General features: G+C 38.3%; 4 protein-coding genes and 1 long non-coding RNA gene across 7 annotated transcripts; 1 reads left to right on the top strand and 4 right to left on the bottom strand.

The window, feature by feature from the left end:
• Positions 1–1273: 1273 nt before the first annotated feature.
• LOC132845237 (uncharacterized) lies at positions 1274–11478 on the bottom strand. The gene is made up of 4 exons (XR_009648404.1): positions 11174–11478; positions 6507–6568; positions 5498–5562; positions 1274–5141 (listed from the first exon to the last, which is right to left on the bottom strand). It is a non-coding gene; the product is annotated as an uncharacterized LOC132845237 (long non-coding RNA).
• Positions 11479–13911: 2433 nt separating this feature from the next.
• On the bottom strand, positions 13912–16248 carry LOC132845235 (uncharacterized). The gene is made up of 2 exons (XM_060869153.1): positions 16067–16248; positions 13912–15813 (listed from the first exon to the last, which is right to left on the bottom strand). Exon 2 carries the CDS (start codon positions 15574–15576, stop codon positions 14332–14334), a length of 1245 nt encoding a protein of 414 aa, XP_060725136.1. The 5' UTR covers positions 15577–15813; positions 16067–16248; the 3' UTR covers positions 13912–14331.
• An 18381-nt stretch (positions 16249–34629) lies between these two features.
• LOC132845482 (natural killer cell receptor 2B4-like) lies at positions 34630–39520 on the top strand. Of its 3 annotated transcripts, XM_060869473.1 has the most exons (7): positions 34630–34785; positions 36011–36682; positions 36764–37099; positions 38553–38843; positions 38964–39076; positions 39166–39240; positions 39367–39520. In XM_060869473.1, exons 2-7 carry the CDS (start codon positions 36598–36600, stop codon positions 39442–39444), a joined length of 978 nt encoding a protein of 325 aa, XP_060725456.1. In that variant the 5' UTR covers positions 34630–34785; positions 36011–36597; the 3' UTR covers positions 39445–39520. The 3 variants fall into 3 exon arrangements, 2 of the variants coding, with proteins under 2 accessions (XP_060725456.1, XP_060725455.1); XM_060869472.1 differs by lacking the exon at positions 34630–34785 and having other exon boundaries at positions 35149–36682; XR_009648433.1 differs by lacking the exons at positions 34630–34785; positions 36011–36682; positions 36764–37099; ... (1 more) ...; positions 39166–39240; positions 39367–39520 and adding exons at positions 37197–38078; positions 38160–38434 and having other exon boundaries at positions 38553–38678.
• Positions 39521–45970: 6450 nt separating this feature from the next.
• Positions 45971–53961, bottom strand: LOC132845483 (C-reactive protein-like). The gene is made up of 3 exons (XM_060869474.1): positions 53830–53961; positions 51709–51770; positions 45971–46771 (listed from the first exon to the last, which is right to left on the bottom strand). The coding sequence occupies exons 2-3, from the start codon at positions 51764–51766 to the stop codon at positions 46143–46145; spliced, it is 687 nt and encodes a 228-aa protein (XP_060725457.1). The 5' UTR covers positions 51767–51770; positions 53830–53961; the 3' UTR covers positions 45971–46142.
• Positions 53962–56825: 2864 nt separating this feature from the next.
• On the bottom strand, positions 56826–58005 carry LOC132845484 (C-reactive protein-like). The gene is made up of 2 exons (XM_060869475.1): positions 57929–58005; positions 56826–57564 (listed from the first exon to the last, which is right to left on the bottom strand). Exons 1-2 carry the CDS (start codon positions 58002–58004, stop codon positions 56957–56959), a joined length of 684 nt encoding a protein of 227 aa, XP_060725458.1. The 5' UTR covers position 58005; the 3' UTR covers positions 56826–56956.
• Between the last annotated feature and the right edge of the window lie 3710 nt (positions 58006–61715).

Below are 61715 nucleotides of genomic sequence, written 5' to 3'. Positions count from 1 at the left end.
TGATGATTTTTTTTATTATTTTGTGATCCTTGTTGATTATTGGTGGTTTCTTCGTTTTAGGGGGGGTGTGTGACAGATCTCCTGCTTCCCCGCTACGGCCAGCCAGTGGGTGGAGCTGTACCGCTAAATCGTGTGCACCTGTTGCTTGTTATCTCTCCTTATTTAAGTTTGGTGTTGATTGTGTTCGGGGGATTTTTCCGCTTGGGTTCTGTTTGGGGTTGTTTTCTGTTCTGTTTCTTCCTTATTTTGTAAGTATTGTTTTCCATTTGTGTTCTCCAATACACTGTCATGTTTAAACTGCTAAAAACATTGTCAAAGCTCAGACTAATTATTCACATTTTAAATAAAAGATTAAATGGTATTTTGGTTTTCAATGCGTCCTCCTCTTTTGTCATGACTTGAGCCGGTTGTGACAAATGTGGGGGCTCGTCCGGTCGATGCTGGTCTAGGCCATAATATCTGCATGTCAGCCAATTAAGCTAGAAGAAACTGGGGACACCATGTGAGCAACAAGAGTCCAGAATTTCAGCTCATAGTTTATCTTTGATTGACATTAACGTCTGCTTCTGCAGAGAGATTTACCAACAGTCTCCCAGAATTATCATCCATGATTGGATCACCATCTGACCCCACAGAACTTGATCAGGTGAATATTTAGAGTCAGTGTTTCACTTCACACTAGTTATTGTAGCTTCACTTAAAAGGAAAGTAATTAAAGACAACACACAAACTTTAAAACAATCAGCTAGGCAATTAGAACATAAATGGCTTCAAACTAAATTATCAGTATTTCAATTAGCATGGAAGGAAAGCCGTCATAGCTACAAAGAAATCTCTTAGTGCTGCTAGATCAGTGTATTTCTCCAGCCTTAGTTAGGATAAAAATAATCCTAAATTTTTATTTAATACTGTAGCAAAATTAATTAGGAACAAAAACGCGCACACCATCTATTTGTAGCAATAACGACTTCATGTATTATTTCAGTAGAAAAATTGATATCAGGCAGAAAATTCAGACCATTTAATTTAATTATTAAATTAATAATACCAAACAAAAACAATGACCACTGCCTTGCTAAAGAAGCTGAGGGTAAAGGTGATCGACTGGCCAAGCATGTTATCAGACCTAAACCCTATTGAGCATCTGTGTGGCATCCTCAAATGGAAGGTGGAGAAGTGCACAGTCTCTAACATCCTCCAAGTCAAGTCAAGAAGCTTTTATTGTCATTTCAACCATAATACACAGTGACATGAGACAACGTTTCTCCAGGACCATGGAGCTTCAAAAAAACAGAGACAGAAATAAGGACTTAGTAAGTTAGTCCTAGACACATAAAGTGCATCTGTGTGACCTGGTGTACACAGTGCAGCACAAGACAAATAAGACAGACAAGACAGTGCAGGACAAAAGACAAAAAGACAGTGCAGGACAAAAGACAGTGCAAACAGACAATGCAAGATATTTCACTGTAATGTCTTGAGCTGTGTATATTGCAATCAAAAGGACAAAACGAGGACAAACATTCTCAACAATCAGGTTTTTAATCTACTTCTCCGCAACTCTAACATTCACTCCCGCCCTCTACCGGACTGGCCCAATATTACCATCTATGAACATTAACACAAGCCATAATACAATCAGTATTACGTGTGCAGAAATACTGGAATGAACACAGTGTTATAGCAGCAATATAGCAGCAGTTACATGAGGTATTGTAAAGTGTTGTGCAAAACAGCAAACAACTGAAATGTTTTACATTTACAGCATTTGGCAGACACCCTTATCCAGAGCGACGTACATAAGTGCTTAAATCTCTAGCATTGAATACATTAATGCTGGATCACTAGGTTACATACTTAAGATACCATGAGTTTAAAACATTTGTTCAGAGTTATAATGAAAAAACTGTCACTTTTTTTTTTGTTTTCTGATTTTTTTTACATGCAAAAGATAAGGAAAGAAGTGCTAGTTGAAGTGTTTCCTGAATCAGTAGGTCTTCAACCGCCGCTTGAAAATAGCCAGGGACTCAGCTGTCTGGACCTCTAGGGGAAGTTCATTCCACCACCTTCATGACAGAACAGAGAAGAGTCTTGTAGTATACAGTACTTGGCTCTTACCCTGAGAGATGGTGGAACCAGTCGAGCAGTGCTGGTAGATCGGAGGGTGCAGTGGTGCGGGGTGCAGTGCGAGGAGTGATGAGGGCTTTTAGGTAAGAGGGAGCTGGTCCATTTTTGGCTTTGTAGGCATCAGTGTTTTGAATCTGATGTGTGCAGCTATTGGAAGCCAGTGGAGGGATCGCAGCAGCGGGGTGGTATGCGAGAACTTTGGCAGGTTGAAAACAAGCCAGGCAGCTGCATTTTAGATCATTTGCAGAAGATGGATTGCGTTCATAGGTAGACCTGCCAGCAGTGCATTGCAATAATCCAGCCTAGAAATGACAAGAGATTGAACAAATACCTGAGCAGCCTGTGTGGACAAAAATGGCCGAATCCTTCTAATGTTGTAAAGAAGAAACATGAGAGGAAAAGGACAGTTGATTGTCCATGGTTACCCCAAGGTTGCGAGCTGTGGCTGAAGGGGAGATCAGATCATTGTGCAAGGATATAGCAAGATCATGACCTGGGGATGAATCACCTGGGATGAAAAGAAGAGGACGAAGTACTGAGCCCTGTGGGACACCAGTGGAGAGTCTGCATGGAGCAGATGTCTCTCCCCTCCATGTTACCTGATAAGAGCGTCCTTCCAGGTAGGAAGTGAACCATTCCCAAGCTGATCCTCAAATCCCAAGACTCCTGAGGGTGGACAAGAGAGTCTTGTGGTTGACCGTATCAAACGCTGCAAGGAGGATAAGGACGGATTACAGTTTGGCTGAACTATCAGCATGTAGTTTCTCAGAGACATCCAAAAGGGCTGTCTCTGTGGAATGAGCTGCTTTAAAGCCAGACTGGTTGGGATCTTGGAGGTTGTTCTGTTGTTCTGAGATAGACAGTTGATTATAGACATGCATTCAAGAATTTTTGAAAGAAACGAGTTTGATGTCTGATGGATCCAGAGCAGGTTTCTTTAGGATGGGAATAACCCTTGCTCTCTAGACAGAATGTGCAGAGAGCAAAAACAGTCATCATGGAGCAGTGGAAGAGGACTCCAGTGGCAACCTGTGATGCTCTGGTGAACTCCATGCCCAAAAGGGTTAAGGCAGTGTTGGAAAATAATGGTGGCCACACAGAATTTTGACACTTTGGGCCCAATTTGGATATTTTCACTTAGGGGTGTACTCACGTTTGTGTCCATCGGTTTAGACATTAATGGCTGTGTGTGGAGTTATTTTGAGGGGACATCAAATTTACACTGTTATACAAGCTGTACACTCACTTTACATTGGAGCACAGGGTCATTTCTTCAGTGTTGTGACATTTAAAGATATAATAAAATATTTACTAAAATGTGAGGGGTGTGCTCTGGAGTGGGGGGACGCTTTACATCTCAGGAAGCCCTCATGTCTGTGTCACCTTCTGGCTCTAGACTTTTAGTTATGCTGTCATAGCTAGTCTTGATGGAGTCCCTGTCTGCACTTTACACATAATTTACATTGTCCATCACCTGATAACAATCATACCTAACAATTTTTCTCTCTCTCTGTCGAGCTATATATGTAACTCCCAAGCTCCCAGTGTTCTGAGTTCCTAGCCTGATCGTCTCTTCTTACTGAGCTACTTCATCAATCCTGATGTTCTACTCCTGTTTGGAGTCTCGTCGCCCGGTGGTCACCCTGCCAGAGATTGATCTTCATGGTCAGGCAGTGTCTCATGGGATTGTTGTGTATGAAGCCACCCGAGACAAATGTGCATGTGTCTGCTCAAAAGGTCAGAAACAGACTCCATGAGGGTGGTATGAGGGCTTGAAGTCCACAGGTGGGGGTTTTGCTTACAGCCCATCACCGGGCAGGACGTTTGGCATTTGCCAGAGAACACCAAGATTGGCAAATTTACCACTGGCGCCCTGTGCTCTTCACAGATGAAAGCAGGTTCGCACTGAGCACATGTGACTGACGTGGAGAACGTTCTGCTACCTGAAACATCCTCCATGACCGGATGACCGGTTTGGCAGTGGGTCAGTAATGGTGTGGGGTGGCATTTCTTTTGAGAGCCGCACAGCCCTCCATGTGCTCACCAGAGGTAGCCTGACTGCCATTAGGTACCGAGATGAGATCCTCAGACCCCTTGTGAGACCATATGCCAGTGCAGTTGGCCCTGGGTTCCTAGTCACTGCTAGACCTCATGTGGCTTGAGTGTGTCAGTAGTTCCTGCAAGACGAAGGCATTGATGCTATGGACTGGCCCACCCGTTCCCCAGACCTGAATCCAGTTTAGCACATCTGGGACATCATGTCTCACTCCATCCACCAATGCCACGTTGCACCACAGACTGTCCAAGAGTTGGCGGATGCTTTAGTCTAGGTCTGGGAGGAGATCCCTCAGGAGACCATCCGCCACCTCATCAGGAGCATGCCCAGGCATTGTAGGGAGGTCATACAGGCAAGTGGAGGCCACACACACTACTGAGCATCATTTTGACTTGTTTTAAGGACATTACATCAAAGTTGGGTCAGCCTGTAGTGTGTTTTTCCACTTCAATTTTGAGTGTGACTCCTAATTCAGACGTCCATGGGTTAATAAATTTGATTTTCATTGATAATTTTTGTGTGATTTTTTGTCAGCACATTCAACTATGTAAAGAACAAAGTATTTAATAAGACTATTTCATTCATTCAGCTCTAGGATGTGTTGCTTAAGTGTTCCCTTTATTTTTTTGAGCAGTATATATACACTTTTCCTGAGTAGCTGATGGACTAACTGACTGATTCAAACGATCCATGGAAAGAGACATGAACCGTTTCAGAGAAACACATCCATTCATTTTGCTTACAAATCAATTTATTTCTTACTTAAACACATTTGTTCATTTAATCATTTCATTGATTCTTTTTTCTTCGTTCCTTCATTCTTTTTCTTCTCTTCTCTTCTCTTCTCTTCTTTCTTTCTTTCTTTCTTTCTTTCTTTCTTTCTTTCTTTCTTTCACATGCAGTGTCACATCTCTTTGTCTTTTCTTCACTCAGATCTCTTTCCGGTACCAAGTTCATCCTGTTTTTATCAAAACATTATTTCATGTATAAAGCTTCTAAATGGACATATTTGTTTTATTTGTACTGTACCTAATTTTCTGGCCCATAACCAACATGTTTCTTGACTGAGAAATTGATGAAAATGTGCAATTATGTCTTCATTACTTTCACAATAATAACTGCTTCAAATGGATCTTATGACAAATTGTAGCTTGAAGTTTCTTAAACATTTCTAAACACTTAATGTCCAGTGAGGGATTAGTGTAAAGACACATTAGAATGTGAATGGTGTAAATGTGAAGCTGCAGTTCTGCTGTTAGTTAGAGACTGTAAATGTTCACTATAGAGTTAAAGACATGAACAGAACAAACTTACCATCATCTGGTCCTGAACGATCTCTGAGTGTCGAACCAGAGACGGTTCTGCGGTCTGATCATAAACTGGGTATAAACACAATAAACATAATATTGTGATATTGTAATAAATAAACACAACATCATCATCTATAACTGAAGTGTTTAATTATTAATGATGTAAGTATATAAATTATTCATTCCATTGTGGTCCTGGTGAAACAGAATAAAGACTTTAGTGAAGTTCAGTATGTACATGTGTACTGTGGCCTAATGATTAATGACACACATTTTATTCACATTTATAAACCATGTACATGAACACAGACTGACGTCACAATCCCGCTAACGGCTACTAGCTCATGGGGAACTGAACAAATCTACTGAATTCATGTTTTTATAAAGGAGACTGAGCTCTGCATGTTTACACCAGAACTGAGAGATAGTTGTAAATTCGGTAGTGTGCTTCATTTTCGCTGTGTTTTTTTTTCTATCATCCGCTTTAGCGTAACAATAAAAGCCGACTGTTGTGGCTGCAGCTCTGGCGGCTACCAGCAGGTGGCGCTGTGGAACCGCCGCTACAGCGTCCTTATTGCAATTGAAAAAATTCAGCATTTTACAGATTTACTACAACAAACACTTTACTCTCTCGATGTACAGCAGGTTTGTGAAAGCTCCGCTGATATAGCTGATACTTTTGAAATTCATTTATCCCTCTCTCCTGATCAATGCCTTTCAATAAGTAAGATCCTATAACTCTTTTAGATCCAAGATGTGAAGAACCTTTTACAAAACCAGCTGCTCTGTATTTGATGTTAATCAGATTTATTTAATTGATGACTTCTGTATAAGAAGAACTTTTGAATATGATTCATTCTGAGCACATTCACATGACACATTATTAAAAGTTCTGCCTTGTAACACAACCAGGTAATTGTAAGTTACTACCTTTAATGTCCTACACCAACCAACAACATTCATATGAAAACAAATCAGAAATATTTTAAGAAAGAACGTTAATAAAAACTTACGTTTATGAGGTGAGGCCAGAGCCGGAAGAAGCAACAGCACCACAAACACAGTCTTCATCTTACTGTGTGGCAGAAATTAAATCAATAATAAATTATTTATTAATAATAGAAAAATTATTACAAATAACTATATCTTCATTCACACACACACACACACACACACACGTTGCTGCAGATATTTACATTTTCTTAATGAATACACATACACTCCCCACATTAAACCTCTGCTCAGTTTCAGACTCAGGTTTTTCGCAGTCATTTTAACCTCTCAAAGTTTCTCTGTCTATCAGATTCATCTGAACATCTCTACAGGGTTTACTGTGATGATGGGAGAAGATGTATTGCAATCAAACTTTAATTAAAACTCAGAAATATTTATTGACATTGATATTTACTTATTATGGCATTTTTTTAATACAGGATACAAACAATGTGGTGTGAGAAGACTGAGAAATAATTTTTCATCTTAATCATCTAACATTTGTGTCTGTGATGAAGATGAACAGACTTTGGAGCTTAAGAAGGCAGATAACCAGTTGTATGTCTGAGTATTAATCTGGTACTTTTGGTAGATGTTGTTGTTCCACAAAAGTTAACTCAGAACAGTAAACATTTCACAATTTGTCACTAGTGTAAACAGTTCATTCAACTCTTCACTCAATAACATTGACATTTCTCATCATGTGGTAAAAGTTGCCACATAACCTTCATATATCCTTCTCTGGAAAAGATTTTGGGAATTATTTGGAAATTGTTGTAGTTTTTTAAGCTATATTTTATTCTAAATAATCTGCTGATGATCCAGTGATAACATTAGACCACTGTGCTGACTTGGATCACTAAAATAAACTAAAATGAATTCTCAGTTCAGCTGTTGGTCTGTCTGTCTGTCCACATTTGTTAAGATTACTGCATTGTTAATTGTTACTGTTAATTACACTTTAAAAGTTTTTTATTTCAAAAGTAATAAATCGACAAAGTAAAGTTCCTGTTCTTTACTTAAAAAGGTTTAAAACTAATGCGAGAGTATGTTGTTATAAATTATTAATACTTATTATTACTTTTCTTATAAATAACTAAATATGAAATATTTAGTATTTAATATTATTTATTGACCAGTAATCTATAAGTACAGTATGTAAATCAGTAATTAGAGCATTTATTATAAAAATACAGTGTATTGCTATAAAACACAGTTTAAAAGAGACGAAGTTTAATACAATAAAACAGCAGTGTTAATGTTATATAATCTAGCCATGGGGGTCACAGTCCAGTGACTTCTGTGCTGGTCCCAAGCCCGGATAAATAGAGAGGGTTGCATCAGGAAGGGTATCCGGCATAAAACATTGCCATATCTAACCATGCGCCATTGACCTACAGAGCACCGGTGGAAATTGGGCTACTGTTGGTCAAAGAAGTAGAGGAGGGAGGATAGTGCACAGACAGAGAGAGAAGAGGAAAGGTAAGAGTGTAGGACTGAGAATAGGAACTCTGAATGTTGGTACTATGACAGGGAAAGGTACTGTAGAGAGCTGGCTGATATGATGGAGAGAAGGAACGTGGATATACTGTGTGTACAGGAGACCATGTGGAAGGGTAGCAAGGCTCGTAGTATAGGAGCAGGATTCAAGCTGTTTTATTATGGTGTGGATAGTAAGAGAAATGGGGTAGGTGTGGTCCTGAAGGAGGAGTGCGTGAGGAACGTTCTGGAGGAGTCTGAAGTTAGAGATTGAAGGGGTGATGCTGAATGTTGTTAGTGGTTATGCCCCACAGGTAGGTTGTGTGTCAGAGGAGAAAGAAAGATTCTGTGGTACTGTATGAGGAAGTCAGGAGTAGCAGAAACGTATGTCATAGTGGTGCAGGACATGTATGAGAGGAGCACATTTGACTGCATCAGGGATCGGCTCTGAGCCACTTCCTGTTTGCTATAGTGATGGACCATTTGTCAGAGGAGGTCTGGAGTGAATTAGATGAGGTGATGGAGAGTATTCCCATGGGTGAGAGAGTGGTGATAGGAGCGGATTTTAATGGACATGTTGGTGAGGGGAACACAGGCGATGAGGAGGTGATGGGCAAGTTTGGAGTTAAGGAAAGGAACCTTGAAGGACAGATGGTAGTGGACTTTGCTAAGAGGATGGACTTAGCTAAGAGGATGGCTAAGAGGTTAACACTTATTTTCAGAAGAGGGAGGAACATGGAGTGACTTACAAGGGTGGAGGTAGGAGAACACAGGTAGACTACATCCTATGTAGAAGAGGCAATCTGAAAGAGATTAGTGACTGTAAAGTGGTAGTGGGAGAGAGTGTAGCCAGACAGCATAGGATGGTGGTGTGTAGGATGACTCTGATGGTCTGTAAGAGGAAGAGGTCAAAGATGCAGAAGAAAACCAAGTGGTGGAAGCTGAAAAAGGAGGAATGTTGTGAGGAATTTAGACAGAAGTTGAGGCAGGCTCTGGGTGGTCAGGTAGTGCTGCCAGATGCCTGGGAAACTACAGCAGAAGTGATCAGGGAGACAGGGAGAAAGGTGCTTAGTGTGTCAGTTGAAAGGAGGAAAGAAGATAAGGAGACTTGGTGGTGGAACGAGGAAGTTCAGGATAGTATCCAGAGGAAAAGATTAGCCAAGAAGAAGTGGGATATGGACAGGACTGAAGAGAATAGACAGGAATACAAGGAGTTACAGCACAGAGTGAAGAGAGAGGTGTCTAAGGCCAAGCAGAAGGCATATGATGAGTTGTACACTAGGTTAGACACTAGAGAAGGAGAGAAGGACTTGTACAGGTTTGCAAGTTAGAATTATTAAGGATAGAGATGGAAGGGTGCTCACAAGAGAGGAGAGTGTACAGAGGAGATGGAAGGAATACTTTGAGGAGCTGATGAATGAAGAAAATGAGAGGGAAAAAAGAGTAGAAGATGTGAACTCTGTGGAACAGAAAGTAGATAAGATTAATAAGGATGAAGTCAGGAAGGCTTTGAAGAGGATGAAAAGTGGAAAGGCAGTTGGTCCTGACGACATCCCGGTAGAGGTCTGGAAGTGTCTAGGAGAGGCAGCAGTGGAATTTTTAACTTGTTTGTTCAACAGGGATTTAGAGAGTGAGAGGATGCATGAGGAATGAAGAAATGTGTTAGTGCCGATCTTTAAGAATAAGGGTGACGTGCAGAGTTGCAGCAACTATGGGGGATAAAGTTGATCAGCCATACAATGAAGTTGTGGGAAAGAGTAGTGGAAGCTAGGTTAAGGAAGGTGGTGGAAATTTGTGAGCAGCAGTATGGCTTCATGCCCAGAAAGAGCACAATCGATGCAATTTTTGCTCTGAGAATTTCGAGGGAGAAGTATAGGGATGGTCAGAGGGAATTGCACTGTGTGTTTGTAGACTTGGAGAAAGCATATGACAGGGTGCCAAGAGAAGAGCTGTGGTACTGTATGAGGAAGTCAGGAGTAGCAGAAACGTATGTCATAGTGGTGCAGGACATGTATGAGAGGAGCACATTTGACTGCATCAGGGATCGGCTCTGAGCCACTTCCTGTTTGCTATAGTGATGGACCATTTGTCAGAGGAGGTCAGACAGGAGTCTCCTTGGATGATGATGTTTGCAGATGACATTGTGATCTGTAGTGAGAGCAGGGAGCAGGTGGAGGAAAACTTGGAGAGGTGGAGGTTTGCGCTGAAGAGAAGAGGAATAAAAGTCAGTCGTAGTAAGACTGAGTACATGTGTGTGAATGAAAGGGAGGGAAGTGGAACAGTAAGGTTACAGGGTGAAGAGGTGAATAAGGTACAGGAGTTTAAGTACTTGGGGTCAACAGTCCAGAGTAATGGAGAGAGTGGGAAAGAGGTAAAGAAGCGAGTGCAGGCAGGTTGGAGTGGGTGGAGAAAGGTGTCAGGAGATTTGTGTGATAGGAAAATATCAGTGAGAATCCAGGGGAAGCTGTACAGGACAGTGGTGAGACCGGCCATGCTGTATGGTTTAGAGACAGTGTCACTGAAGAAGAGACAGGAGTCACAGCTAGAGGTAGCCGAGCTGAAGATGTTGAGGTTCTCTTTGGGAGTGACAAGATTGGACAGGATTAGGAACGAGTACATCAGAGGGACAGATCATGTTGGACGTTTGGGGGACAAAGTTAGTGAGGCCAGATTAAGATGGTTTGGACATGTTCAGAGGAGGGCGAGTGAGTATATTGGTAGGAGAATGTTGGACATGGAGCTGCCAGGCAGGAGGCAAAGAGAAAGGCCAAAGAGGAGGTATATGGATGTAATTAATGAGGATATGAAGCTAGTGGGTGCAAGTGTTGAGGATGCAGAAGATAGGGATAGATGGAGAGAGATGATTCACTGTGGTGACCCCTGAAGGGAAAAGCCGAAAGTAGAAGAAGAAGTGTCAATGTTATATAATGTTAATGTAGGATATTTGCTAATTACACCATGGACTGTAGACACTGATTACAGCAGTATTCCTGTGACAATGTAAGTGACTGGAAACACAGCTGTCAGTATTTTACTGTAAAGTTTACCAACGTAGCCACTGATCTGATTTGGTTTAATTGTCATTACTGAAGCAATAATCTTAACACTGCAGTCTCCTGTGACAGAATTGAATCTTATGAAACACCACATTAACCAGGTTGTTATGCTACAGTACAATAACAGAATCCCAAATTGAACAAATACTTACTTTCTTTTGCAACACCTGCTGCATAAGAGAAACACAGCATGTGATGTGAAGGTCCAGAGATAACTACATCTATCTGGGGTGGGTAGATATCAGATCATCAGCTGCTGTGAGCTTGTGTCATATTTCACCAGTGTTAAAGTCTAAAAGGCTGATTATGAAACACAGATTTGTGAAGTGTTTCTAAAAGTCAAGTCAAAAATGATAATAAATTTGGTTCCACTTGCAGAAAGAACCAGAAATAATCATCTTCAGTTAAAAGACGTTAAACTGACATTAAGTGTCTGGTTCAGAACTAAAGATTGTCTTAAATCAGCAGAAATCAGGGTGTGAATTTATAATAAATTAATTAATAATAATAAATAATAATTAAACATTTTTCAAAATTTACATTATTAATTGTAAAATAATTGTACATCATTATAACAATTATAAAATATATATATATATATATATATATATATATATATATATATATATATATATATATATATATATATATATATATTCATTCATTCATTTTCTACCGCTTATCCGAACTACCTCGGGTCACGGGGAGCCTGTGCCTATCTCAGGCGTCATCGGGCATCAAGGCAGGATACACTGGATGGAGTGCCAACCCACTACAGGGCACACACACTTCCATTCACTCACTGCAATCACACACTACGGACAATTTTCCAGTGATGCCAATCAACCTACCATGCATGTCTTTGGACCGGGGGAGGAAACCGGAGTACCCGGAGGAAACCCCCGAGGCAAGGGGAGAACATGGAAACTCCACACACACAAGGTGGAGGCGGGAATCGAACCCCCAACCCTGGAGGTGTGAGGTGAACGTGCTAACCACTAAGCCACCGTGCCCCCATATATATATATATATATATATATATATACATATATACATATATACATATATACATATATATATGGAGGAACCCACTTTCTAATAATTAAGGGCTTAAACCTTTTGTGCAACTTTAGTTAAAAAAACATCAGGCTGTTTGTAGATATTCTTTTAGCCTTTACCTTTAACATGCTTGACTATAATTTTCCTTCTAATCTCCTGAGACAGATTTTTCCTTATCTTTCCATGGTCCAAATTATATTAGATTTTTCTTGTCCAGATAAGTTTCATTACTTTACATAACACTTCTGTTGAACCACAATTCAAAAGCAATGTCTGATTTCCATTAGTAAATTTTCAGTAAAATTTTATTTATTTTTCCTTTTGTGGGTTTCAAGTGACCATTGTGTGTTTTTCTTTCTTTAAGTTAAGGGTAACCAGTTTGTTGAGATTTGTATAGCATTTTAAACTGCAATGTTGTGAAGTCATAATGTAATATCAACACCTCAATGAACGTCCTGTGTTACAGGGTTAAATACAACAGAACTGCTACTAATTACTTCCTCCCCTTGCAGCATGTTCAAAATTTTTCACATTCCATAATTAGGTTTAGTTTCAACTTTAAAAAAATTCAACTTCACATTTCATCTCAGTTGACATTTGAAGTTAAAGACAGTGTTAAATCCTGTGGAAAAAGTGCTCTTGTGTTTTTCCTTCAGTATGAAGACACTTAGGAGGACTTTTAGTCAAGTGAAACTCCATGAGCTCAGTTTACTTTACAAACTTGTTACTGCTGATCTTTGTGGTGTTTACTTTAACAATTACAGAATATGGCCGTTATCCAGAGAGACAAATAAAAGTGCTTTTGATTTGTTAATAAATACGTCAATATACAGAGATACCTTATCTCATGTGAATCGGAATTAGAATTACTACAGACAACTGTTTGGTCATCAACAGTTTCATGCAGCCTAATGTACATTAATGTTATTTATATTCTTACACATCTGGAGATAGAAATTCAGATATAGCTTTAGGTTTGTCTGTAATAAGCAAGCCAGAGACGAGGACGGTGAGGAAAATCTCCTGGAGACGACATGAGGAAGAAACACTGAGAGGAACCAGACTCACCTGGGTGACATAATGATTAACCTGGAAAGTGTGATTATAAATCATTACTTATCCAAAACTGTATACTACAGAGTTGAGCAGTGCTAAGTAAAAAAATCATTTTAATTTCATTTCAGTTTAAGATTAAGTCTAAAACTTAAAGGAACTTTAAAACCCATGATCTCTCTGAATATCTAAGTTATATTGATAATGGTGAAGCATCTCCTCAGACAGTACGCTGCATTCAAGTACATTTACATTTACATTTACAGCATTTGGCAGACGCCCTTATCCAGAGTGACGTACATAAGTGCTTAAATCTCTAGAATTGAATACATTAATGCTGGCTCACTGTTACATACTCAAGATACCATGAGTTTAAAACATTTGTTCAAAGTTACAATGAAAAAGTATCAAAGGTGTTTTTTTTTTTTTTTTAAATGCAAAAGATAAGGAAAGAAGTGCTAGTTGAAGTGTTTCCTGAATAAGTAGGTCTTCAACCGCCGCTTGAAAATAGCCAGTGACTCAGCTGTCCGGACCTCTAGGGGAAGTTCATTCCACCACCTTGGTGCCAGTACAGAGAAGAGTCTTGTAGTATACTTGCCTCTTACCCTGAGAGATGGTGGAACCAGTCGAGCAGTGCTGGTAGATCGGAGAGTGTGGGGTGCAGTGCGCGGAGTGATGAGGGCTTTGAGGTAAGAGGGAGCTGGTCCATTTTTGGCTTTGTAGGCCAGCATCAGTGTTTTGAATCTGATGCGTGCAGCTAGTGGAAGCCAGTGGAGGGATCGCAGCAGCGGGGTGGTATGCGAGAACTTTGGCAGGTTGAAAACAAGCCGGGCAGCTGCATTTTGGGTCATTTGCAGAGGACGGATTGCGTTCATAGGTAGACCTGCCAGCAGTGCGTTGCAGTAATCCAGTCTAGAAATGACAAGAGACTGAACAAGTACCTGAGCAGCCTGTGTGGACAAAAATGGCCGAATCCTTCTAATGTTGTAGAGAAGAAACCGACATGAGCGAGTCACATTAGCAACATGAGAGGAAAAGGACAATTGATTGTCCATGGTTACCCCAAGGTTGTGAGCTGTGGCTGAAGGGGAGATCAGATCATTGTGCAAGGATATAGCAAGATCATGACCTGGGGATGAATCACCTGGGATGAACAGCAGTTCAGTTTTGTTAGGATTGAGCTTTAACAGATGAGCAGTCATCCATGATGAAATGTCTGCCAGACATGCTGAGATCCGGTCAGAAGCTGTGGCATCTGAGGGTGGGAAAGAGAAGATAAGTTGTGTATCATCAGCATATCAGTGGTAAGAGAACCCATGTAAGGAAATAACTTCACCAAGAGAGTGAGTATACAGGGAGAAAAGAAGAGGACCAAGTACTGAGCCCTGTGGGATGCCAGTGGAGAGTCTGCGTGGAGCAGATGTTTCTCTCTGATGATCTTAGCTCTCTTCGATTGTTGCGCAGCACATCTGAAAGCCAAGGAGCAGAACAAGAAGTTTTCTTGAACATAGGACAGAGGAAGTCCATAGTTGAGGAACGAGAAGAGAGGAAAGTATCTGTGGCCGAGTCCAATGGTAGTGAGGAAAAAGACACAGGATCCGGAAGGGAAGAAAGAGTGCCAGAAGCTACAGAAGAAGGGGAGACAGAGTGAAGGTTGCGGCGGGTAAGAGCAAAGGGGGTGAGAGGTAGTTTTAGGCAGGGTAGGGTGAGTGATGGTGAAGGATACCAGGTGATGATCAGAGACGTGTAGTGGGGTAGCAGCCACGTCTGTAGCTGCCTCCTCGTCTGTAGCATTGCCTCCTTTGTGTGTGGGGATGTAGCTGTTGAGTGTGAGGGTGAATGAGTCGAGAAGAGACAGGAGGGAAGAAGAATGTAGCTTGTCAGAGGGGAGGTTGAAGTCACCAAGCAGCGTCAGAGGGGAGCTATCGGAAGGGAAAACACTAAGCAGTGTGTCCATTTCTTCCAGGAAGTCACCCAGGGGACCAGGAGGGCGGTAAACAACAATGATAACAAGGTTGATTGGAGAGGTAACTGAAATGGCATGGAATTCAAAAGAGGAGTTGGTTAAGTGTGACAAGAGGAGAGGTGTAAAGCACCATTTCTTTGACAGCAATAAACCTGTACCACCACCCCTGCCCGTTTCTCGTGGTGAGTGAGTGAAAGCATAGGCAGAGGATAAAGCAGCTGGTGTAGCAGTGTTCTGTGGGGATATCCAGGTCTCTGTTAGCGCAAGAAAATCAAAGGAGTAATGGGAAGTTAAAGCAGAGATAAAATCAGCTTTTTTCACAGCAGACTGGCAATTCCAGAGCCCACCTACCACCACTGTTTGAGACTTACACAACAGAGGAGGGTAGATGAGGTTACTGGGATTGTGACCTCTGCTCTGTGGACGAGAGTGCCTGCGAGAGTAGGAATTGAGTACAGAGATGGGTTTAAGGCACATATTTGCAGTCAAAGTGAGAGTTAAGGTATGGTAGAATATATCAAACAGTGAAGATCAGTGAAGAAAATATTTCATTTCATTTCATCATAAAACATTAAAATCTAATATTAATAGATACAAAGAAAAGAAAGAAAAGATAAAAAACAAAAAATATAAAAAGCAGCTTACCACAATTGGCTAATGCCAGAGACAGGAGCAACAGCAGGGCGATGATTCCTGAATTCATTTTGTTGTGAACTTTCATAAAATACATTGACAAATAAAAGATATAATTATAGCATTACTAATTTGTGCAACAAACATAAAACTTATGCAACATTAGATCTTGTCATATTTCTCTTTTGATAATAATAATGTTTACATTTTTTTGATGGATATTTTGGGCAGATTATTTCTTTTTTGTACAACACATTAAAACATTGCTGCAGCTATTTAACTTGTATGTTCCACTCTATATTCAAGGAAGTAATTTAAACTAACGGGTACTTACCTTTTCCTTTAGAAGAAGATGATCAGCATGAGGTGAAAATGCAGCGCCTCGAGATCAGTGAGCATTTATATGTTATTTTGCAGGTGTGTCAGCACACAGGTATTTGTTGTTACATATTTGAAAATGTTAGAACTAGTTACTTAGTGCAGTGAAGGAATGAGAAAAACAAACATATAAGGGGGAGAAATCCATGGAACAAATATCTATGAGACTTCCAGGGAACTACAAGAAACACAACAAAATGGTATATATTTATATAGAAGTGGATGTCAGACTTTTATAACATAATCAGTAAACAGATGAACAGTGAGGTGTGTTTACACACCCAGGCTTTACTACTGGCAGCCATGTTGAATAATGACCAACCAAAATTGCTCCAAAATTGACCAATAATCCTGGTAGTAATATAAAAAAAACCCAGCTGAATATCTAAGGTATGGCAGACCTTGTATTCCTGAGATAAGGTCAGCGACGAGTCCACCATTACAAAGAAACTGGGCAAAATTATTATCTCTGGAAGGGGGGCAAGGAAAAACTACTGCTAACCAAAAAGAACATAAATGATTGGCTCACATTTGCCAAAAAAAACACCCTGATGACCCCAAAGGTCAGTGTGGGTTTATGTAACTATCAGGGTTTTTTTATAACATCTCTTGGAATATATAAGCAGGAATCATATTTATGTAGAGCCCTGCTAAATTAGGGTCTAATGATTATTATGTCGCTTTGTAGACACCAACATTCTGATTTCCTATTTAAGCTTAGACAAAAATCTATCAATAGTAACTCCTCCTAGGGCTTTCGAGTCACATGCACCAAATTCGGATATGTTGTAGACCCTGGTCTGAAGTGTGTTTCTATTACTTTTCTAACGGGTATTCGGATCACGTCACATGCTCATGTCCGCTCGCCTCCAAAACTATTGGTACCCTAGCGGTCCAGTAGCTTTCACAATCTTTATGTCCACTCGACTATGACTTTTATAAGCGATCCAAAAAACGATGTTCGCACAGCAGACGAAAAAGCGGGCAAAAAAATCCCATAGAAATGAATGGGAAATTACGTGAAAATCAAAAATTTGCACAACATGGACATGTGACATATCAAAACACTCAGCACAATGAGGGGAACTGCCTCATGTGTATTCTGGTCACGTCAGGTGATGTCACGTCTGCCAAATGCTGTAAATGTAAATGTAAATGTCACGTGAAAAAAATAAATTAGCACAACATGGACATGTGACATATCAAAACAATCAGCACGATGAGGGGAACTTGCCAAGTGCAAGCACCATTCACATTTTCTTCAGGAAATGTACATTCTAGTTAATGGTGCTTGCTAAAGCACATTCTTGTTCTCTTGCATACTTATTATTATTATTATTATTATTAATGTGCTTGCTAAAGCACATTCTTGTTCTCTTGCATACTTATTATTATTATTATTATTAATGTGCTTGCTAAAGCACATTCTTGTTCTCCTGCATACTTATTAATGGCAACATTATTACTATTGTGCCAGACAAAACTTCGGCGCGTAACTTGTCCTGCAGCTTTTGTCCTAGACCTGTGAATGACATGTCAAATTGACCGGCTCATTGAGGAGAGGTGTGCTATGACTTTTATAAGTGATCCGAGTACCGGTACTTCCGGTACCAGGTCTCAAAGTGGCCTTTTTTTCCCATAGACTTGAATGGGGAATTCTTAAAATTCTTTTGTTCTCTCTGTAGATGTAAAGGAGACTCTCAATACATGTAACTATCAACTCCACACTATCAATCCAATGTTTCCACAAGTATTGGCCCCCAGTCAATACACACTTGTCCAAAAGTATTGGCACCCCACCGGGTATTCACGTGACATCACCTGTAGCCTCGCCCCCAAAATACTGTTCTATGCAGTATAATAATAAGTAGAATTCCATACTGACTGCAGTTTTGACATGAAATGTCAAAACACTTAGTAGTCACTTTTGTTCAAAAGTATTGGCGCCCCGCCCCCAAAATAAGCGAAATCATAAATTTTGCACAACATGGACATGTCATATATCAAAACACTCAGCCCAATGAGGAGAAGTGCTTCACGTGTGTTTTGGTCACGTCACGTGACGTCACGTTTAGCCCCGCCCCCAAAATAAGCGAAATCAAAAAGTTAGCACAACATGGACATGTCATATATCAAAACACTCAGCCCGATGAGGGTTTTGGTCACGTCACGTGACATCACGTGTAGCCCAGGACAAAACTTCGGCACGTAACTTTTCCCGCAGCTTTTGTCCTAGACCCATGAATAAGGTGTCAAATCGACCGGCTCATTGAGGAGAGGTGTGCTGTGACTTTTATAAGTGTTCCAACAAACGATGTTTGCACAGCGGACGAAAAAGCAGGCAAAAAAAATCCCATAGAAATGAATGGGAAATTCCATGAAAATCAAAAATTTGCACAACATTGACATGTGACATATCAAAACACTCAGCACAATGAGGGGAACTGCCTCACGTGTATTCTGGTCACGTCACGTGACATCACGTTATGTCACGTGAAAAAAAAAATTAGCCCAACATGGACATTCAATTCAATTCATTCATTCATTCATTCATTCATTTTCTACCGCTTATCCGAACTACCTCGGGTCACGGGGAGCCTGTGCCTATCTCAGGCGTCATCGGGCATCAAGGCAGGATACACCCTGGACGGAGTGCCAACCCATCGCAGGGCACACACACACTCTCATTCACTCACACAATCACACACTAGGGACAATTTTCCAGAGATGCCAATCAACCTACCATGCATGTCTTTGGACCGGGGGAGGAAACCGGAGTACCCAGAGGAAACCCCAGAGGCACGGGGAGAACATGCAAACTCCACACACACAAGGTGGAGGCGGGAATCGAACCCCGACCCTGGAGGTGTGAGGCGAACGTGCTAACCACTAAGCCACCGTGCCCCCCAATTCAATTCAATTCAAGTTTATTTGTATAGCGCTTTTTACAATGGACATTGTCTCAAAGCAGCTTTACAGAACATAAACATGGAACAGAAGATAAACATAAGGAGTAATATAAAGAATTAATATAATAAAAATTCAAAATATATATAGTTCACAGTGTGTGTGTATGTATGTATGTATATATCCCCAATGAGCAAGTCTGAGGTGACTCAGGCAGCAGTGGCAAGGAAAAACTCCCTTAATTGGTAAAGGAAGAAACCTTGAGAGGAACCAGACTCGAAGGGGAACCCATCCTCATATGGGTGACACTGGAGGGTGTGGTTACAAATATACAGTCAGACAAGTGTTGTATTGGTGTAGGGATCACATGGAGTTTAGATCTCCTCTTAGTAACACAGAGTCCAACTGGAGCTGGTAGATCTGTAGATGCCTCAGGATCCGCACAGAGTCGGCCTCATCTCAGTGGAGGTCCAAAAACTTCATTGCACGGAAGACGATCGGAGCTGGTACAGTGTCTGGGTGTCGCGGCATGGGTAGAAAAAGAGAAGAGCAGTGCAGAGGGATTAACATATCTGCTGTTCATAAAAAAGTGCAAGTCTAGTGTAATAGTGCACAATATAATGGGATGTGTTATGTGTACGCCTGACTAAAGAGATGAGTTTTTAATCTGCATTTAAACTGGGGAAGTGTGTCTGAGCCCCGAACACTATCAGGAAGACTATTCCAGAGTTTGGGAGCTAAATAGGAAAACGCTCTACCACCTTTAGTAGACTTAGATATTCTGGGAACTACCAGAAGTCCTGAGTTTTGTGATCTCAGAGAGCGTGAAGGATTGTAACGTGTTAGAAGACTAGTTAGATACGTGGGCGCTAAACTGTTAAGAGCCTTGTATGTTAGTAGCAGCAGTTTGTAGTCAATTCTAAACTTAACAGGTAGCCAGTGTAGAGATGATAAAATTGGGGTTATATGGTCATACTTTCTTGTCCTAGTGAGAACTCTGGCGGCTGCATTTTGGACTAACTGTAGCCTATTTATTAAAGATGCAGAACAACCACCTAGTAATGCATTACAATAGTCCAGTCTAGAGGTCATGAAAGCATGAACTAGCTTCTCAGCATCAGATACAGACAGGAGTTTTCTCAGCTTGGCAATATTTCTAAGGTGAAAGAAGGCTGTTTTTGTGGTATGGGCGATATGATTTTCAAAAGACAAGTTGCTGTCTAATATAACACCCAGGTCTTTCACTGTCGAGCTACTAGTAACAGTGCATCCTTCTAATTGGAAGTTAAATTGTGAGAGTTTCTGTGTACTGGTTTTTGGACCTATAAGTAGTATTTCTGTCTTATCAGAGTTTAATAACAGAAAATTGCAGCTCATCCAGTCTTTTATCTCTCTAAGGCACTGAGTTAATTTGGACAATTTAGTTATTTCATCTGGTTTTGATGAGATATATAACTGTGTGTCGTCAGCATAACAATGGAAACTAATCCATGTCTTCTAATGATGTTCCCTAATGGAAGCATGTACAGTATATCGAGAAGAGCAGAGGTTTTATTGATTAACTGGTAGTAAACTGGAGGGTTCACCATCTAATTCTACAAAATGGTATCGGTCAGACAGGTAGGATCTAAACCAACTTAAAGCCTGACCATGAATACCTGTGTAATTTTGTAAACGATCTAGGAGAATGTTGTGATCTATAGTGTCGAATGCAGCACTAAGGTCAAGTAGAACTAATAGTGACATACAGTCTTGGTCAGAAGCTAAGAACAGGTCATTTGTGACTTTCACAAGTGCAGTTTCTGTGCTATGGTGGGGCCTGAAACCTGACTGAAACTCTTCGAGGATATTGTTCTCCTGTAAGAAGGAGCTCAGTTGAACAGACACAACCTTTTCAAGAAGGCTCCAGACAAAAAAATCAATTAAGGAGCCATTGGCTCCTATAGGGGGAAAACCAGGCGCCAAATAATTTTTTTAAGAGCCACATAACAATAAACTTATTTTTTTTAAATTACTTACTTTTATTCATCCTGTTGTGTGTACATCTCCCCACTTTTACAGTTTCAGCATTTTTATCTTGAATGTTCTGGGAACTGAAGTTCATGTGGGAACTTAATGTCTTTTCCAACTTACAAACTATATAGGCCCTACTGTCAAAAGAATTTCTCTTCATGCAGAATCCGAGCCAGTGACACCGACCATAATTATCTCAGCATCACTTGGCCACTGAGTGTAGTTTGGCCGCCTCCTCTTCTTTTTTGCAGAAAGCCAGCGTTTGACACATGGTTCTGGATCAAACTGTTCAAGTGATGGACCTTCGGTGCTGATCCTGATCAGATCTTCCAGTGTTGACACATGAAGTGAATTGCGTACTTTAGATTTGATCCTGTTTTGAGCTGAAAAGCCACGTTCACACTGAGCAGCCGAAATTGGTAGGACAAGCATTATCTCAACTAGATGCAAAACGTTCTGGAAATCTGTGCAGTAGGGCTCTTTTGTAAGTAGGACTTCCCACAAGCTGCAATAAGATTTATCTGAGAACTGTCCTTTTATAAGAGCTTTCAGCAATCTCCATTCAGCCTGCACAGCACTGATGTCACAACCATTTTTCAGCAAGATGTCTCGATACCATTTCAACAGTGTGTCAATTCCATTTTCTCCAAAAGTGTGGATGTCGTCTGGCCACGAATCATGACAAAAGACTGAGAAGCATTGAATGATCTCTGCCTTTTTTGTGTTTTTGTGCTGTGTGTTGTCTCTGTCTCTCATCATTTCAAACCTCCTTTCAAGTTCCTTAACTGTAATGTCAACAGTTTTGTCAATGAGGTGGTTTAGTTCTTCACTGAAACCTGGGAAATCACAGCTTTTTAGTGGTATGTTTTGAAAGGAAATGCCAGTCTAGTCAGATGAGGCCACTTTCTTCTGCCTTCTGGTCTGTTTTTCTCTTTGAGCTTTGTCCTGCTCCACCACATTATCATGCTGAGAAACTGAATTTAAGTTTGTGTAATTGAGAAATTCCTCCAACTTTCCATTTCTCACTGGTTTGTCCTTCATTCCCTTGATTGTACAAACACAGGAATCAATACTGTAGCTGCTATAGCCTGAGGAAGCATAACGGAGTTCTTCTGAAGTATAAGACTCAACTTCGAGATTTCTCCAAACAGATCATGGAGAAAGTGACAAAACACCACCAAAGGCAACTTTTCCATTTGTTGAGAGATGTGCTTTGCTCTTCCTCTTATTTCAGTGTTTTTGGATGAGGCAGCAAGGTGTTGCATGTGGAGGTGCATGGCTGTATATTGACCCTGGCCTGTAGTGACATCAGATGCAATAAAAACAGAAAGGGCCCGGTAAATGTGAGGCAACCAGCGCTGGGTTTTCTGGGTGTGCATGGTATGTTTTCCATACTAGTTGTAGCAAGTCATAGATTTTTTCAATCATTGGAACAGACTTCTGAACATCCAGCATGGCTATTTCCAGTCTATGTGGCATACAATGAAAGGAAAGAATGTGCTCTCCTATTTCTTCTCTTAAAAGAGCACCTACACCACCTGAGACACCCATGTTAACGGCAGCCCCATCTGCTCCAAAGGCTGTAATTTTCTTCTGCCACCAATCATGATCAGTTTGTTTAGCATCACTAAACAAGCATTTTATTTTATCTAATACTCCATGTGCATGGCAGTGTTCAAGCTCAGCTAAACCAATAAACCGGTTCAGTGCTACACCTGCAGAAATGTGCCTGCAGTATGCAATCACATTGTCTTTCCCAGAAACGTCTGTGCCACAGTCAGTGATAATGGTGATGTAATTAGCTGTATGGGCATCTGTCAGTGCATGTTCTTTTAGCTCATCTGCAATGCATCCTACAAACTCAGCGCATGCTGTGTCGTTGTCATACGTTTTACTCACATCAAGTCCGTTTTTCTTCAAAAGTAACACCTGAGAGGTAAATTTTGTAAATGGTAGCTCCTCACATGCGATCATATAGGCTGCGTTAAACTTAATTTTTAGATCCTTCCATTCTTTTTCGTCACGCAGTTCGCATGCGTGAGAAACTGCACGTGTTAACGCTGAAGTCTGTGGAGCACTCTTCGCGATATGTTCTCTCTCACGGGCGTGGTGGCACAGCTGCTGGAGCCTGCTTTTTTACAAGCAGGTGTGTCATCAGCGTTGGTGCTCGATGAGGATTGTTTAAAAAACTCCTATATTTTTCGTTTTGACATAGTTTTTCTGGCGCGGAAAGGTGATTCTCGGTTTGCTCATTCGTATTTTGCCGTTCTAACTCAGTGAAATGTTCACGCGCAGCATCTCATTTTATTACGTCAACACAACAAATTATGTGATAGGCTACTGTTCACAGAACACGCACATAACGTAAAAATGATATAATCATAACATGCAAAAATATCAGTCGCAAATTAATATTTTTAGTCGCAAATGCACCTATTTTAGGCGCAGTCTGGAGCCCTGTCAAGTATTTTAGACATAAATGGAAGGTGTGAAATAGGTCTGTAATTTGATAGTTCATTTGGATCTAAGTTAGGTTTTTTGATGAGTGGCTTAATAATTGCCAACTTGAAAGACTTAGGGACGTAACCTAAAGATAGCAAGGAGTTAATAATATAAAGAAGAGGCTCACCAGCTTTATTTAACACTTCTTTCAGTAATTTAGTTGGAATGGGGTCTAATGAACAAGTTGTTGATTTAGCTGTTGTAATAAGTTTGTCTAACTCGTCCTGTCCTGTACTTGCAAAGCACTGTAGTTGTGTGTCTAGAGCTTTAGGTGAGACTGGGTCACTAGTTGTTCTCATATATTGAGTGTCACCTATTTTATTCCTGATACTTTCGATTTTATCAGTGAAGAATCTCATAAAATCCTCACTACTGAACTGTGATGGAATAGTGTGTTCAGATTTCTGGTGTTTTGTTAATCTAGCCACTGTACTAAATAAAAACCGGGGATTGTTCTGGTTATTTTCTATGTTATTTTCTGTTTGCTCAGGTGCTCAGCCCTGGCAGCTTTTAGAGCCTGTCTATAGTTGGACATACTTTCCTTATACGCATGTGACATATCAAAACAATCAGCACGATGAGGGGAACTTGCCATGTGCAAGCACCATTCATTCTTCTTCTTCTTCTTCTTCTTCTTCATTTTCTTCAGGAAATATCCATTCATTCATTCATCTTCTACCGCTTATCCGAACTACCTCGGGTCACGGGGAGCCTGTGCCTATCTCAGGCGTCATCGGGCATCAAGGCAGGATACACCCTGGACGGAGTGCCAACCCATCGCAGGGCATCAGGAAATATCCGTTCTAGTTATTCTTCTTCTTCTTCCGGACACTTTTTCGGCGCGTAACTTGTCCCGCAGCTTTTATCCTAGACCCATGAATGAGGTGTCACATTGACCGGCTCATTGAGTAGAGGTGTGCTATGACTTTTATAAGCGATCGGAATTCTGGAATTCCCGATACGGAAGCTCAAAGGGTTTTTTTTCCCATAGACTTGAATGGGGAATCCCACCAGGTATTCACGTGTAGCCCCGCCCCCAAAATACTGTTCTATGCAGTATAATAAGTAGAATTCCATAATGACTGCAGTTTTGACATGAAAGATTAAACTTTTTGATTTCGCTTACTTTGGGGGCGGGGCTACACGTGACGTAACGTGACGTGACCAAAACACGTGTGAGGCAGTTCCCCTCATCGGGCTGAGTGTTTTGATATATGACATGTCCATGTTGTGCTAACTTTTTGATTTCGCTTATTTTGGGGGCGGGGCTACAAGTGACGTCACGTGACGTGACCAAAACAGCGTGAGGCAGTTCCCATCATCGGGTTGAGTGTTTTGATATATGACATGTCTATGTTGTGCTAACTTTTTGATTTCGCTTACTTTGGGGGCCGGGCTACACGTGACGTCACGTGACCAAAACACGCGTGAGGCAGTTCCCCTCATCCGGCTTAGTGTTTTGATATATGACATGTCCATGCTGTGCTAACTTTTTGATTTCGCTTATTTTGGGGGCGGGGCTACACGTGACGTCACGTGACGTGATCAAAACACGTGTGAGGCAGTTCCCCTCATCGGGCTGAGTGTTTTGATATATGACACGTCCATGTTGTGCAAAATTTTTGATTTCGCTTATTTTGGGGGCGGGGCTACACGTGACGTCACGTGAATACCCGGTGGGGTGCCAATATTTCTGGACAAAAGTGACTACTAAGTGTTTTGACATTTCATGTCAAAACCGCAGTCATTATGGAATTCTATTTATTATTCTGCATAGAACAGTATTTTGGGGCGGGGCGACACGTGAATACCCGGTGGGGTGCCAATACTTTTGGACAAAAGTGTATTGACTGGGGGCCAATACTTGTGGAAACATTGTGTGGCGGAGGTGAATATGCCACCGCCTTGTGGGGCAGATAACAAACCCTTGACTAAGGAAGACAGGATCCTAGTTCTCCCACCCAATGCTTTAGGTCTCAGTATAACGAGTGGTTATATGTTGGTGTCTATCGTGTCATCATGTGGGACTACAGATAAGGTGACACACGTTCAATTTAACTAAACAAAAATATTTATTTAAATAAAAACATTCATCTTATGAAACGGCTCAGAATTAAACCAATATATCTATATAACAGTAAAGAAAATAAAAACAATGTGACTGTTTCAGTTAAACCTTAAACAATCATGTTCTTTTGCCACACTGAAAATTTCACATTCACAATTAGTTTGAATTAAATCAGTTCACCTCAAATTTTAAAAAAAGAGTTCGTTTCAAAAATCTTGAGGAAATTATACTCAGTCCATTCACGAGTCAAAATGTCCATTCACGAGTCAAAATGTCCATTCACGAGTCAAAATGTCCATTCACGAGTCAAAATGTCCATTCACGAGTCAAAATGTCCATTGACTGGCAACAAAAATATATGAGTCTTTTTGTGGGAAACTCACTTGTCAGTTTCTCGAACAACAGTTTCTTTAAAGCACAGTTCTGTTCTGATACTTGTTGAAAAGAAAAGGTAACTTGCTTATCAACCTTCAAGGAAAAACGAACAAATTATTGTACATCACCACCCTTGGGTCCTGGACGGAGCGCTGAAGGGTGTCCGGATAGGCAGGGTACCGTTTCTTTAGCTCTTTGATCCCCAACGATTGCCCTCGTGATCCTGAAAGACACAGCACGACCCGACGAGGCCACAATCCTGTCCAACGGTGATCAATTAGAGAAAACAACGAACACACGATGCCATCCCACGAATCAGCCAATAGTCCCGCAACAGCATCCACTACGCCTTGAGTTCGTTTGAACTACAAAAATCTGGATGTAAATCACAAAAAGAACCCAAAAACACGGGGGTATTCAACTTCCACACCGAATAACTCAAATGACCTTAACAGGCCTGTTGTCCAGCCTCATTCATGAGCACAACAGAAAAACTTGCTACGTTGCAAACAATAACAGGCTCGTTAAGACGAACGGAGACTCGAAAGCACGTCAGGTAGCTTTGATGCATGTCATACGTGATGCATGTCATCTAAATGTAACTTCCTATGCTGATTAAGAAGTTCAAAATAAACTGCATAACTCTGCATAAACTGCAAATAATCTTCATAAGCTCACCCCTGCTCTTCTCCTTTTTTCCTTCTTCTACATACATTTTTTCCGCGCACGTGTCGGAGCAAAACAAAATGGCGGCGCCCATGTCAGAATAAAAGTCCCCTAATAATTGAATCTGTATATTCACTACAATTGGATTGATAGTGTGGAGTTGATAGTTACATGTATTGAGAGTGTGCTTTACATCTACAGAGAGAACAAAAGAATTTTAAGAATTCCCCATTCAAATCTATGGGAAAACATCAGGTTGGGGTGTTTTAAATTGCCAAATCTCTGCAGCTCATTCAGTCTTGATGTCAAGATTGAACGGCAAATGTTTTGTGTAGTTGTGTATAAAACTAACTTGGCAAAATATATTCCTAACACATACATTAAAAAAAAAAAAAAGGTTTCTAGGCAACATATTGGGAAAATGTTGTGGTGAATATTCTGTATCTTTTCTAAAACACCGCTTCGAGCTTCTGTACCGGGAATTCCGGAATTCCGATCGCTTATAAAAGTCATAGCACACCTGTCCTCAACGAGCCGGTCGATTTGACACCTCATTCAGGGGTCTAGGACAAAAGCTGCAGGAAAAGTTACGCGCCGAAGTGTCCGGATGAAGAAGAAGAAGAAGTATGCAAGAGAACAATAATGTGCTTTGCAAGCACATTAATAATAACCTTTATTTTCTATAGCGCCTTTAAAAGAACATCTCAAAGCGCTTTACAAAAGCAAAATAAAAGCAACAAAAATACACATAATATAAAGATTAAAATTAAAGCAACAAAAATAGACAATAAAATAAGCATGATGTAAAATTACAATTAGTCAAATTAAAAGCTACCCTAAAAAAATAAGTTTTAAGCAGAGATTTAAAAGTGCCAAGAGATGTTGCTTGTCTTCTCTCAGTTGGTAATGAATTCCACAGTTTTGGAGCTAGTGAAGAGAAAGCCCTGATCTCCCGTCGATTTGTTCAATCTTTTATTTATTCTTTTCCTGCAATACTTTTGCAACATTAAATAAGTATGTACTAAAGTCACATAAACCAAAAAAAAATAACCACAAAGTTTGACTTTGAGGTTGAACTGCCAACCTAACTGGTGACATCCTCCCAGGACTGTCAGCTGAGTTAACCATTAAAAAGAGTGTTTAGTGCTGCAACTGAAACTCGTCTCTGTTTATCACTTGGGAATCTACAAACAGATTCAGATTCAGATTATTTTATTTAATACCATGTCAGCAATCAAAAGCTATTTTCATGGTAAAATTCAATTACAAAAACACAAATATCATATAAATGCAATAAAAACAGAACAAATATAAACAGCAAGTCATATTATACAATTTTTTTATTTTAATTAACAAACGATAAAAAAAATCCAAAACCTTTTTAGGCATAATGTCATTAAATATGTCTTTAAGTGAAGTAAGTTGATAAAAGATCATTCTGCTTGTGTTAAGTCCAGGACAATCTAATAAAATATGTTTGACAGATAAGAGAATCTTACAGAACATACATAAAGTTGGGTCTTTTCACCTTTAAGCAAAAAAAGCATGGGTCAATTTTTAATGTCCTTATTAAGAGCTTCGGAATCTACAAACATTGTCTGTTTTCCTGTCACAAACTAATGGGTAACTAACATGGATTAGCTGCGGTCGTTAACCAAGGACTAAAACAAACTGAACAAGAAATATAATGTCATAACATTCAGTATCATAAAACACATTCTCACCTGTGAAATGTAATCCCTTGCTGTCTGGTTTTTAGATTTCTTTCGTTTGAACAACCGAATGCAGCACAGAAGTCCGGCATCGTGCATGAATTTGAGGTAAAGGAGCACCGTACAAAGATGGCAGCGGTTTTGCGACATCTAATGTATAGATATCTATGGGGATACATGACCATGACCAGGGGCGGTTCTAGGATTTCATCTTTAGGGGGTTTTAGTCCTCAGTGAGAATTTAATTATTAAAACTATTATTTAACTATTATATATTATATGACTACATAGTAAGCCAAAAGTTATGCTATTATTTAAAATGGCAAAAGTGGACACCAAAATTTTATGCATGATGTAATGATGTCAGTCTTGAATCAGATCAGTTCATGTATGTGTGTACATTCTCTACAAACAGTGTGTCTAATGAATGTAGTCATTAATAAACAAACATTCCCAAGACATTTTGCGGCTTTCCGTAGATTAACACAGATAAACGCCTCCAGCTCTGACTGCGCGTGCCTGAGCTTCTCCTTTTTTTTTTTTTTTTTTTTTTTTTTTTTTAATTAATGCCATAAACCAACAATACAATGAGATATATTATTTAAAGTACAAATACACAGCAACTAAAATAAAAGAAACAACAATGCCAGAGGACAAGAGCAAAATTATAACAAACAAAAGGAAGAGGAAAAGGGTGCTACCCTATACATCATATCTGCTTACAATATTATAAGCTCGAATTGCCTTTTTGCTTCGACAATTACCCAAAACAGAACAATACAGTTTGAAATCATTTATAAAGCAAAAAAAATTTGGTTTGGAGTCAGACCACTTCATTTTATGAATGTGAAATTTTCCCATTAATAATAACAATTGTATGAAATATGCCTTCTCTTTTTCAATCCCATGATCATTAAAGTGTATCATTATATCGAGTCCACTCAACTGTAATTCAATGTTCAATTTTTTCTTAATTAAATTCTCCAACTCAATCCAAAATATTTTTGTATGTAGGCAATGGAAAAACAAATGAAAAATGGTTTCCTTTTCACGTTTACAGAAATTACAGGAGTAATCAATATCTAATTTAAAACGTTCCAGCACATGCTTTACCGGGTATATTCTATGCATTATTTTAAAAGAGACTTCTTTTACTTTATTATTAACGTAGAATTTATCCACCGTTCGCCAAGCTTTACGCCAATTCACATCCCCAAACACAGAAGACCAGAAAAAACGAGCTGGAGGATAAACAATATTATTAAGTAAATTCCTAATATAGTTATTTGAGACTCTATTTTGTAAAATATTCGTATTACCAATAAATATTGTACCCTTGATGTCTGTAAAATTTAGATCTTCCTCCTGTAATGCATTCCTCAGAAGTATCAATACTTTTTGCGGAATTGCATCCATTACAACAGCAAATTCTTTAGGTCTAACTGGTATTTTAAATTTATTCAAAAATTCTCTATATGTCAATAAATTTCCATCATTATTCAAAAGCTGACTAACTAATATAATATTGTTTTCAACCCAGTATTCAAAAAAAAGAGATTTATTTTTATATAAGATGTCTTTGTTGTTCCAAATATAATATCTCCTAGGTGAAAAGTTATGCTTATAGGCCAGTGTCCATGCCATGAGAGCTTGTTTATGAAATTTTGCAAGCTTAACCGGTATTTTGTCGATTGAATAATTACACTTTAATAAAAATGAGAGGTCACCCAATTGCTTAAATACATAGTTGGGAAAGGAGTTCCAAATACTGTCTTTATCTTTTAAATATTGAATAAGCCAATTTATTTTAAATATTTTGTTTAAAGCATCATAACTCAACACTTCTAAACCACCATGATCTTTGGAATTACATAAAATTTCTTTTCTCAGATAATGAGGCTTGTTTCTCCAAATAAAATCAAAAAGCATTCTATCTAATTGTTTGGTAACTTTGGGTGGAATGTCTAATGATAATGACACATATACTGATCTGGAGATTCCTTCGGCTTTTGACAAAAGCACCCACCCCTGAATTGACAAATCCCATTTGTAAACACATATTAAACTTCTTATTTTTTTGTTAATAATTGGATTAAAGTTTAAACTATTACGCAGATACTCATCCTTACATATAACAACTCCTAGAAATGTTACTTGATTTGCAATTGGAATATTACAAAGATTGAGTAAATTACAATCTTTAAGAGGAAACAGAACTGACTTATTCACATTCATTCTTAGTCCTGATACACCTGAAAAATCTTTTATGCATTTCACTGCTTTACTGATTTCATTCCTATCTTTCACAAACAAGGCAGTGTCATCTGCAAATTGACACAGCTTAAATGTTTTTCCTAATGTTGTAATTCCTTGAAAATGTCCTTTTTTGATGTGAAGAGCCATTATTTGTGTTGCCAATAAAAACAAAAAGGGAGAGATCGGACATCCCTGTCTAATCCCTCTATTTATTTCAAATCTTCCAGATGTCCCCCTTGCTAATTTCACAGAACTGGTACATCCTTTGTATAGAGTTTTGATAGCTTTTTGAAAATAACAGCCAAACCCAAAAAAGTCAATTGCTTTAAATAAAAAGTTGTGCTCTATGGTATCAAATGCCTTGTGAAAATCAATAAAAAAGATAAAACTATCATCTAAGACATATTCATTGTAGTCTATCATATCTAGGATTAATCTAATATTATTACTAATGTGCCGTCCTTGAATAAATCCAGTCTGTTCCTCATCTATAATAGCTTCCAATCCAATTTTCAGTCTTTTGGCAAAAATTAAAGCAAATAGTTTGGCATCATTATTTAATAGACTAATGGGCCTCCAATTTTCTAGATATAAAGTATTTTTATCTGGTTTTGGAATTAATGTAATAACGCCTTGTCTTAAAGAAGTGGGCAACTCCCCCTTTTCAACAGATTCTATGAAGACAGCCAACAAGAAGGGAGCTAATTTATCTCTAAACATTTTATAGAACTCACTAACAAGTCCATCATCACCTGGAGAACGATTATCTTTGAGGCTGCCTATACACTCTTTAACTTCCTCTAATCTTAAATTACCGTCACAAAACAATTTAAAATCATCACCAATAACTTTGGCCTTGTCTTTAACACTATCCAGAAAGTCATTCAGATCAGGAGACACAAATTTGGAAGTATACAGGTCTTTATAAAATTGAGTAACAAACTTTGATATCTTATTCCCATCCTCTGTAACTGTATTATTAAATAACAACTTGCTTAAAGAAGTCAATTCACCATTCCTTTTCTCCAAATTAAAGAAATACTTAGTATTTTTTTCGTCCTGTTCCAACCATTTATGTCTTGACCTGATAAAAGCCCCTTCTGCTTTTTCTTGATAAATGCTATCCAATTGTACTTGTAATGCTGATATATCCATTAAATCCTGTGCAGTCAAATTAAGTTTACTAGACAGGTGCATTATTTCTTTTATAACACTATATTCTTTTTGTCTTTTAACTGAAGCAATATACTTACCCATTGAAATAGCCAAGTTCCTAATTTTGTATTTCATTATTTCCCAATGTTTCCCATAAACATTCGTTATTTTAGCCTGAGACCAGTGCTTATCTATTAACTTTGATACCATCGTTTTAAAATTATCATCATTTAATAACTTTTTATTCAACTTCCAATAACCCCTTTTTAGTTTAAATTCAGCTGGACCATGCATATTAATCAAAATTGATATACCCTTATGATCAGTTAAAACTGACGGCTCTATGGAAACAGTCTGGACATACTGATCCAGTTCATGTGATATTAGGAAAAAATCAATGCGTGACTGTTTGGAATAATCTTTGTTGCTCCATGTATATATTCTCTTGTCTGGATTTTTGAGGCGCCAAATGTCAACTAAACCTATAGGGGCACACACATTCCTAATTTCACAACTAGTTTCATTGCTTCTCGATGGCCATCGATCCATAACTTCATCAAATACACTATTGAAATCACCCCCCCATACAATTTTTGCCAAGGGAAATTTATTTTTAATTTGCTTCAGATTAATTTCGATATTTGTGAAAAACGTTTCATTCAGCCGTCTATTATTAGTGGCATATGAATTTACAAGTGTGTAATGAGTTTGATCAATGTTAACATGTATTATTACCATTCTTCCTAAACTATCAATTTCGTGGCTAAGAACCTGTCCCTTGAACTTTCCCTTTAGTATAGCGACCCCTGCAGACCTAGTGCTGAAATGAGAAAACCATATGTCATTTCCCCATTGACTTCTCCAAAACCTTTCATCTTCCTTACAAGAATGTGTTTCTTGAACGAAATAAAAATCGACACCCTTTCCTTTACAATACAAAAATAATGATTTCCTTTTCAAAGGATCACGTAAACCTCTGGCATTAATCGAAAAAACTGAAATAGACATGAAAACTTACACTTGTCCTTTTTATAACAAAAAATAAATTCTTAAACTAGGGTCTTTAACTTGCTGTTGTTGCATAAATATCTTCTATATAATCCGCTGCAACATATAATAAAAATGTAACCGTCAGTGCGTAAATGCAGATTATCTACCGTTACATATGAACACTTTTTCAAACATTTTTAAGTAGATTATATAGGTGCCATTCTTAACATAACTGCAACTTGTTACCAATATAGCCTACATAAGTAGGCTATTGCTTACTCGAAAATAAGGAAATTTGCTTTCTCCGATCAAAAATGTTCCAGTTAACGAGACCTTAGTTAACTCGAACCTCTTTCTTATCTATGTAAGCCTTATCACCTACAAAGTATGCTCTCTTTCCCTCTTTGCGTGCATTTTCTACAAGAGGCCATAACTTGATACGTGCTTCTTTGTCTGCAGCAGTCAGGTCCTCTTTGAAGCGAAGATGCTTTCTTTGTAAATATTCATTAGCTTTGGCAAATCTCCACACTAAGTCTCTTGCCGTCCGTGAAAGAAACCTGATGATGATTGGTCGCGATGAGACGTTGTTCTTCATCTCTGGAGGTTTGCCGATCCTATGGACTATATCGATGGCACCCGTCACAAGCGTGCACTCGGCTACTGGAAGGATCTCTCTGCATATTTCTTTCACAACCGCTTTAACGTCTTCCTCTGATTTCTCAACGACTCCGTAAAGGCGCAAGTTCCATCGCCTGTTATATCGCTCAGCATCATTCAGCTTCTGTTCCATTACTTGAATCTTTTTTTGAAATTCCACACACTGTGTTTTGAGACATGCATTGTCCTTCTTTAAATCAGCGATTTCTTGATAGCAGTACTCAAGTGACTTTTTAAGTCCTTCGATTTGTAGAGTGTTTTGTTTGACTGCCATATCAATTTGATCAGCTCTTTGATCAATTTTGGCCGTCAGAACGCGGATAATGTTCTCTTGCATTTCAGCCAAAGACGGTTCTTTCTCCCCATCATTCTTAACTTTCTTTGGTGGACGTTTCTCTGGAGTATTGGGGTTGGTGTTACAGGTACCCCCTTCAGACGCTTTACAGGCATAAGAATGAAGATCCCTACGACACCTCTTTTCTTTCGTTGATTCAGTCTCCATCTCCACAGAGTCCTCCATCTCCATAATCCGAACACAAAACAGTTGTTAAAAGTCTCCAAATGCCTGTGCTTCTCCGTTCAGATAAAGCAGACAGCTGATGACGCACTTTTGAAAGACTACAACGCACGCGCGTAAAAGCAAAGTAAAAAAAATCGCTCTTGGATCAAACTGATAAATAATTTTCTTTCCCATTGACGACATGTCATGCATTTTATCGTAGTTTTTATTTTTGAAAGTAAAAATTATACTTAAAGTTTTAGGGTGTCTGAGATCACAGACAGGGGGCTGGAGACCCTAAAGAAGGTCTAGAACCGCCCCTGACCATGACCATTTTGATTTTGGATCTTTCCTGTTAAAATTCTCAGCTACGACTAACTTGTGTGTAACTTCACTTTTATTTGACACACCTGTATCATCTACAGGGCTCTCAAGTTTTAAAGACAGGTAAGAGTGACATTTTAAATATCTTATTTTATAAATCTTCCTAAAGTGATATGAAGAAGAAACTAAGACTGAAAATGGGATCCAGGCTGACACCAGTTAGTGTGATTACTATTAAGTCATTACTTCTCTGTGCTATAAATACAGTACTTCCTCCTTCTAAAGCTCTGAGGTCATGTTAAACCATACAGTGCCTACAGGGGGCAGCACATATTCAAAAGCTTTCAGTAATCCTGTCCAAAAATAAAGCTCTGGGAACAAAATGTGGCGTGTTTTAAACGCAGAATATAAGTTAGTGGTGAACTGTAAATAATATACTTCAGTGATACTGACGGAAAGGACAAAGGAAAAATTAGTGGGGAAACTGTTACTATGGCTTCTGAAACTACTTAATATTTCAGCAGAACTCAGGACTCTTCACCTGCACCACTGTAAGTTTACGCCTTCCCTGTACAACAGAATAAACTGTACATTAAACAGAAAGAGTTTAACTAGACAAATAATAAAACTCCCTAACAAATCATTAGATTAGATATCTATCTATCTACTGTATCTATCTATCTATCTATCTATCTATCTATCTATCTATCTATCTATCTATCTAAATAACAATAAATGTTGATCAAAAGTGTAGGATGTGGCTTCTTATGTTTTGGCTTCAAAAAGTTAAGTTGTAATGTATGTAATTTGCAGTGTGTACTTCATCACAATGGTGTGTGTGTGTGTGTGTGTGTGTGTGTGTGTGTGTGTGTGTCAAGTTTTGACGACAGTTAAGAGTGACATCTCCAACCCCCCCCACCCAAGCACAACAATACCCTTTTCACCACCTTCTCTGGTCCAGCATCCTGTAACCTGGCCGTTTTAGGGGGTTTTCCTCTCATGGCGAATGACAGAATGCTTAGTTGCCTTTTAGTTGACATCTTTGAAAGAGACAGCGGTGTGGACAGATACATTTTGGGTGCTGTGGCTTATTAAATATATGATAAATAGTCAGTTTTTCTGCGTGAAAAATACAATGTGTGGTGGGAGAACATGACAAAAGACAGAAATGATGGACTGTCACGTTAATGTGTGACACTTGAGAGCCCTGCATCTATAATAACTTCCCTTCTGTTGAAGGATATGAATCTCAGGCCCTCCTGCACTCTATCAGGTCTTTTGTTTTTGTATTCTTGATCTTTAAGTCGTCATCATCAGTTTGTGTCTGTTGTTCAGCCGTGTTCTGCTTATTAAATTTCATTAGTCTGTGTTTAGACACATTTATAGTCTTTGGATTATAGGGCTGTCCTTTTTATACCCCAGGAATATTCCTTTCTCACATCTAGGGTACAGTTTCTATTAATCATGTTTGTACACACAGCATTTTGATCCGAAATCCCACATCTTTGTAAGATACAGAGTTTGACCACAAGGTGGAAGCAGAGCATAACGTAAATCATGATCAGACATCCAGGCATTTTATTTGTGAATCTTCCAGAAGTTTTTTCCTTCCTTTTACCTGAACAATGATCAGTTAATTAGACACAGATTCACATGTAAACACACATGTTTTTAATGAACAACCTCCAAAGACACACAAAATTATTAGCAGAGAACATTAATAACAAACAGTGACAGTTGTTCTAGTTATTGTAGAGGTTTGTGGTTTGTTCTCAGTGTTCAGCTCTCCATCTCACACACTAAAGGGGAAGTGGTGATGGACGACTACACTGTAAAATCATAACTTCATACTTTTACACAAGTCCTGTGAAATTTACTAAACTCTGCATCAAATCTAAATGTTACGGCAAAGACACAAATCTCCAGATGTAGATAATATAAAATCTTATTATACTCATTTAAAATTTCACATATAAGAATGAAACCTGTGACATCATGGCTAACTGAGGGTGTACAAACTTATACTCAGTTCAGTCTTCAGTTCTAATAAACTTTACTGAAATTACACTCTAACTTGTTAGAATTCTTAGATCTTGTAAATGTAATTTAATCAAACAAAGAAGAGAGAATTTTAAACCTTATTTCCACTAAATAGAACTGAAAATGCCGTTTCATATCAATCACACATCTCCATTGGTGAGAGAAAAGTGTGTAGTGAGCGTGTAGAGACTGAACACACTGAGACAGGATTTCCGCCCAGCGCTCTGATGAATGTGGGACAGTAAAGACGCTAAACTAACAGTAAGGGAAGGTTGTGAACAGCAGCAACACAACTGCACTGAACACAACGTTCTTCACTGATAATGACCTTGAGGAGAAACAGAAACATGCTGCTGAATATTGTAGCAGAAATCAGGACTCTTAGGATTCTTCTTCTCCTGCTGTGCTGTAAGTTTGTGTTTTTCCTTCACAATCACACATCACATTATAGTTTGTGAGTGAAATGATGAAGCTGAAGCTGTGATGCAGGTTTACTGTGTGAAGCTGGAGACGAGACGGTCACACTGCAGGAAGTGGAAGGAACCACTATAACTCTCCATACAGGGATAACTGGGATTCAGAGGGATGCTCATATAGTTTGGTTTTATGGACCTGAGAAAGCAAAGGAAAAGATATTGAACAGTCAGGTGTTTAAAGGAGAAACTGTTACAGACATCAGTGAGAGATTTAAAGAGCGACTGCAGCTGGACCGAATCAGTGGAGCTTTAACCATCAGGAACATCAGCAGAACTGATTCTGGAGTTTATTTATTACAAGTCATCACTGACCATCTCTCATCTAGGACTTTCAATGTCAGTATTTATGGTGAGTAAAAGTGTTTCATGTCTCCTTCATGTCTGTGTTCAGTCTCATAACTTCATAATTACACTGAGACACCTAGGAGTCATGAGGAATAAAGTTCTTGGAATATGATTGGTGGAAAAATTCAGGTAAATGATTTTATCACTGGAATTTCTGAAAGCAAATTCTGTTGCATAATCAGAAAAAACATTCATTCTGCTTTAGATGATTAAAGTGTTTTTGTTTCTTAGCTCCAGTATTAACTCCAGTAAAAAGAAATCAAAGAAAAAAACAAAGTGGGATTTTCTGATTTCTTTATAAACTGTACAGCAGTGAAATATTCTGCTGGACTAAAGTCTGCACTTATTAGAAAAAGTTCATACCAAAGTCACCGCTGTACTTCACTTGATAAACCTTATACTGAAGATTAAAAGTTAAAAACACTTCTGTAGTCATAAAAACACTGATACTCGTATGTCGTCTCAGGGAGTTTTCCTTCACCACTGTCACCTCTGATATGTTCATAAGGAATCATATCTTCATCAGGATTTCTGTAAAGCTGCTTTTTAGCAATGTCCACTTCATAACTAACTAATGCTAACGTACCTAAAGGTTTCACATAAATACTGACGAGTGTTCAGTGTCCATGTGTTTTTAATGAACAACCTCCAAACACACAGAAAATTATTATTAGCAGAGAACAGAAATAACAAACAGTGACAGTTGTTCTAGTTATTGTAGAGGTTTGTGGTTTGTTCTCAGTGTTCAGCTCTCCATCTCACACACTAAAGGGGAAGTGGTGATGGACGACTACACTGTAAAATCATAACTTCATACTTTTACACAAGGCCTGTGAAGTGGCTTATAACTTTACAACGTTATAATTTAATGCACTGAACACAACGTTCTTCACTGATAATGACCTTGAGGAGAAACAGAAACATGCTGCTGAATATTGTAGCAGAAATCAGGACTCTCAGGACTCTTCTTCTCCTGCTGTGCTGTAAGTTTGTGTTTTTCCTTCACAATCACACATCACATTATAGTTTGTGAGTGAAATGATGAAGCTGAAGCTGTGATGCAGGTTTACTGTGTGAAGCTGGAGACGAGACGGTCACACTGCAGGAAGTGGAAGGAACCACTATAACTCTCCATACAGGGATAACTGGGATTCAGAGGGATGCTCATATAGTTTGGTTTTATGGACCTGAGAAAGCAAAGGAAAAGATATTGAACAGTCAGGTGTTTAAAGGAGAAACTGTTACAGACATCAGTGAGAGATTTAAAGAGCGACTGCAGCTGGGAATAAACTGGGAATACAGCTGTGGAATAATCCTGGAAAAGGATCTTCTACACTGAGTGAGAATTCTGCTGATGACCTGCTGTTTAAATGTCTGAGCAGATAAGAAGTAGAATTAAACAGTGGCTTTCATTCTGCTTCATGTGACTAAAGTATTTAATGTGTTTGTGTTTTTAGCTCCAGTATCAACTCCAGTAATAACAAATCAAAGAGGAATCCAAAGTGTGATTTCCACAGAGTCGTGTTTCCTCCTGTGTTCTGTGGACAATGGAGAAGATGTGAAGTTATTCTGGTTCAGAGAGAATGAGAGAATCTCCATCACCAATAACACAGATCTCAGTGTTCCCCTCAATCTCCCACTTCAAATACAACACAGTGACACTAACACTTACATCTGTGTGTCTGCAAACCCTGTCAGCAATAAAACAACTTCTCTCAACATCACACAGCTCTGTTCTCACATCTCAGGTACGTCAGTGAGTCTAAACTCTCATCACTTTACTGTAGTTAAGAAAAGAATAATGAATATTCATGATGGAGTGATCTGATTGGTCAGATATATTGTTGATTATATCATAATATTCACAGACAAATCTGATGGTTCTCCTTCACTGCTTCCTGTCCTGATATCAGCTGGAGTTTTCCTGCTACTAATACTAACAGGATTTGTGTGGGTTTGGCTAAAAAGAAAAAACAACAAGGTCAGAAAATGCATCTTTCTGTTCTGGTGTTTAGTTTAGTTTGTACATTTCCCATGTTCAAGACAATGAATCTGATTTCTTGTCTTTAGCTCCTAAAGAAACTTGAGGAAGTGACTTTCACTGAGGTGACAATTCCAGCTCACATTGCAGAGAGAGTTAAAAAGGTAAACATCCAAATCAAACTGTTCAAATAATCATGATGTGAACTGTTTTAGTGAGTTTAACCTTAAAGAAAAATCACAAAGTCTCAACCTGATTCAGATACTGAAATATACTGCTGTGTCTTACAGGAAGAAAAGTCCAGAATAACAGATGATCAAGAGCTGAATACCTTCGTGATGTACTCAGCTGTGGAGACACTGACATAATTCAGTACATACTTATTTATCAAAATGATCTTTACATGATAATTAATCAATTTCTTTTATAGGTCGCTGATCTATAATTAATTTTTATTTAATAACATTTGAATAGTAGAGTTTGGATTAAAATAATTAACATTTTCGATCTGTGTACTTCAATAAACTACAAATAAAAACAGTTTACTCTTCAAGTAGGATTTTTGTAATTAGTTTATTTATGCAACACTGTTATTGCTGCTATGTGCAATACCAACACTGACCACAAGGTGGTAGCAGATAAGAAAGCAAATCCTTATCATGAGCATGTATAAATATTATTATGTTGGCTTCTCAACATTCTGTTTTTCTATTTAAGCTTAGACAAAAATTTATAAAATTTAATGCGGCCTAGAGCTTTCGAACCACATGCACCAAATTCGGATATGTTGTAGACGCTGGTCTGAAGTTTGTTGCTGTTACTTTTCTAAGCGATCCGAGTACTGGTACTTCCGGTACCGGGTCTCAAAATGGCCTTTTTTCCCATAGACTCCCATTATAAAATTTGGAGGTTTATAACTCGGCAAGCTTTCAAACTATCTACACCAAACTCGGCCAGCTCCTTTAGGGTGATATATAGGGTGAAACAAACTTTTAAATCGGTGTACTGACTCGCCTTTCGATTGTGCCCCAGCCCCGCCCCCAAAATATGCAAAATCAAAAAGCTTTTTACAACATGGATATGTGACATATCTGTAGGGACCTTTAAAAATGTGCTTTGTTTTCAATGTTTTATAATGCCAATTTATTTATTTTATTTCTTTTTCAAACTATAATATTACATGCAGCATTGTTTTATTTTTCAGATATGGGTTTGTTTTATATAGTCAATTAATGGGTTAAATGTGAATATTATTGTTGGCCAATGACTGTTGAGGGAAAGGTAAAAGGTCATGTAATGACAACTTACAGGTGGAAAAGAAAGGGGAGGAGCAACGCACATGGCGAGAAGAGACGTGCAGGCTGTGTGTGCTAAGGAAACGGCAAAGTTAGCATCTGTGGAGACTGAGAATATTCGTTGAAGTATTACGGCCCAAAGTGTAACGAAACTGTATTCATTTTAGTTTATTGGATTCTTCTCAATGTTCGACGTTATTTTCATTTTTGCTGACTGTTGTAGCATCTGGTACAGGTCATTTAGTTTTCCAGTTTACAATTTATTGAGGGTCTGCATTCCACAGTGTCACACACACTCAACTGGCTCCAGAATGGCTGGATCCTACACAAAGACCAGATAACCTCATGCCGCTTCTCTGATTGAACTCATAGGGGCCCTCAACTAGAAAACACACACACACACACACACACACACACGCACCCACCTACAAACGCATACACACACACACACACACAACACAATGGGACATTCATTTTACTAATAAAACAAGTAGATAAGATACTCTAAGATTCTTATTCTTATAACCCTGTTGTAATGTGTTTCTTCTGTTAAGGCTTGCCTGACTTAAAATTATTTGCTCCTTACTTTCCTGACAAGGATGTATTTTATTTAGGTATCAGAACACGACACTGGATTAACATCAGTTATACTTTGATTACCGATCCTGGCATGTTAATGTATACCTGTTCTAATGCTGTATGTCCTTTTAAGGTCTGATGTCAGGATATATACAACATTAGCTGTTTTTCACTTCCCTAATGCAAATGCATTTTTGTTTTGTGTTTCGTTTTTGTTTCTTTCTCCTGTATCAGAACGCAATATCGTAGTAACATCAGTTACACTTTGATTACTGATCTGTGTGTATAATGTACCGCTGCCTTTATACCGTCATTCCGCTTCATGTTTAGTATTCAAATGACCACAAAATTATTGGTTACTCATTTTTCAAACAATGGTGTATTTTATTTGAGCACGAAAGGCGCCATACCGTCTTAATACACCTTGGATAAAACTTTAAAGTCATCTAAAAAGTTTTATAGCTAAACTACGCCCACAGACACCTGAAACAAACTGAGTTTTTCCCTCCGAAATCCGGGCCGTAGTATTGGCCATCTACCCAAAGATGGGTGGAGTTCAGGACCTTTAAAATGTCACAAACACCACCAATCCTTGGTCAGATTTTCGGAACAGCTTAGAGACGACTCCTTCTTCCTTCAAAGAACTTCAAGCAAGCTTCACTTCCCAGAACCATCTTCAGGAAGAAACGTCTGACCCCATCCTGACTGAGATTTCTCCGTTACATCCAGACTCTTGTGCTGCAAGCCAATGCGAGTAACCGTTTCCTCTACCAATCAATTTAGATGCGTATTTTAAGTAGGAGTCTCGCATTGAATCGTAAGGTAAATTTAAGTTTCTGTGACGATTTTCCAGTTAGGGTGTGATTTAATTTTGGAGTCTAAGCTTGCCATTCCTTTCCTTCCTTTGTAATTTCTTCTTTTTCAGTCTCTTCCTCCCTTTCCCCAATTTCAATTTCTTTTGTGTATTTTATTTTCATCTTTGTTTTCTCTATTTCTTTTCTTTGTCTGTGTAGTTAGTTTTATGTTGTGTTTGTCTCATTCATTAAATGCCATATTTTTGATTTTTGATCAACATTTAAAAAAAAAAAACATTTTCATTGTAACTTTGAACAAATGTTTTAAACTTACTTCAGTCCTTATCTCTGTGGTGTTCTATGTAGCTCCCTGGTCCTGTCTCATGTCACTGTCTATTGTGTCAGATATATATGGATGAAATGACAATAAAAGCTTCTTGACTTGACTTGACTACTTAAAAAAATGCTGTTACCAATAAAACCATTCAATATGTTTGGTTCAAATGAGTAAGATTTTATTTTTCTTAAAAAGAAATGATTTGTTTAAAATGATCCACAGATCCATATCCCTTTAACTGGCCCCACCCCAATATTAACCAATCAGGATCTTACACACCAGTTGGCTTTAGAAGTCAGTGGTGAGAATGTGACTTAGCAACACATTAGATACCACGTATGCCTTGTTGTATTCTATTCTTGTTATATTCTGTCTATCTCTTCTCCTTTCTCATTTATTTCTTCTCTCAGTTTATTTATTGTTTCATCTTTCTCCTCAATTTCTTCTCTCAGCTCTTCTAGCTTTTGGTCCCTGTTATCCAGTTTCTGTCTCTTTTTATCAATCTTCTTATCTTTCTCTTCTAGTTCCTCCTTCAGTTCCACTATCTCTTCATCCTTCTCTTCTAGTTCCTCCTTCAGTGCCTCTATCTTTTCATCCTTCTCTTCTAGTTCTTGTTTCATTCTCTTAATCTTTCTGTCTTTCTTTTCCAGCTTTAGTCTCTGACTCTCGATCTTCTTTTCATGTTGGTCGAGTTCTTCTCTGACTTTTTCTAAAATGTTTTCCTCGTGTAGTTTTTCTCTCAAGATGTCCAGGGTGTCCATTTTTCAAAAAGAATGCACACTGAGCGAATGTCCTCCTGCACTGTTCAGAAGAAGCAGTCAGCAACAGAAATATAGAGTTTACAAGAATGAATGATTTTTTTGTTGTATGTAAGCACTCACCTGATTAAACACCACACAGTTTTTCAGTTAATTTTAATTTTACTGGCTGTGCAAACAGAATATGTGTGTGGAAGGTTTATTTTCTTCCTATGAATTTGTTGGCACAGTGTAGATTAAAATCCTATGCAAATTAAAAATGCAAAGCATTCATTCATTCATTCATCTTCTACCGCTTATCTGAGCTTATCTCGGGTCACGGGGAGCCTGTGCCCATCTCAGGTGCCTTCAGACATCAAGGCAGGATACACCCTGGATGGAGTACCAACCCATCACAGGGCACACACACACACACTCTCATTCACTCACGCACTCACACACTACGGAAAATTTTCCAGAGATGCCAATCAACCTACCATGCATGTCTTTGGACCGGGGGAGGAAACCGGAGTACCCAGAGGAAACCCCCGAGGCACGGGGAGAACATGCAAACTCCACACACACAAGGAGAGGAGGGAATCGAACCCCGACCCTGGAGGTGTGAGGCGAACGTGCTAACCACTAAGCCACCGTGCCCCACCCAAATGCAAAGCAAGTTACATTTTTAAATCTCTCTCATGCTTCTGGTGAAACTTGACATCTGCATCATCAAGACTCTAAAAGACGTTCCTCAGAACTACACAGATTTCCACCTCATCTCAGTAAATAAATCTGCTCCTGGAAGAACTGGATTTTATTAGAGAACATTCCTAAACAAACATCATGAATTTTTTTAAAGGTAAAAGTTCTTTAAAAAAAAGTAAAAAAAAGTTCTTTAAAAGTAAAAGTTAGTGTTCAGGTAAAACGGGGTTGGGGGCACGGTGGCTTAGTGGTTAGCACGTTTACCTCACACCTCCAGGGTCGGGGTTCAATTCCCACCTCCGCCTTGTGTGTGTGGAGTTTGCATGTTCTCCCCGTGCCTCAGGAGTTTCCTCTGGGTACTCCGGTTTCCTCCCCCAGTCCAAAGACATGCATGGTAGGTTGATTGGCATCTCTGGAAAAATTGTCCATAGTGCGTAAGTGAATGAGATTATGAACAGCCGCTACGTTAATTCCTCTCCACTGCTTCTCTCTTTCTACCGATGACGAGGCATCCAGAAATTGTACCAGCTCCAATTGTCTTCCGTGTGATGAAGATTTTGGATCTCCACTGAGATGAGGACGACTCTGTGAGGATCCTGAGACATCTAGAGATCTACCAGCTCCAGTTAGACTCTGCTATACTAAAGAGGAGATGTGAACTCCATGTGGTCTTTTACACCAACACAACATTTATCAGACTGTATATTTATAATCACACCCCCAGTGTCACCCAGATGAGGATGAGGTTCCCCTTTGAGTCTGGTTCCTCTCAAGGTTTCTTCCTTTACCATCTAAGGGAGTTTTTCCTCCCCACAGTCACCTGAGTCACCTCAGACTTGCTCATTAGGGATAAATACAAACACATTTAAATATATCTAATATTAATCTTGAGTTTTGCATTCAATTAATCTTTATATTATACTTTATAATAACATTTTGTTCTATGTTTATGTTCTGTAAAGCTGCTTTGAGACAATGTCAATTGTTAAAAGTACTAAATACTCCAGTGTTGGGGGTTCGATTCCCGTCTCCACCTTGTGTGTGTGGAGTTTGCATGTTCTCCCCGTGCCTTGGGGGTTTCCTCCGGGTACTCCGGTTTCCTCCCCCGAGCCAAAGACATGCATGGTAGGTTGAGTGGCATCTCTGGAAAATTGTCCCTAGTGTGTGATTGCATGAGTGTGTGTGTGTGCCCTGCGATGGGTTGGCACTCCATCCAGGGTGTATCCTGCCTTGATGCCCGATGACGCCTGAGATAGGCACAGGCTCCCCGTCACCCGAGGTAGTTCAGATAAGCGGTAGAAGATGAATGAATGAATGAACAGGTGCAAGTCCAACCCTGTTTCTGAGAGTCTATCTTTACACAAAATTCAGCAACAATTTAAACAATAATCTGAATAATTGAGTGGAACTTTGATCTGCAGAACACACTTATTTATTACATCCATGTTTTAGCTCAGTTTCACAGGTATTAATATCTTTTATTGAGTATTACGACTTTGGGTGACTAAGTCTTTTCTTCTTGACACCTAAAGTCATCTGATTAAAAGAAAACTCCTATGGGAGTTTGTGTCTGTGATGAAGGTTCAATATGCTGACCACATGATGGTGAGGTCAAGTAGCAAGAGTGAGATTCTCCAACAGGTTTTAGGTTTTAAATCCATTTATCAATTTAGTTAACAAGAAACTAATGCTCTAGGACTGAGAAACTAAACTGTCTGGTTTCTAGTGGTAGGATTATCTTGTTACAGCAGATCTCTACACATACTCAGTGTAGCTTTATAAAAGAATGTGACAACTTTATAACAAAATTCAACAGAGAAACTAACAGAATAATTATTGAAGAAAAAAATCCCTCACCAGGATTAAACACCTTCAACTGATTGTGTGTGCAGAGAGGAAAGGGCAAAACAGAGCTAGGTAATCATTAACACGTTATTCTTGCATGGTTGGTTGAACCAGTGAATATTTGGACTCGTCATTTTTACTCGTCATCCTGTCACACTTGTTTTTTAGAGAGATGTGAAAATGACAGTCAGACTTGTTTAACTGGAAAGGTTTGTTTTTCTTCATACGGTGTCCACTTTTAATAAGATATTACACTGTGTGTGTGATTGTGTGTGTGTGTGAGTGTGTCTGTGTGAGTGTGTGATTGTGTGTGTGTGTGTGTCTGTGTGAGTGTGTGTGTGTGATTGTGTGTGTGTGATTGGGTGTGTGTGTGTGATTGTGTGTGTGATTGTGTGTGTGTGTGTGTGTGTGTGATTGTGTGATTGTGTGTGTTTGAGCTCATTCACTCCATAATTTTTTTTTTTCCACGTTTCCACATGGCTTTTGTGCTCACCAGAGGGCACCAAGTGCTCAATGTTCAAACTTCATCTCAGCATGGTTACTGTTTGCAGCAAAAACACAACGAGGTGAAGTAAACTGAACCATTAGACTCTCAACTTTCAGTATTTTCTCTCAGATGCTTTTTATTTTACAATTCTTTTATTTATTCAGTTTCAGAGTTTCTCCTTTCAGATCAGATGGACATTACTTACAGACACTGATTAGTCAGTAATAATAATAATTGGATCCTCAATCACATGCTAAATTATATCAAATAAGATCAAATCAGAAGCTATATCATGTACATGTATTTATCTCGGTGTCTACCTCAGACACATCAACCACGTTCCCAGAGATTTTGTACTTGAGAGAATTCCAGTCCAGCACATTCCCACGTACACCCAGGTCTTGATACTCATACAGCTGCTTAATCTGACCTGCACGCAGGACACTGTCCCACATGTGTACGTCTGTAATTTCACCCACGAAGCTCTGATTTTTGTCAAAGTTGCCCAGATACGAGTCAGGATCCTGTCCAAGAATAATAGCTCCACCTTGACTTACACTAAACCCGCGTTTGTAGATTTTCAGCATGGTGCGTCGTCCGTTCACCCAAAACGCGGTGGCTCCGGTTCTCGACTCCCAGGTGACACACAGGTGAGTGGGGACAACAGACAGCGGCGGTAGTTTAAACGTAACACTTTCACCACTGCTTCTCAGGTAAAGAGAGTATACTCCTTTCTCCTGCCACACGTTGAGCTCGTCAGCTTCATTAGTACGGTAAGCGAACAGGATGGTCTCACGGTCGTTAGGGAGTTCAGAGGCAACACGCATGCAAAGAGTGAAGGCCTGTAAATTCAGAGGTTTCTCTGAAGTGAGCTGCACATAGGCCGTGTCAGTCTCCTGAGGGAACAGGAACACATTACCTGTGTTGAAGGGGGAGACATGAAAAGATTATTTAAATATTAAATCCTTTTCCTTCAAGTTGGCAGTTATTAGGCCCCTCATTAAGAAACCTAATTTAGATCCTAATGAACTATCAAATTACAGACCTACAGTATTTCACACCTAACGTTTACAGTATGTCTAAAATACTAGAAAAGGTTGTGTCTGTTCAACTGAGCTCCTTCTTACAGGAGAACAATATCTAATGACTTGTTCTTAGCTTCGGACCAAGACTGAAGCATATATATCGAGAAAAGCAGAGGTCCTAGAACTGATCCTTGAAGGACCCCATGATTAACTGGTAATAAACTGGAGGATTCAGCATTTAATTCTACAAAATGGTATCGATCAGACAGGTAGGATCTAAACCAACTTAAAGCCTGTCCATGAATACCTGTGTAATTTTGTAAGCGATCTAGGAGAATGTTGTGATCTATTACATCAGACCAAATGCACATTATCATCCAGTGCTTGTTAATATTATGAACAGCAGCTACGTTAATTCCTCTCCACTGCTTCTCTCTTTCTACCGATGACGAGGCATCCAGAAATTGTACCAGCTCCAATTGTCTCCCGTGTGATGAAGATTTTGGATCTCCACTGAGATGAGGACGACTCTGTGAGGATCCTGAGACATCTAGAGATCTACCAGCTCCAGTTAGACTCTGCTATACTAAAGAGAAGATGTGAACTCCATGTGGTCTTTTATATCAATACAACATTTATCAGACTGTATATTTATAATCACACCCCCAGTGTCACCCAGATGAGGATGAGGTTCCCCTTTGAGTCTGGTTCCTCTCAAGGTTTCTTCCTTTACCATCTAAGGGAGTTTTTCCTCCCCACAGTCACCTGAGTCACTTCAGACTTGTTCATTAGGGATAAATACAAACACATTTAAATATATAATATTAATCTTGAGTTTTGCATTCAATTAATCTTTATATTATACTTTATAATAACCTTTTGTTCTATGTTTATGTTCTGTAAAGCTGCTTTGAGACAATGTCAATTGTTAAAAGTACTAAATAAATTTGAATTGAATTGAATAATGTAAGGGGGCACGGTGGCTTAGTGGTTAGCACGTTCGCCTCACACCTCCAGGGTTGGGGGTTCGATTCCCGCCTCCACCTTGTGTGTGGAGTTTGCATGTTCTCCCCGTGCCTCGGGGGTTTCCTCTGGGTACTCCGGTTTCCTCCCCCGGTCCAAAGACATGCATGGTAGGTTGATTGGCATCTCTGGAAAATTGTCCCTAGTGTGTGATTGCATGAGTGTGTGTGCCCTGCGATGGGTTGGCACTCCATCCAGGGTGTATCCTGCCTTGATGCCCGATGACGCCTGAGATAGGCACAGGCTCCCCGTGACCCGAGGTAGTTCGGATAAGCGGTAGAAGATGAGTGAGAGAGAGAGTGAGTGAGTGAATAATGTAAATGTAAATAATGTAATTTCTACAACAGTTTATAATACTGCAACCGAAAGCTCCTGAGGAATTAATGGGTCATGGTAAACTCCGAGTTCTGACCCAACACTAATTCCTTCCTGCTAAAGTCTTCAAATGATTGCTGATAAAGCCCAGGGGTCTCATTTATAAAACTGTGCGTAGGATCCCTACTAAAAGTTTACGTACGCCCAAAAGCCAAAAATGGCGTACGCCAAAAAAAATTCCGATTTATAAAACCGTGCGTATGCACTCCTGTAAGCAATGTTCCCTTTATAAATCACAGATCACCCCAGGGGCGTAGCCATCATTTAAAAAGTGGGGAGGACGAAATGTCTAGTGTTATCTGTTTTTTTTTTTTCCAGTTAACCCTTGTGTAAATGACAGGTTTTATTTTTAATCATGATTTTTTTAATCATGCTTTATATGCGTTATGATTATATATGATTATAAAACAGAAAGAAAGAAATAGAACAGCTTGCCACTGGGACAGTGCCCTTAAAAGGACATCTTTGTACCTTATTTACCTGCTCCTTATTATTAAAATGACATCTTTAATGTCACTATTCGTCGTCCTCGTCTCTGTCGTGTACATACAGTGACACATACTTGATATGATGTAGAATTGGCAGTTAAACATGCTGTAAAATCTCAGTTCAACATTATCTTTATTCTTATTTGAAGGGTTTGATAACACACTTGTTAAAACAAAAGACGTTATAAAAGAGTTTATATAACGTTTGTCAAAGCAGCTATTTTTCCTTCTAATCCTTTAAATTAAAACTTGCTAATTATTCAACAAGAGCAACAGGCAGAGTTACTAAACATTGTACAACACAATTCTGATACCATGTGCCAACTTACACTTGACATTTTTATAAAAAAGGAGTGAAGCGTTTTTTGCCCCTTTGAGCTCATCGTAACCCAACGCTGGACCGCAGGTGTGACTCGAGCTACAGTACTGGGGGCGCGTGATGATGACGTGACAAGTGAGTGACTGATTGCCGTGAACGTCATGTATAGACGATCTTAAACTTTCTTGTCTCTTTGAATTTTAAATCACGCTGCATTTATATACATTGCTCCATTAAAACCTCAACATGTGGTGAACACAACTCTCCACTAAAAAAGTGAAGGGGACGAATTTACTTTTTATAAAAAGTGCGGGGGACATGTCCCCCACGTCCCCCGCAGATGTGCGTACGTGAACCAGCCTCAAATCCCGCCCTGTACACGCCCATTTTTAACCATAAATAGTCAATGCAAATCACTGCGTGGGCACGAGAGTGGACCTCATTATAATGAGTTTCCTCTGCGCTCTGCGGGTTTAAGAATGGGGTGAAGAGCCAGCGTCTCAGGGGGTAGCCACTGTCGCCTGCAGGTTATAATTATATTAAAAACAACATTGTTATAATTATATTAAAAACTAAATTTTTACAGTTTCTACTTTTTAATATTGTTAAACTCACCAAGAAGCCAGCCATCATGTACTGCGCCTGCATTTAGTCTGTTCCCTACACTGTTATGTGTCAAGATAAAGGAATCATGTGTTGAACACAAAGTTGAGGATTACTTATAGTTTTTTTTATATAAATAATTTACCTGTCTGCCAATTCCCGCTGGAAACAGCCGGTTGCCAAGAACCCCAGAGTGGTGAGGACTTGGACTGGGATGGCATGGTTCCGGCGTGTTGCCCTCTGTAATACTGGACCCAATTCAGCACATAGATCTAAGAGCACAGCTCTAGGGAATCTAAATCGGCTTATTAGCCAGTCATCATCATGGGCCAGGAAATCATCATGGTCCCTGAAAACTCGTTCTCTCCTTATTCTGCCATTGGCGTAATCCTCCAACAGTGCCAGCAGTGCCATCATGAAGCATTACATACCCCGGTCACCGGAGGATTTATATGTTTCTAGTAATTAGACTGATCGTTAACACCTTGATAAAATCACAGAATTAATTTGTGGGTGAAAATTTAAGACGAAAATGTTATAGTGAACACATGCTTCTTCATGACGGTTTTGTAATGAACACCGTAATAGTTAGGACCGATGATGAGTAGCGATTGTGCTTCATGACTGTATTTGCAGACTTTGACATTTTATGATATATGTACATTAAGGAAAATATTTCGTTTTTACACTGTGTTCTGCAGTTCTCTAATAAAAGGGTATTTCATGCTATTCTGTATCACATGTAGTCGCACCATCTCCTCCTGCGCTCCCGTTGTGGACAATGTGACTGTAAGGCAGCGCTGATTATTCATTCATTCATTCATTCATTCATTCATTCATCTTCTACCGCTTATCCGAACTACTCGGGTCACGGGGAGCCTGTGTCTATCCTCAGGCGTCATTGGGCATCAAGGCAGGATACACCCTGGACGGAGTAGCGCTGATTATTATTATTATTATTATTATTTTTAATACAATTTGAATTACGTTTGGATTTTACTAGATGTATATAGCCTAAAACAATCGGCACAAATAACACTGTTGGATTTAATCTTCATGATAATGTGGATATAACGTATGAAATGGAGTGAAAATTAAATGTCATTAATTCTTATAATCGTTCTTCTCACATGTATTTTCTACAATCTAACTTCAGTTCACTACCTCACCATCTGTGTCGCCAATTCCCTTTGTCTCCAGAATGTGCGTACGCACGTCTCAAACTTTGCTTAAAGGTGCGCACGTTCTCCCGTCAAGTTTGTTTTTTATAGATCACAACCTTTGCGCGAAAACTGGTTTCCAGCCCCGTTTTGTGCGTACACACGCTTTATAAATGAGACCCCAGACCATACATGCATTGTGTAGAGATTATATGCTTTGTGTGTTTGGAATAAACGCTACACCTTCTGCCTCTGAGGGTTCCTTACACCATTATGTTTCACTGCAACTATTGTGTTTTTATGGTGTATTTACATCAAACATATCTTTTAGAATTATGGCTAAAACTGCTCATCAGAATAAAACACATTTTGTCACATGGTTGGCAGGTTTGGATTTTTTTCTGGAGAAAAGGCTTAAAATTCACTCAAAAAAGCCCAAGTTTTAATTGTAGAAAGAAAATAAGTATTTCTTTAAATAAGACTAAACAATATCAATGGATATGGTTCCATGATACAGCTGATATTATTGAAATTCATTTATCCCTCTCTCCTGATCAATGCCTTTCAATAAGTAAGATCATATACATTTATAAACTCCAACAAGATGTGAAGAACCTGGTACAAAACCAGCTGCTCTCTCTTTGGTGTTAATCAGATTTATTTAATTGATGACTTCTGTATAAGAAGAACTTTTGAATATGATTCATTCTGAGCACATTCACATGACACATTATTAAAAGTTCTGCCTTGTAACACAACCAGGTAATTGTAAGTTACCACCTTTAATGTCCTACAGCAACCAACAATATTCATATGAAAATAAATCAGAAATATTTTAAGAAAGAACGTGAATAAAAACTTACGTTTATGAGCTGAATCCAGAGCCGGAAGAAGCAACAGCACCACAAACACAGTCTTCATCTTACTGTGTGGCAGAAATTAAATCAATAATATATACATAGAAAAAGTATTACAAATCATTATATCTTCATTCACACACACACACACACACACACACATGCTGCTGCAGATATTTACATTTTCTTAATGAATACACATACACTGTCCCAACATTAAACCTGTGCTTCAGACTCAGGTTTTTCACACTCTATCAGATTCATCTGAACATCTCACTCATTCTCTCTCACTCATTTTCTACCGCTTTTCCGAACTACCTCAGGTCACGGGGAGCCTGTGCCTATCTCAGGCGTCATCGCACATCAAGGCAGGATACACCCTGGACGGAGTGCCAACCCATCACAGGGCACACACACACTCTCATTCACTCACACACGCAACCAATCAACCTACCATGCATGTCTTTGGACCGAGGGAGGAAACCAGAGTACCCGGAGGAAACCCCCGAGGCACGGGGAGAACATGCAAACTCCACACACACAAGGTGGAGGCGGGAATAGAACCCCCAACCCTGGAGGTGTGAGGCGAACGTGCTAACCACTAAGCCACCATGCCCCCTCATCTGAACATCTCTACAGGGTTTACTGTGATGATGGGAGAAGATGTATTGCAATCAAACTTTAATGAACAAAACTCATGAACAAAAAAAGTTTTTAGGCATTTCTTTATACAGGATACAAACAATGTGGTGTGAGAAGACTGAGAAATAATGTTTCATCTTAATCATCTAACATTTGTGTGTGATGAAGATGAACCGACTTTGGAGCTTGAGAAGGCAGATAACCAGTTGTATGTCTGAGTATTAATCTGGTAACACAGTAGTTTTTTCAGCTTTTGGTAAACGTTGTTTTCCCACAAAAGTTAACTCAGAACAGTAAACATTTCACAATTTGTCACTAGTGTAAACAGTTCGTTCAACTCTTCACTCAATAACATTGACATTTCTCATCGTGTGCTAAAAGTTGCCACATAACCTTCATATATCCTTCTCTGGAAAAGATTTTGGGAATTGTTTTGGAATTGTTGTAGTTTTTTTGGCTATATTTTATTCTAAATAACAAAGTATTAAGTATTAAACATGTGCAATAACAAAAATTTGGAAAAACTACCAATATTACCATATTACCATTTTATACATTTTGTTTTGTATATACTGTATATTATATTATGTCTCTATTCTTTTTATATATTTGCATTTTATTACTCTTTACAAATTTCCCCATTGTTGGACGAATAAAGGTATATCTTATCTTATCTTATAATCTGATGACCACCCAGTGATAACATTAGACCATTGTGCTGACTTAGATCACTAAAATAAACATTTTAAAATATTATGTTTCTTGATCCTTCAGTTTCTGGGACATTTTAAATATATTTCTGAAAAACTCCATTCTCAGTTCAGCTGTTGGTCTGTCTGTCTGTCCACATTTGTTAAGATTACTGCATTGTTAATTGTTACTGTTAATTACACTTTAAAAGTTTTTTATTTCAAATATAATATATCGACAAAGTAAAGTTCCTGTTCTTTACTTAAAAAGGTTTAAAACTAATGTGAGAGTATGTTGTTATAAATTATTAATACTTATTATTACTTTTCTTATAAAAAACTAAATATGAAATATTTAGTATTTAATATTATTTACTGACCAGTTATCTGAGTACAGTACTGTATGTAAATCAGTAATTAGAGCATTCATTATAAAAATACAGTGTATTGCTCTAGAACACAGTTTAATAGAGATGAAGTTTAATACAATAAAACAGCACAGTGTTAATGTTATATAATGTTAATGTAGGATATTTGCTAATTACACCATGGACTGTAGACACTGATTACAGCAGTATTCCTGTGACAATGTAAGTGACTGGAAACACAGCTGTCAGTATTTTACTGTAAAGTTTACCAACGTAGCCACTAATCTGATTTGGTTTTATTGTCATTACTGAAGCAATAATCTTAACACTGCAGTCTCCTGTGACAGAACTGAATCTTATGAAACAACACCACATTAACCAGGTTGTTATGCTACAATAACAGAATCCCAAATTGAACAAATACTTACTTTCTTTTGCAACACCTGCTGCATAAGAGAAACACAGCATGTGATGTGAAGGTCCAGAGATAACTACATCTATCTGGGGTGGGTAGATATCAGATCATCAGTTGCTGTGAGCTTGTGTCATATTTCACCAGTGTTAAAGTCTAAAAGGCTGATTATGAAACACAGATTTGTGAAGTGTTTCTAAAAGTCAAGTCAAAAATGATAATAAATTTGGTTCCACTTGCAGAAAGAACCAGAAAGAATCATCTTCAGTTAAAAGACGTTAAACTGACATTAAGTGTCTGGTTCAAAACTAAAGATTGTCTTAAATCAGCAGAAATCAGGGTGTGAATTTATAATAAATTAATAATAATAAAAAATAATAATTAAACATTTTTCAAATCTCAGACTAATCAAAATTTTACATTATTATAATGATATATATATATATATATATATATATATATATATATATATATATATATATATATATATACAGTACTGTGCAACAGTTTTAGGCAGGTGTGAAAAATGCTGCAAACAAAGAATGCTTTCAAAAATGGAAGTGTTAAACATTTATTTATAAATAACATTAGAATATATATATATATATATATATATATATTAATATTAATGTTAATATATATATTAACATTAATATTAATATTAATATAATTTCATCCTCCCCAGTATTCTTACCTACATATTGAATAAAGTTCGTCCCTTATTGGACCTAAATCAAATATTGCAATCAGTAATAGGTACAAAAGCTGAGTTATTTATAGAGGTTTGGCACTAAATTTTATTTGTATAGCACTTTTAACAACGGACATTGTCTCAAAGCAGCTTTACAGAACATAAGAAACATAATATGAGAAATTTATTATACAAAGATTAATACAATACAAAAGTATAAGATTAATTTTAGATTTATATTTAAATGTGTTTGTATTTATCCCTAATGACCAAGCCTGAGGTGACTGAGGTGACTGTGGGGAGGAAAAAGTCCCTTAGATGAAAGAGTGAGAAACCTTGAGAGGAACCAGACTCAAAAGTGAACTTCATCCTCATTTGGGTGACGCTGGTGCCATGTCTTGTGCCCTGTGTATTTGCCACATGTTTTTGCCATGCCTTGCTCCCACCTCTGCACATCTGTTCCTTGCTTCTCCCCAATTACCTTCCCTATTAAATCCTGTGGTCTTGCTTCTGTTTTTTTGGTTTTTTTTTTTTTTTTGCTGTGTTCTTCTTGTTGTGTGTCTCTGTGTCTTAGATTTGTTCTGTTTTTTTTTTTTTGCTTGTTTTGATTCTTGTTTTGTTGTTTTCTGTATTTTTGCTTATCTCCCCCCTCAAGTTTCCCTGTGTTGGTTGGCCGTGTTACTTTCAATCCCTACATTTGAGTCTTATTTTGCTCTTAAGGAGGAACCAACTTTCTAATAATTAAGGGCTTAAACCAGAACCGCGAGGTATACCATACACACACTGCTGAATAATTTGTGCAACTATAGTCCCAAAAACATCAAGCTGTTTGTAGATGGTCTTCTAGCCTTTACCTTTAACATGCTTGACTATAATTTTCCTTCTAATCTCCTGAGACAGATTTCTCCTTATCTTTCCATGGTCCAAATTATATTAGATCTTTCTTGACAAGTTTCATTACTTTTTTTTAAACGCTTCTGTTGAACCACAATTCAAAAGCAATGTCTGATTTCCATTAGTAAATTTTCAGTAAAATTTTATTTATTTTTACTTTTGTGGGTTTCAAGTGACCATTGTGTGTTTTTCTTTCTTTAAGATAAGGGTAACCAGTTTGTTGAGATTTGTATAGCATTTTAAACTGCAATGTTGTGAAGTCATAATGTTAATTACTAAGCCACAGTAATATCAACACCTGAATGAACGTCCTGTGTTACAGGGTTAAATACAACAGAACTGCTACTAATTACTTCCTCCCCTTGCAGCATGTTCAAACTTTTTCACATTCCATAATTAGGTTTAGTTTCAACTTTAAAAAAATTTCATCTCAGTTGACATGTGAAGTTAAAGACAGTGTTAAATCCTGTGGAAAAAAGTGCTTTTGTGTTTTTCCTTCAGTATGAAGACACTTAGGAGGACTTTTAGTCAAGTGAAACTCCATGAGCTCAGTTTACTTTACAAACTTGTTACTGCTGATCTTTGTGATGTTTACTTTAACATTTACAGAATATGGCCGTTATCCAGAGAGACAAATAGAAGTGCTTTTGATTTGTTAATAAATACATCAATATACAGAGATACCTTATCTCATGTGAATCGATCATTTATATTCTTACACATCTGGAGATCGAAATCCAGATATAGCTTTAGATTTGTCTGTAATAAGCAAGCCAGGGACGAGGACGGTGAGGAAAAGCTCCTGGAGACGACATGAGGAAGAAACACTGAGAGGAACCACACTCACCTGGGTGACATAATGATTAACCTGGAAAGTGTGATTATAAATCATTACTTATCCAAAACTGTATACTACAGAGTTAAGCAGTTCTAAGTAAAAAATCATTTTAATTTCATTTCAGTTTAAGATTAAGTCTAAAACTTCAAGGAACTTTAAAACCCATGATCTCTCTGAATATCTAAGTTGTATGGATAATGGTGAAGCGTCTCCTCAGACAGTACGCTGCATTCAAGTAAAGTGATAAAGTTGATCCTCAGACTCGTCCAGGACCAAACGATGTTTACTTATTAACACTAATGAGAAATGTATTACAGGTTAATATTCAGCTGCCAGAATAGTTCAGTGTGAAGAGAATGCAGTAACTTTTAAAAAGCACTAAGCCAGTCCTTGTTGCTATGGTTACAGTGTGACCTGGTGTGGTCATATCAACACAATATTGCCATCACAGCTCAAGATGATTTCTTAAATAAACACAAGCCCAAAATATTTTGTAGGATTTATTCAAAGAATTTCTCCAACAAAACTTTTATGATGCACAGATTTAAAGTTAGACATGGAAAAAAAAGGAAAACTAAAAATAAACACAGATAATGAATATTATTCTAAAAATAATTACAGACATTGATTCGTCAGTATTAATAATTACATATATGATTGGAAATGGAAATAAACAAAGAGAAAAGTAGAAGCAGATATCAGACAAAGTGACTTTTAAAGCTAGGCTTCTGGCCCAGTCACCTGAACAACATTCCCATTGATTTTATACTGGAGAGAATTCCAGTCCAGGACATTTCCCCTGGGAGCCTGACACTGATCCTCATACAGCTGCTTAATCTGACCTCCACCCAGGACACTGTCCCACATGTGTACGTCTGTAATTTCACCCACAAAGCTCTGACCTTTGTCAAAGCTGCCCAGATACAAGTCAGGATCCTGTCCAAGTATAATAGCTCCACCAATACTTACACTAAACCCACGTCTGTAGATTTTCAGCATGGTGCGTCGTGCGTTCACCCAAAACGCGGTGGCTCCGGTTCTCGACTCCCAGGTGACACACAGGTGAATGGGGACAACAGACAGTGGCGGTAGTTTAAACATAACACCCTCACCACTGCTTCTCAGGTAAAGCAAGTATCCTTTCTCCTGCCACACGTTGAGCTCGTCAGCTTGACTAGTACGGTAAGCGAACAGGATGGTCTCACGGTTGTTAGTGAGTTCAGAGGCAACACGCATGCAAAGAGTGAAGGCCTGTAAATTCAGAGGTTTCTTTGGGGTGAGCTGCACATAGGCCGTGTCAGTCTCCTGAGGGAACAGCAGCACATTACCTAGTAGAGAAAAACACAATACAGTTGAGTCTGACTCACTGTGTATAAAACACGGGAATTAGTGATTAACTTATTAGTGATTAATGTGATCATTACAGCTCGTCCTGGTGATGTACAAAGCTCCTGTAGATTTATTCCAACATTCATCATCTTCTCACTCATTTATCATGAATTATTTTTTATTTTTGAATTAAATTTGCTTTTTATTTATTATTTTTTTACACCATGTTGTTTATTAAATACCACCATCAGTGAAGAAAATATTTCATTTCATTTCATCGTAAAACATTAAAATCTAATATTAATAGATAAAAAATGAAAGAAAGAAAAGATAAAAAAACAAAAAATGTAAAAAGCAGCTTACCACAATTGGCTAATGCCAGAGACAGGAGCAACAGCAGGGCGATGACTCCTGAATTCATCTTGCTGTGAACTTTCATAAAATACATTGACAAATAAAAGATATAATTATAGCATTACTAATTTGTGTAACAAACATAAAACTTATGCAACATTAGATCTTGTCATATTTCTCTTTTGATACAACACAATAATAATAATAATAATAATAATAATAATAATAATAATAATAATAATAATAATAATAATGCAGATGTTTACATTTTTTGTGATGGAAATTTTGGGCAGATTATTTCTTTTTTGTACAATACATTAAAACATTGCTGCAGCTATTTAACTTGTATGTTCCACTCTATATTCAAGGCAGTAATTTAAACTAACGGGTACTTACCTTTTCCTTTAGAAGAAGATGATCAGCATGAGGTGAAAATGCAGCGCCTCGAGATCAGTGAGCATTTATATGTTATTTTGCAGGTGTGTCAGCACACAGGTATTTGTTGTTACATATTTGAAAATGTTAGAACTAGTTACTTAGTGCAGTGAAGGAATGAGAAAAACAAACATATAAGGGGGAGAAATCCATGGAACAAATATCTATGAGACTTCCAGGGAACTACAAGAAACACAACAAAATGGTGTATATTTATATAGAAGTGGATGTCAGACTTTTATAAACTATCATTAAACAGATGAACAGTGAGGTGTGTTTACACACCCAGGTTTTACTACTGGCAGCCATGTTGAATAATGACCAACCAAAATTGCTCCAAAATTGACCAATAATCCTGGAAGTAATATAAAAAAAACCCAGCTGAATATCTAAGGTATGGCAGACCTTGTATTCCTGAGATAAGGTCAGCAACAAGTCCACCATTACAAAGAAACTGGGCAAAATTATTATCCCTGGAAGAGGGGCAAGGAAAAACTACTGCTAACCAAAAAGAACATAAATTATTGGCTCACATTTGGCAAAAAAAAAAACACCCAGATGACCCCAAAGGTCAGTGTGGGTTTATGTTTTTCTTTTAACATCTCTTGGAATATATGAGCAGGAATCATATTTATTACAAATATAAGACATGGATAACACAGAACATTGTGTTTTACAAAAACATTTTTCAGTATAGTTAAATATTATATAATTAAATATTATATTTTATCATAGTAAAGACCAAAGCAAGGGAACAGAACAAAGATTAAGAAACTAGACAAATCTGAACTATTAAATTAACTCCAAAGGGACAAGAAGCTACTGGCTGACTGAAAATAAAGCAATGTTCCCTGGAAGAGTCAGTGTTCTTCTTCAAAGGAAAATAAATTGTTTACAATGTTTGATGTCTTCAATGTCAATATCTTTTTAACAGTTTTGTAAATTGGAAGATATCATTTTAAAAGTAAAGACAAATAGGATAACAATCTGGGGATGTATTTGTGTAAGTGGGAATGTTACAAAGCGTAGATTTAATTATATATATTCTGTGCTTGTAGTGTAATGTTCATATGTCATACTGTGAAAAAATAAAACTTATAAAAGCTGCTTTATTGATATGGAAGTTATTTATCAGGCAATATTTATTATTAATGTTGTTTAAGTCTGAAAAAAACAAGCAAAGAAATAAAATGTGTATACTAAGATTAATGTTCCTGCTATTGCAATCTTGTAAAGTTTTTGCACTGTAAATCTAAAACAAATTTATGCCATGCGTGGTGTAAAGGTGGACATTGTGACGAGCTCCGTCATCGTCCATCACGATTTAGAGAAGTGGAACAAACTTTACAACATGTTTGTGTAATGGGTAAAAAAAAAAATGTAATTTATAAGTTTGATTCCCCCCCTATTAATACATGAATATATTTCCTCATGTTTATTTTTTTTATTACATTTACAAAATTAGAGCTTTTCTGTAAAACATCTGTCATTATGCCACCACACCACTAGATGGTACATTGTGTGCGCATGAAACACGCGAGAGAGATACGTCCCCCTCTTCGGCGCGCTCAGTAATAAACTGATTGCCGCTTGGAAACATCTAACTTTTGTTCTCTCGTGTTTCTCTCAGGTATGAACATAATATAACTAAAATCTTAATTTTATTGTACTTGTGTGAATCGGCAGGTGTTATACAAAGAGTTTGAGTGCGTTAAGAATTGTATTTTAATCCACAGAGGATTATAAAAAAAACCAAATAATAAGTTTAATCTTGTGTCATGAATGGGTTGTGTTGTATGACATTAGGAAAATGTTTATCAGGCTGAAATACTGAGTCCATGTCAGATATATATTGGTTAAAAGTGTTTTAGAAGCTTTCTAGAATTTACATTGCTGAGTGCATGTTGCATTCCAATTTCAACCGCCATTTTGGGGTTCAGCACGTCTATTTTTTCAGTGTGTGCCCATGCATGAGCACAACTAGAGTGACAGACAATTATGTCAAGTTAATGTATCAAGTGCAGTGAAATCTAAAGCATTTCCTCAGAAATCTTTTTTTCAAAATTTTGAAGGTTTTCTGGTGTCTTTATAAATGTTTTTGTGCAGTTTCGAAACACTCTTTTTATACTGTCATTGTAAATTGATGTAAACTTCCAAATGCACATAAGGGGTACCTGCACATAACTGTATATGTATGTTTACACACACCAGTATACATAATATATAGAATATTGTATACCATCGCATGTTTTGCATACACTTAACAAGAATGTTTGTTTGTGTTGAATTGTGTTTTACCAAATGCACTTGAAGTTTAAAAAGTGTAATCTTTTTCAGAAGTTAAAGCATTTAAAGAAAAAGTATTGCAGTAATAAACTGATTGCCGCTTGGAAACATCTAACTTTTGTTCTCTCGTGTTTCTCTCAGTTTATTCTCTGGTCCACAGTGCACACTGCCTGTGTATCATTTGCTGCCGGCACAGATATCCCCTAGGTCTGAGGCCGGTAACATTTGGCATAACATCATCTTGTTCCATTGATGAGCTGGTCCTTGTTAACGAGGTTGACTACATGACCTTAGATAATGGAGATCAAATAACATTCCTGTCCCAAGAGTCAACTGGCCTCCATCACTTGGAGCAAGTCCTAGAGAGCATCTAGGCCATAATATCTGCATGTCAGCCAATTAAGCTAGAATAAACTGGGGACAGCATATGAGCAACAAGAGTCCAGAATTTTCGCTCATCGTTTATCTTTGATTAACATTAACATCTGCTACTGCAGAGAGATTTACCAACAGTCTCCCAGAATTCCCAGATGGATCACCATCTGACCCCACAGAACTTGATCAGGTGACTATTTAGAGTCAGTGTTTCACTTCACACTAGATATTGCAGCTTCACTTAAAGACAACACACAAACTTTAAAACAATCAGCTAGGCAATTAGAACGTAAATGCCGTCAAACTAAATTATCAGTATTTCAATTAGCATGGAAGGAAAGCCGTCATAGCTACAAAGAAATCTCTTAGTGCTGCTAGATCAGTGTATTTCTCCAGCTTTATTTAGGATAACAAAAATAATCCTAAATTTTATTTAATACTGTAGCAACATTAATTAGGAACAAAAACATGCACACCATCTATTTGTAGCAATAACGACTTCATGTAGTATTTCAGTAGAAAAATTGATAACATCAGGCAGAAAATTAATTTAAACATTCAATTCAAGAATTCAAACAAAAACAAACAATGACCACTGCCTTGCTAAAGAAGCTGAGGGTAAAGGTGATCGACTGGCCAAGCATGTTATCAGACCTAAACCCTATTGAGCATCTGTGTGGTATCCTCAAATGGAAGGTGA

The sequence above is a fragment of the Tachysurus vachellii genome, chromosome 5 (genome assembly GCF_030014155.1).
Source record: "Tachysurus vachellii isolate PV-2020 chromosome 5, HZAU_Pvac_v1, whole genome shotgun sequence".
NCBI lineage: Eukaryota > Metazoa > Chordata > Actinopteri > Siluriformes > Bagridae > Tachysurus > Tachysurus vachellii.
This window is presented reverse-complemented; position numbering and strand designations above follow the sequence as displayed.

Coding starts and splice junctions, on each gene's coding strand:
- LOC132845235 (XM_060869153.1), bottom strand. CDS start 15,576: ATGTGCCTTAAACCCATCTCTGTACTCAATTCCTACTCTCGCAGGCAC.
- LOC132845482 (XM_060869473.1), top strand. CDS start 36,598: ATGACCTTGAGGAGAAACAGAAACATGCTGCTGAATATTGTAGCAGAA. Junction 36,683..36,763: donor TCTTCTTCTCCTGCTGTGCT/GTAAGTTTGTGT, acceptor GCTGTGATGCAG/GTTTACTGTGTGAAGCTGGA. Junction 39,241..39,366: donor TTGCAGAGAGAGTTAAAAAG/GTAAACATCCAA, acceptor TGTGTCTTACAG/GAAGAAAAGTCCAGAATAAC.
- LOC132845483 (XM_060869474.1), bottom strand. CDS start 51,766: ATGAAGACTGTGTTTGTGGTGCTGTTGCTTCTTCCGGCTCTGGATTCA. Junction 46,772..51,708: donor TCTGGATTCAGCTCATAAAC/GTAAGTTTTTAT, acceptor CCTTCAACACAG/GTAATGTGTTCCTGTTCCCT.
- LOC132845484 (XM_060869475.1), bottom strand. CDS start 58,004: ATGAAAGTTCACAGCAAGATGAATTCAGGAGTCATCGCCCTGCTGTTG. Junction 57,565..57,928: donor TCTGGCATTAGCCAATTGTG/GTAAGCTGCTTT, acceptor TTTCTCTACTAG/GTAATGTGCTGCTGTTCCCT.